Source organism: Miniopterus schreibersii (assembly GCF_964146895.1).
Source record: "Miniopterus schreibersii genome assembly, chromosome: 4".
Classification (NCBI taxonomy): domain Eukaryota; kingdom Metazoa; phylum Chordata; class Mammalia; order Chiroptera; family Miniopteridae; genus Miniopterus; species Miniopterus schreibersii.
Window position 1 is genome coordinate 32401873 of NC_138105.1, and position 52408 is coordinate 32454280.

General features: G+C 36.4%; 2 protein-coding genes across 3 annotated transcripts in view; one reads left to right on the plus strand and one right to left on the minus strand.

The window, feature by feature from the left end:
• PLK4 (polo like kinase 4) overlaps positions 1-9854 on the plus strand; it is a 17201-nt gene extending 7347 nt beyond the window's left edge. Inside the window, exons 7-16 of the mRNA XM_081135768.1 lie at positions 824-1191; positions 2067-2171; positions 2803-2905; positions 4038-4187; positions 5234-5367; positions 5459-5550; positions 5699-5831; positions 6676-6816; positions 7885-7991; positions 9208-9854. Of these exons, the coding sequence (XP_080991894.1) occupies positions 824-1191; positions 2067-2171; positions 2803-2905; positions 4038-4187; positions 5234-5367; positions 5459-5550; positions 5699-5831; positions 6676-6816; positions 7885-7991; positions 9208-9310 (1436 nt within the window). The 3' untranslated portion in view covers positions 9311-9854. The remainder of the gene's footprint in view (positions 1-823; positions 1192-2066; positions 2172-2802; positions 2906-4037; positions 4188-5233; positions 5368-5458; positions 5551-5698; positions 5832-6675; positions 6817-7884; positions 7992-9207) is intronic.
• Positions 9855-15782: 5928 nt separating this feature from the next.
• Positions 15783-43068, minus strand: MFSD8 (major facilitator superfamily domain containing 8). 2 transcript variants are annotated; one of them, XM_081135173.1, is made up of 13 exons: positions 42922-43025; positions 40579-40670; positions 39070-39113; positions 32163-32284; positions 30703-30943; positions 29791-29904; positions 27502-27646; positions 26734-26789; positions 25366-25474; positions 22097-22231; positions 19388-19491; positions 19050-19297; positions 15783-17495 (listed from the first exon to the last, which is right to left on the minus strand). In XM_081135173.1, the coding sequence occupies exons 5-13, from the start codon at positions 30878-30880 to the stop codon at positions 17289-17291; spliced, it is 1296 nt and encodes a 431-aa protein (XP_080991299.1). In that variant the 5' UTR covers positions 30881-30943; positions 32163-32284; positions 39070-39113; positions 40579-40670; positions 42922-43025; the 3' UTR covers positions 15783-17288. The 2 variants fall into 2 exon arrangements, with proteins under 2 accessions (XP_080991299.1, XP_080991298.1); XM_081135172.1 differs by lacking the exon at positions 32163-32284 and having other exon boundaries at positions 42922-43068.
• Positions 43069-52408: the final 9340 nt, after the last annotated feature.

The following is a 52408-nucleotide window of genomic DNA, read 5'->3' on the forward strand; positions in this document are numbered from 1 at the left end:
TATTGCATTTATAGGTAATTTTATTTGGTAGCATGGGCAGATCTGAGATGACATATCTGAGATGATTATTATATTCAGAATAACTTAGTAGTGCTGCTGCAACTTTAAAGCACAGTATTGGATATAAAATATTTCATAGTGGGAGTAGAGGGGAAAAAGCACTAAAACGTAATTTAAGGAAAAAATTGCGATACAAATTTTTAGAGTTTCACATTTGAAAAATTCTCTTACTCTGTTTTATATCATCTAATTATTTTCAGGGCTTTAAAAAAATAATGTTCTCATATGAATGTTAAAACCATATAAAATATAAATGGGCAAAGTTCAATAAGAACTTTTTAAAAACTGTGGATGCGAATGTATTTGTAATATTAAATATTAATATCAAAACTTTCATATATTGTATTTTTTGCTTTCAGTTGTATATTTTGTATATTTAGCTTCAAGAGAATAAATTTGCATATTCTCTTTTCTGTATTTGTTGCAGCGTTGGCAGTTGCTTGTTTTAGAATTAGTAGGTGACTCTAGGTGACTAGTTTATGCTTTGATTGAAAAATTAATTTCATGTTAATGGTTTTTCTTTCTTAGTATTAAGAATACTAAAGGTATTCCTTTGCAATATGGCTTAAAATGTTCTTTAAAGTCCCTATTTTATTATGTCATATCTTAAACTTCTTATTTGTTGGAAAAATTATGAGCATTTTTGTTGCTAGATTTCTTTTATTCCTCAAAAATAACATCTATTATAAGCAACATGACATTTGTTGTGTAGGCTTGCTTTTTAATTATTCCACTGAATTGCTTTATTCTGTGTATATTACAGCTCATTTAAGAGAAACTACTGAGCACAACAACATTAGCCCAAACAGAGATTTCCAGGGCCATCCAGATTTGCAGGACATGTCAAGAAATGCCTGGACTGATGTAAGAGGCAGAAAGAGCCCTGAGGCTTCTGATAATGCTCATTCTGCAAAACAGCTGAACACCATGAAATATATGACTGCATTTCCTAATAAACCTGAGATAATTCCACAAGAATCTATTTTCGGCATAGAACCTGTTTCTGAACAATATAAGACGAAGGGTATGGAGCCACCATTGGGTTATCAGAAACGTACATTACGGAGCATTACATCTCCTTTGACAGCTTACAGGTTAAAACCAATCAGACAGAAAACCAAAAAGGCCGTGGTAGGTCTTTTTTTTTCAAATTTACTATGTGATATTTCCTTGTGTAAATTGGTTTTTGGTATCAAATACGTGTTTTGGTTTTTTTAGTTCCCCATAATGTCCCTGTAATTTTGATAAGTTAATAATAAGCTAATTTAAAAGAAAAGAGGCTGGGTATTTATGGGAAAATGGCTCTTCTTTCCTTCTGACTACTTTAAAAATGGTGAATTGATACTGATATGTTTTGAGTTTTAAATTATTGATAATGAAAAACATTTCAAAATAATACTGGCTAGTTTCTATGCTAAATATTTAGTCACTATTCCAATCAGTAAATTAATATTTAATATATTACCTTTTGCTTTTGTTTTTATTGTTTTTGCATGTAATACAAAAACAATAAAAAGGTAAGTTAGAAAATATAACTTTTTTTAAACATCTGAAACTATTTTAAAGAAAAGGAGTATGCACAAAATTAAGTTTAAGAGTTTTTTAAAATGTCAAGTGTGATTTGAGAATGGTGATTTTTATTTTTTAATTTCATCTTCATCCTGTTTTCCCGTTTTCCGTTTCACCTGATCTTGCCTTTGTTTGGCATAGTATTGTCTTTTCAAAGTCCTTTTTCTCCTCCCTACCTGCTGCTTTCCTTCTGCTAGTAACTAGTTATTGGTTCGCGGTTCATTAAACCTTCTTACCTTTGCTCCTCATGTTTCACAGTTGTGCTCAAATACATCTCTGGTCCAGTCTGTTGCAGTGAAGCAGCTAATTTTTTTTTTTTTTTTCCATTTTGATTTGTATTTCTGCCATGGTTAAGTACTTTTCTGTTAAGTGTTATATATGTCAGAGCTGGTCTAGTAAACAAGAGAATTCTTACTGATTTTTTGTTTTGTTTTTAGGTAAGCATACTTGATTCAGAGGAGGTATGTGTGGAGCTTTTAAAGGAGCATTCATCTCAAGAATATGTGAAAGAAGTTCTTCATGTATCTAGTGATGGAAATACGGTAATGTAGATTTACTTTATTATCTTGCATCTTTGTCACTTAAGCATTTAGCCTTTCATTTCATTCTATAATGATATCTTTAAAAATTTTTTAACCAGTTTTTCTGATAATGATAGTATCTCTAGAATTCAAAAACTGGAATACCATACTACATATACTTAAGTAAATTAGTATGGATTTAAAAATAATTATAATTAGTGCTCTGGCCAGCTCAGCTCAGTTGGTTGAGTGTTGCCTTGTGCACCAAAGGCTGCTGGTTCGACTCCTGATCAGGGCACAAGCCCCAGTTGCTGGCTCAATCCCTGGTGGGGTGGGGGCTTGTGTGTATAGGGCAGCTGATTGATGTTTCTGTCTCATTGATGTTTCTCTCTGTCTCTCTCCCCCTCTCCCTTCCTCTTTCTCTCTCAAGTCAATAAAAACATTTTAAAAATAATTATTACAACCAGTAGCAAAATCTAAACTTTAGGCTTAAGGTTAAAAAGCAAAAAAAACTTACTTTTAGACCATATTTAGCATTTTCAGTAAAATTATATTTAATATTACATGTGAGCTCTTCATAGTTTTAATAACAAAATTTAGTTCTCTAACTTAATGGCATATAATTAGAATTCTTAAAAAATTTCTTTGGCAGATCACTATTTATTATCCAAATGATGGAAGAGGTTTTCCTCTTGCTGATAGACCGCCTTCGCTTACTGACAATATCAGTAGGTATAGCTTTGACAATTTACCAGGTATGTAAATTTATCAGGGAACAAATTTAGATAATGGACTTAGTATAAATTCTGTATGTGGTTATCATAGGTTATAAATATCTGGTGAGATAGGATGTACCTTAACTGCTCCAGTGTTTATTCCCATTCTGTGATATAATAGTAAAAACGAACTCTGGAATATTTGTCATGAATCATGTTAAAAATTCAACATGAAGTACAGTGGTACCTCGGTTTTCGAATGTAATCCGTTCCAGAAGACCATTCGAGTCTGAAACGTTCGAAAACCAAGGGACCAACAGCCGACAGCTGGGTCTCAGGATCTTGCCCTCTGTGGAAGCCGCGTGGCATGTTCGATTTCTGAGGCATGTTTGAAAACCAAAGCATTTACGTCAGGTTTATGGCGTTCCTAAACTGAGATGTTTGTCAATGGAGATGTTCAAAAAACCGAGGTACCACTGTATCTAGTTTTGGGCTTTTGAAGTTATGACTGTGCTATATAAATGGTCATTTATAATTGTGGTTTAGCAAGTTTGACTCTCAGTTCAGCTCCTAGATATTATTGATTGGGGAATTAAGTACTGGGTAGTAAGACTTCACTGAGGTTGACAATTAGAAATAAACAAGAAAACCTGTGTAATTTAACTCTGTTAAAAATCTAAACAGGTAGATAAGATTTAAATATTATAAATGACCATAGCTACAGAAAACTGCAGTAATTTACTTGTATAAGGTAGGACCATAAAACTATGCTTTATTAACATAAAAAGAGCTACATTTAGTTTTCTAAAAGTCATTTTGTTCTGATATCTCAGGGAGAAGTCTTTTCATTTAACTTATAAAAATTTCCTGGAATTATTACCTTACGTATAATAAGGAGGTGATTCAAAGAGATTTTTAAAATAATCATAACACCAGTCATCAGATTTTGTTTTATGTTTCTTGGGAATATTATTATACTATCTTTAATTTTTATTGAAATAATAGGCTTATGTCTCTAAAAATATTTTTATTTTGAGTACTGGTATTACTAACCTATCAACTTGAACTTTTGAGACAAAGAAGAAATAAATACTAAATTTTATATATTTTATATATCAAGTCAACATTTTATTCTCTTATAATAGATAATTTTTTCTCTTTTCCTCCCTAGAAAAGTACTGGCGAAAATACCAATATGCTTCCAGATTTGTACAGCTTGTAAGATCTAAATCTCCAAAAATCACTTATTTTACAAAATACGCTAAATGTGTTTTAATGGAGAATTCCCCTTATGCTGATTTTGAGGTTTGGTTTTATGATGGTAAGTACCATTTTAAAATGGTAACTTTTTTCCCTTTAGTTTGTAATTTAATAGTTGTGGTTGTTTTTAATTCAACACAGCAGTTTTTAAGATATATACACACATATATATCTCACATACATATATATATATATTTGAGTTAAGAAACTCAAATGGTGCCCGGCCGGGCGTGGCTCAGCGGTTGAGCATCATCCTAGGATCCAGGCGATTGGGGTTCGATTCCCGGTCAGGGCACATGCCCGGGTTGCGGGCTGCAGCCGATCAATGACTCTCTCATCATTGATGTCTCTCTCTCTCTCTCTCTCCCTCTCCTTTTCTCTCTCTGAAATCAATAAAGATATATAAAAAAAAGAAAGAAACTCAAATGGACACATACAAAATTATGAGAATTATAAATGTGCAAAAGGATAGGATTGAACCAGAGAACCTTACTTTGTAAATCTATTCTATAAAGATGATTTACTATTTCATCTGTAAAGCTCCCTACTTTATTTTATTTATTTATTTAATAAAATATATCTTTATTGATTTTAGAGAGAGGAAGGGAGAGGGAGAGAGAGAGATAGAAACATCAATGATGAGAGAGTCATTGATCGGCTGCCTCCTGCATGCTCCTGACTGGGGATCGAGCCCGTAACCTGGGTATGTGCCCTGTCCATGAATTGAACCGAAGTCTCCTGGATCCTAGATCAATGCTCAACCGCTGAGTCACGGCCAGCCGGGCAAAAGCTCCCTCCTTTAAGGGACACTAAGCACATACACAATACATGTATAATTATAGCTGTCCTTCAATCGTGTTTTTGTATGAAAGGGGTGATTTTTAAAAAATATTCTAAGTGTTTCATACTTAAGCCAGATATGTGCAGAAAAGAAAAATGGATGACCTATATTTACTGAATACTTTGAGAGCCTCATTTTATTAATGGCCAATAAATGAATATAAATGATACTGTGATCTAGGAGCCATTATATACTGGTATAATAATATAAATCTGGTAATACTTAAAGAAATGGTAAAAGAAGAGTTTTCTTATTTTTTTTTTAAGGAGCAAAGATACATAAAACAGAAGCATTAATTCATGTGATTGAAAAGACTGGGAAATCTTACACCTTAAAAGGTGAAAGTGAAGTTAATAGTTTGAAAGAGGAAATAAAAATGTATATGGCCCATGCTAATGAGGTATGTACCTACTTACAGGTTTTTCATGCCAATTAACTGATTACAAATGACAGGTGAAGTAATGATGGAAAGCACTCTTCTTTTGAAACAGGGCCATCGTATTTGTTTAGCACTGGAATCCATAATTTCAGAGGAGGAAAAGAAAAGTGGAAGTGCTCCCTTCTTTCCAATAATCATAGGAAGGTAAATATTTCAAAATTTAAAAATATGGCTAAAGTGTGTAGGAAATGTTTTAAAAAAACAGTTTGATGTTTACATTATGAAAATTCTTTACCTTTCTATAAATTGTAAGCTTTAAGGGAATATGCTTGGACATTTCTTTCTCCTTCAGAAAACCTAGTAGTAATAGCTCGCCTCAGGCCTTGTCACCTCCTCCTCCTCCTATGGATCCAAACTACCTGATGAGTAAAATGACCATAACTAGTGCTGCTTCTCCGGAGCAGGCACCAGCACTTAATCCTTCTGTAAGTATATATATATGTCACTTCTGTACCTAAAACCCTTCAATGATTGCCTGATGCCCTTGATGTGAAATTAAAACTCCTTACTATCACCTTTCGTACACACCTTAGGTACCTTATTAACACCTACCTACTTTTCTAGCCTCATACTGAGCTACTTCACCCCACACTTTCTATGCGTGAGCCTCAGGTGCCTTCTCTTAGTTCTTCGAATAAGTCAGACTCTCAGGGCCTTTTCACATTGTTTACTTGACCGGGAACTCTTTTCCCTGACCCCTCAATGGCTAATTCTTTCTCATCCTTCAGGTCTCAGTTTAAATGTTACCTCAAATGGGCCTAACCTAACCCCTCTGGGGAAAAGCTAAGTACTGTTCAATTAGATATTGTTTTATTTTTACTTGTAAAGTACCATTAACTACCTTTATATCCATGATAGGCTCATCATTAAATAAACTTGCTGTATTTTTACTCAATGAACTATTATCCCAATGAAGACCATACAGCAATGTAGTATAAAAGGCAAAATTGAAAAAAATAGATGCATGTGTATAGATACATGTATGTACTCACACACACACATACATACATACTATAATTGCAGCTGGAAAAATTACACCTTGGGAAAAAGGAAAAGGTATCTACCAAAATGAAAACATCAATTGTGTGATTTTTTTTCTGTTCTGTATTTTTCTAATTTTCCATAATGTGATCATTCTTTAATTTTTAAATTCTGTTTTTAAGAAAACTTACTTTAAGCTAATGAAAAACCAGTCATTTTCTACTTTTGCTGAAGTTGGCTTATAAAAATGGGAAGGCATAATATCCTCCTGTCTTTTGCTGTTTGTAGATGGTTACAGATGAAGGACTTGGCCGTACTGCTGCAGCTTCTGGAACAAGCATCCCTTCTAGTAGTCTAAAAGATTGTCTTCCTAAATCAGCACAGCTTTTGAAGTCTGTTTTTGTGAAAAATGTTGGTTGGGCTACACAGGTGAGAAGTTTTAGGAAAGTGAATTTTCTCAGTATATTTGGTTTCCACAGTGATTAGACATTTATCCCAAAATATAAATTATTTTAAAGATTTCTCTTTGCAAGAAAGTTTTTACACCTTTCTGCATTGGTTATATCATTTAAAAATTAAACATTTTTTTATTTGGATACAGTTGGGAAACTCTAGATATGGTTGATAACAAATTTCCTGCTAGGGCCTGGGTGGCCTATTTTTGCTTTTGTTTTTTAAAGTACAGGTCATGATAATGGCTAAGTGTTAGGAGCTTAGAATGATATTCAGGGCATTTTGGATTTTACAAACTTTGTAATCTATATTACTAGAGTAACTTTTATTTGGCCAATAAAGAATTTTGCATTTGAAAGTTAAATCCACATTGAGTTTCAAACATAGATTTTTATGTAGGTGTGAAACTATGTGTGTGTATTATCTGAAAGGTTGAAGCTTGTAGACTTTTGAGCATAGCACATGTAATTTTCACTTACCAATGAAGTAAAATGCAGCCTAGGCCTTTATGGGGTAGGAAATAAAAGGAAGGGTACTCAACATTTGTTGAGTACCTGTGATGTGGTGCCATGTTTTACGTATATATTGTCTTGTTATTTCTCCAAATAAAACCTAATGTTGATGCTATCTCCTTAAGTGTGGCTCATAATGGTTGATTGGCTTACACCGCCCTACTTAGTTGCCAGAGTCTGGATTAACCCAGGTCTCTGATTCCAGAGTCCATGCTGTCTTCTCTATACTCTGTTTGGAGTGGCACATCATAAATATCAGTGACTAAAGGAAAAGGTTTCAAACAACAAAAGCTACTCTGTCCTAATGGAAACGAATGGGAAACAGAATTCATTTAGAATAATCTTAATATTCTAATACCCTAACTATTAAAGGAATAGTCTGGAAAAGATACGCATTTTCTCTGTGATACTAGTATCACGGTTTCTGGGAGGGTTGTTTTTTTTTAGCTATGTATAAAACCTATTAAACATGAGTACCTTTTAAGAACCTCAGATCCTCTAATTAATTTCCAATGCTTAATTATCTTTCTAGTTAACTAGTGGAGCTGTGTGGGTTCAGTTTAATGATGGATCCCAGCTGGTTGTGCAGGCAGGAGTGTCTTCTATAAGTTACACATCACCAAATGGTCAAACGACTAGGTAAGTTCTTAATACACTGGTTGAGATTCAGTCCTTTGCTGTAAGTTTTCCCTATATATTGAAATAAATGATTTAGTAAAGTTACTGTTTTCATTTTGACAATGTTTATATTATTTAAACTGTTAATTATTTTTAGGAGTTCATATAATCTTTTTAATATGTATTTTATGATTATCTGCATGAATGCTGGTAATTGGTACAGATAATCCACTGCACCTGGTTAGATTCTCTGTGGCCTTATTCCATACCCTAACTAAGTTGGCCCTTTTCAGAGATAACAGACTTCTAGAAGTTCAAAGTAATATACCTAATCAATTTTCATCAAAAAACATAGAAGCTAGAAATGTTTTTTAAAGAGGTAACCAGATTTTTTTTCTCAAATGAAGGCTATATCTTATCTAATATAAAGTACTTCATATTTGAAACATGTTTTTAAATATATATGTTCGTTCTGTTTGAAAATGTGTGCCAGACACCCTGCTAAAAATGAGGGATCTGGCAATAGCAAGAGTAAGCAGTAGTTTGGTTTCCACATTTCAAACCGTAAGTTACTAAAAAGAGATAGGGTTGATGATGATGCCGGTACCAACATGATAACTTATGAGAAGTGTTTATTGTAAAGGAATTACTTGAGACAAATATAATTTGTGGATTTCCGCCAATTGCTTTTTTTGTTAAATGTGTACATATGCAGTGCTGTCATTTAAAGAACTACTCATGAAGTTAGAGGCTTTGTTAAATAAGCTCTTTCACGTGCTCCAGAAAGTGGAAGGATGCAGATATAAAATGGGTAGAGCCCATGTTAAAATGATAAAAGTTCAGATTTATTTGATATAGTCATTTGGAAATTGTTAAAATTTAAATAGAAATGTATTTATACGTGTTAGCTTAGTATTTTCCTTAGATTAGGACCTGCAATTTAATGAGGAACCCAGATCTTCAGGTTGTTTTAGAAGTTATAAAGCCGGTTGAAGTTTTTTATCTAATTTATATTTATTATTTGAATACATTTAGAGATTGATCTATTTTGAAAGGAAACAAATTGGGTATGCCCAACTCGATTTAGGTATCTACTCTAGTAAATAATTATGTATAATTTTTCTGAGCTACCTCTGCCATTGAAGAATTACTGAAAAATATAATGTGCCTTTTGGTACTCTCATACGAACCAAGTGATTAAGTAATGTTTTTGTCTTTTTTCTTTTGCTTCACTTAGATATGGAGAAAATGAAAAATTACCAGAATACATCAAACAGAAATTACAGTGTCTTTCTTCCATCCTTTTGATGTTTTCTAATCCAACTCACAGTTTTCACTGATTAAAGTTCCTTTTAGATATATAAGTTTAATAAATAATGTTTTTGTTGGCTTTCGAGGAAAGTGACTTTTTATTTAAAATAACTTCTTCAGAAAGCCTTTCTGTAGAAGAGAATTTTAATCTATACCATCTTTGATATATTCTAATGAGAAGACAAAACAGAATGAAACTTAAATCACTTATAAAATATAGTGGTCATAGAGTAAAATAGGTGACCTAACTTTACTCTTAAAACATATACCCCCAAACTTACTGTTTTCATGTATTTGTATTGAACAATCTTTTAAAAGCAAAAATATAAATGGTGTGTGCTATATTTGTGCTTTTGTCGTTTTCCCTACTTCTCAGACATGCAGAATCATGGACAAAACATGCTGGAGTTTTTAAATTTTTGAACATGTAAATAATATGTATTTATGTTATAAATAACATATGTAAACATGTATATTGGTTTTATATTTATTTTTGTAGCACCAGTTTCTGATGAAGCATTTCAACCAATGCATTTTATATTAAAAACAAATAATAAATACAGTAATAAGTTACTTTATCTTTTGATTTATTTAATTACTTATTTTTATTTTTTACAAATCCATTTTACTTATTTACTTTTCAATAAGTTTAAATCCTTGAGGGGTACAGCATTACACGGATTCTGTGCCCGATGGCCTTAGCAGGAAGGTTGCTTCGGAATTTAGCATGAACCATGCCACTGTTTCTATGAACACGTTACCTTCCCCCAGATTACTCTGGCTTTGTTTGGTTTGCCACCAGGAGTCACTGTGTTGTTCTTTGCTTGGTATACACATAAACACATCTCTTGCCTAGATAGAATTCAGTTTCATGTCAAGCATAAACACCTTCAATTTTAAGAAAAAAATATGAAACACTTCATGAATTTACATGTCATCCTTGCGCAGGAGCCATGCTAATCTTCTGTATCCTTCCAATTTTAGTATATGTGCTGCTGAAGTGAGCACTAATTAAATACTTAGGTAAAATAAGTTACTAGTAAACTTGTTTCTAAGTTTTGGTGCCTGTTTGTTTAGGAGGAGCCAATTAAATTTTAAAAATTAATTTTGCAAATGGTAAATACATTGTTTCTCTATCCTTACCTGAAAATATGTATGTATTTTAATGATAAACATTTTAACACTGAAGAATTTAGTGCAGTTAATTAACATGACGGAAAGGAATGCTTGATAGTGGAACAGTCATTTCTAATGAAATAATCAAAGGAAAATGGGAATGAGTGAAACTACTTAAATATGATATAGCCTGTTTAACCTAATGTTTTCTGCTGATTTTTATAATTAGAGAAATATTGAAGCCAATTCTATTAAGTAGACAAGAATACCCAATGTCACAATTATTCAACATTGTTTTGGAGGGTTTTGCCTAAGGCAATGAGAAAAAAATAATTTGTAACATAAATGCAAAGTTAATATAGATAAGAAAAAGGCAACCCAATAGAAAAGTGGGCAAAAGATATGAACAGATGATTCACAAAGGAAATCCGTATAGTAATTCCAAAGGATATATGCTCAACCACATTTACAGTTTGAGAAATGCAAATTATCTTTTATCAGAGATTGGTATAAAATACTAAATGAGCAGGGCATTCTTAGATGCTGATTAGAGTGTAAATGATAATCTAATAAATACTTGGCAATATCTGTTAGAATTAACATTTTAATACATTGGTAATCCAACTTTGAGGAAGAAAATGATGTAAGCCCTTCTCTTAGGGAAAAAAATACCAGAAATAAGTGTTTCCCTTTGAAAATGGAAATAATGAAAAGAATTCCTAGCTACATTTTGAAGGCTAAAAAAATATTTTGCTTTGGCAGAATTTAGGTATATTTTTTGTAATCTCTTTCGGTCTTAATATGTCTTTATGTTCCAGGTATTTCTCTTATACAGATCATATAGCTGAATTTTGTTTTTTAATTGAATCTAATAACCTCTAGCTTGTTTACCTTTATTGTAATTTCTGATTTTACTATCTGTCACTACAGTTGTTACACTGATGTCAACCAACTCATTTTGTGCTTTGTACCTCATTTTTCTTTTTTTCCTTTCCTGCCTCCTTTCAGGTTGAGTTTCCTTTAATCCCTTTGATTCTCTCTACTGAATTTCTTCTTGAGAATGGTATGGTGGTAGTTTATCAATATAAAGTATTTACAAGATTATGGCTATGACAATATTCACAGTTGAATACTTCTGTGTACTAAATGCTGTATCAGATCAGGAGGCACAATGCTTACCCATTTCCCACTTTTATTATTTATTTACTTTTAGAGAATAGTTTTTATTGATTTTTTTATTTTTTATTTTTTTGAGAGAGAGAATAACAGAGAGGGGGGAGAGAGAGACAGAGAAACATTGATGTGAGAGTGTAACGTTGATCAGCTGCCTCCTGCACGCCCCCTACCCGGGATCGAGTGCTAGCCCACAGCCCGGGCATGAGCCCTTGACAGAGAATCAAACCCGAAACCTTTTGGTACGTGGGATGACACCCAACCAACTGAGCCATGATGCTTACCCACTTTTTCTCTTTTTTTTAAATCCTCACCCAAGGATATTTTTTCCATTGCTTTTTAGAGTGGAAGGGTGGGAGGGGGAGAGGGAGTGAGAGAGAGAGAGAAGCATTGATGTGAGAGAGACACGTTGACTGGTTGCCTCCGGCTTGTGCCCCAACTGGGGGCAGAGAGGGAACCCACAACCAGTTACATGCCCTTGACCAGGAATCGAACCCAAGACCCACTGAGTCACACCAGCCAGGGCACTTACCCACTTTTAATGTTAAGAATGCTCAGAAAGTTCAGGTGTCAGTCTCGTCCATCCTTTAGAAAGTTCCTCATTAATTTTCCACCTAGAAGTTGTAGCATTCATTGATAGATTGTTGCCCAAAGCTATTTCACTACAAGTTGCTAAATGGAGATTTGTCTAATTCTAGTATTCCAATTGTATTTATTAGCTTGGATTATTCTACAAAAGATAACTTTCCCTCATCAATATTTGATTACCTGCTGAAGTTTAGGTATAAGAAAGGCAGAATAGACTCTTGAGTCTTTATTTTCTAGTTTTCAGAATAAGAAGCTAAAGCCCTAGCAGCCTCCAGAGGTGACCGATGAGTTTATTTTTAGTATCATTGAGAACTCAGATTTTCATACATATGTTTAAATCAATGGCTGATACTATTTTCAGTGCTTTAATTGTCCTATTTTTGGTGAGTAGGAGTCCCTCTATTTGACCCGTGTCCTTTTGGCGAGCCTCTAGGCTTTGATAGCTCCCTTGCTTTCTGGCACATGATGTCTCAGGCTCATCTTGCCTTATACCTAGGACCAGCCATTTCTATAAGGAGCCCAGATTTCTTCTAGAGACCATGGTACCTTAAGTGCCTTCCCATTTCTCTTCAATAAAGTTCAAAATACTTACCATGGTATAGTACCATGCTTCCTAATATTGACATGTCACAAATGAATTATCTTCCTAAATGGGAAACTGATCTCTTCGGTGATCCGAGTTATTAGTAGGGCCTGTGTTGGCTGAAGAAGCTGGGTACAACCCAGCTTCAACCGTTTTGCTCAATGGTACATGTGATACTTTTCTAGGATTGCAATGCTATGAAAACAGTTGAGAGGTCTAGGTGTAGTAGATAAATACTTGTATTTGTCAGCTCAGCAAACCTGTCCTTGGTGGAACCTTCTCTCCTCCATCCAGTTACAAATCTGTTTAGTCCATGTCATTGAGATGGGCCTCACAGGGTTCTTCCCCTCCCCCTTCCCCACAGACAACTGCATTCCCAGAATGAATGCATGATCCAGGCCTGGGTTAGTAGAGGATTCCACCCCCTGCCCATCTGATCAGTTCAGGGGTGGGTATGTAAGCTAAACTTGGCTACTTGGAGCCTTTTCTGATCCTTCTGCCCGAGCCATTTTCCTCTGAAATTGTGAGCTATAGAAAAACATTCCCTGACTTTCCTCTTCAGGTCAGATACCCTGTTCTTCACCCTTATAGCTCCTTATACTTCTCTTTCATCATCCTTCCCTCAAGCATAAATATCTGTGTAATCATTTGACTAATATCTGACTCTCCCTACTAGGGGTTTGTATTTGTTTACTGCTCGATTCCCAACAATGCTATGGTGATTACACAGGTATTCAAAATATGAATAAGTAATGTTTTAAGACTTAAGGTACATATATAGTAATATTTTAATTAGAAAATGTACATTCACAATGTAAAATACATTAAATTACAAATAAGTCTCCAATAGTCAAAAATTTGAACAGATGCAGATAAGCAGTCTATCCTCTTTAAAACAACAAAATATATACAGATTTATTTTACTTCTACAAGAGAAAAGTTTGATATGAACTGGAGTTTATTTTAAATGTACCCAAGCTTAGGAAGGTAGCATTAGGAAGCTTTGTGAAGTTATAAATCCCTACAGAATATGACAATCACTCTTAACAAGTTTAAGTTTAGATTTTCAAAACATCTTTTCGTCAATACTGGATGTCCCCCAAAAATGTATACACACTTTAACAGCTGAAAGCTCAATTTTGAAAATGAAATGTATTTTAATAAACACTGTCTTTACAATTATTCAATGTTTGTGTGTACATTTTTGGAGGACACCCTATACATACAGTACTACTTTTAGGAGTTTTTCATACCTTAATGTTTCCTGTCATCTTTTTCAGTTTATACTCTACTTGTCCCACTCAAGACCTCAACGAGGTGATTTTTTCCTTAAACTACCTCCCTGCTCTCTCAACCCCATGCCACTTCCTCATCATCTTTTGTGCCAAGGTTTGCACTGGTATAACACCTCAGAGAAGAAAGTGCTCTCAATAAAAACGTGGTAGTCATTTTTGGAATGTTAGTTTATCTGAATTTTATTCAGTGTTACCAATCTTTAGAAGCTGGAAAGATTTCTGTGTCATATTCTTGCACAGAGACAGGCTAATCATTAAGGTAAGCCTGTCAATGGGCATCAAATTATATTTGTCAAATATTTCTACTAAGAATCCCTGGTATAGGTAACTTAATTTACCCTATAATTAGCAATTAAATATCTGTGACTGCAAACTGGGCTTTTTTCTTTACTATAAAAAATATAGTGGTTAAGAGTGTGGACTCTGAAGACAGACTGTTACTTAGATAAGTACTTTAACTTCTCGGTGCCTCTTTCCTTCACCTGTATAATGGGCATTATAATAGTACCTTCACTCTATAAAGTGAAAATTAAACTACACATTATGTGGGATATGAACTCTATAAATGTTCACTATTATGATTTCCATCATTACCATTGTTATTGTTATTTCTGTCATGCACAGTGCCTAAACCAAGGGTGAGGCTTACTCTTTAAGATTAGAGTGCCCCCAAAAATGTAAGACAGAAGAAGGAGCTGTGGAACATCAGGGAAGAGGGATCCCAGGATGTGATGAGACAGCCAGAAATATGGTCCTGATAAATCTAACTGAAACAGTCTTGCTATGGGAGGTGGAGAAGAGTGGAAACAATCTTAAAATGTAATCACAAGATGACTTCTGTCAGCTTAAGCCTTCTATTACAGCTGAAGAAGTTGGATTTAAGAGTACAACAAACCTCAGTAGCAAAAACCCCCAAAACAATCCAGTTTAAAATGGGCAGAGGATTTTAAAAGACATTTGTCCAAAGAAGACATACAAATGGCCAACAGGTACGTTAAAAGGTGCTCCATTATCACTAATCCTCATGGAAATGCAAATCAAAACCAAAGTGAAGTATCACCTCACACCTGTTTCTTTGTGTATGTGTATTATTATACATATATAATGGCATATTATTTGGCCACAAGAAAGGAGATCCTGCCATCTGTGATGACATCAATGGACCTGGAGGGCATTAGGTATGGTATCACTTGTATGTGGAATCTAAAAGAGGGGAACTATCAGAGGCAGAGAGTGGTATGATAGTTGCAAGGGTCTGGGGGATGGAGGAAATGTGGAGATGTTGGTCAAAGAGTATAAATTTCTTGTTACAAAATGAATAAGTTCTGGGGATCTAAGGTACAACATGGTATTATAGCTAATAATACTGTATTATATACTTAAAAGTTGCTAAGAGAGATCTTAAATGGTCTCACCACAAAAAAGAAATGGTAATTATGTGATGTGATGGAGGTATTAGCTAATGCCTTGGTGGTATCATTTTATAATATATAAGTATCACATCAACATGTTATACACCTTAAACTTACACAATGTTATATGTCATTATATCTCAATAAAGCTGGAAACAAACAAAAGACACAGGGAGAATATATCCATCTATAAGCTAAGGAGAGAGGCCTCAGTAGAAAGCAACCCTGCCAACACTTTGATCTTGGACATCTAACCTCCAGAACTGTGAGAAATAAATTTCTGTTGTTCAAACCAGAAAAATGAAACAGAAACAAAACAGTACCACAAACTTAGTATAAAGTGCAGATTATAGTCTTTACTCTCAGTTTTGAAAATATTTATAACTTAGAGTACAAAATATTGGAAAAGTATTTCAAAGTATTTTTACTTTTTAGGTAATAGTGATTATCCATATACATATTTCTGTACTAGTACCTTTTATCAGCTTTCCACTTAGGTAGAGGTAGATATGTTATACATAGAGACCATATACTCAAGAAAACTCAGTAAACTGTTAGGTTAAAGCCATTTGCCTCAAATATTAGCCTGACTAAATTGGGGCTGTCATGGCCCATCCAAATGTAAAATTCTGCAGGTCTGAATAACTGTGCAGACATAGACTGCAAACTGCTGTGTCTACCCTGCCACTACTAACCGATGGGAAAAGTAAATAAAGTGAGTTTTCCTCCAGAATTTAAGGGAGTTGAAAATGCCAATAATTATAATAAGCAGTTTGCTTCAGTATATGTATGCCATAACACATACCTGGCTTATGATTCTAAAGTGAATTACTTATTAGCACTTGAAAGAAAAATGTAGTTACTCCTACTAAAGGTAGTGAAATCGATCTTGATCTCTCAGTCCTTTTTATTGCTCAAATATTAGGATTATCCATATGCATCTATTAATTTAGGGTTACTAGTGAGATAAGACAAGTGTATTAAAAATAAATTGAAGAAGGTAAGGTAGGATGGCAGGCATGGTAAATGGAAAAATTGAGTCAGAATATTTCATGAAGGAACTTGATAGTAATAGAAAATGCATTTTTAAATAAATAAAAAGTAGGTATCTCTGATTAGGTAAAGATACCTACTATTTAGGTAAACAATTTCTGTAATTTCTGTTATAAGTAATTATAGAACTCTACTCTGGTTTCACTGCATGGATATTCTCTCATTTTAAATGATACCTCTGCAGTTTGAAATACGAATATAATTTCACATTTACAGACCATTGTTCCTTCACGCATGAATTTATGCAACTCCCAAAGAGAGGTTGGGTGAAGAATGTTCTTTTTTTTGAGATAAAGAAATTATGATTCAGAATGTTTTTTACTTATTATCTTAACCATTATCTTACTATTCACAGTTACTCAGAGAATTCTGTATTATTCAGTATATGTTCTTGCTGTTCAAAATATACAATACCTGAAGCCTGACTTCTGGAAACTGACTCAGTGCAACTCTCTAGCGTTAGAACCTTAGTTAAGGAAGTCCCACACAGCAAGTACTTTGCATCCCAGTGTTAGTTAGCTAGGTTACTCTTTTTTTTAATCCTCACCTGAGGATATTTTTTCCATTGCTTTTCAAAGAGAGTGGAAGGGGGAGAGGGAGAAGGGGAGAGACAGACATCAATGTGAGAGAGACACATTGATTGGCTGCCTCCTGCACATGCCTTGACTAGGGCCAGGGATCGAGCCTGCAACCGAGGTATGTGCCCTTGACCGGAATCAAACCCTGGACCCTTCAGTCCATGGGCCAGTGCTCTAACCACAGAGCCAAACTGGCTAAGGTAGCTAGGTTACTCTTGAATCCTTCCATATCTTATAGAAAACGCAACGAGTCTTTTGTAAACCACTCCCAGGAGTGTGATGGTAAGCACCACCATTCCACACACAAGGCTGAATGCCCATCGTGGGCCCCAGGAAGTATACACTTGGCTGATGAACACAGGTCCAAGAATCCGTGCTGCACTTCCAGAAGCTGTTAACCAGCCCATGTACATGCCCTGTGAGGTGGGGAGGGAGGAAGCAAATTGATATTTAGGTTTAGTTATTTTAAAAACAAGAGAGATGCTACCATTACTAAACGATGGGAAACTCACAGGAATCGCTTTCTCCATCTTTGATTTGTGAATTAAAAATAAAATGCCTCTCTATAAATACAGCAAATAATGAACAATAAACTTACTTGATAGAGTCAGCTTAGGAAAAATAAAAGTAGCAGAAAGGAACAAATTCAGTATCTGCTGAAGCCCTAGGAACAACAGAATTAATTAACTTACCTTCTAAGATTAACATTTATTTTGTACTTGCTATCTTCCACACACTGTGTTAGGTGCTATACATATATTGTTTCCAGTGTTCACAAAAGCTTATGACTGGTGGTGTCCCCATTTAACAAATGTGGAGGCTGAAGCTCAGAAAACTCAGGTAACTCTAACAGGTCTGAAGCCACATCTGCCTGACTTCACTATGCTACCTTCCACCACACCACACGTCACTCCAGTTAACTGTGCAGTACAGCTTTCCTTTTTTTTTCAATCCTCACCCAAGGATATTTTTTCCATTGCTTTTCAGAGAGATTGGAAGGGGGAGAGAGAGAGAGAGAGAGAGAGAAACATTGATGTGAGACACATGCATTGGTTGCCTCCCACCCGCACCATGGCCGAACTCGGGACCCTTCAGTCCACAGGCTGACGCTCTAACCACTGAGCAAAACTGGGCACAACTTTTAGTAGCCCCCCCATTGAAAACCTAACTGTCCATCAGTGGTGGATTAAGTAAATAAATTATGGTATATTTAATAATGGAATGCTAAGCAGTTGTTAAAAAAATAGTAATTGTCTCTTTGATGTTTTTCTCCATTTTGCTTCTATATTTTTTAATTTTCATATAAGGAATATGGAAGTTCTTATACATAGCTACACTATTGTGTTTTCATCTTTTAGTAAGTGTCCCTATTGCCAAGTGAAATTAAGTGTGGATTCAAACTTGCCTATCAGCCCTAGCTGGTTTGGTTCAGTGCACAGAGCGTCGGCCTGCAGACTGAAGGATCCTGGGTTCGATTCCAGCCAAGGGCATTACCTCAGTTGCAGGCTCAATCCCCAGCCCCAGTCGGGGAGCAACCAATCAATGTGTGTCTCTCACATTGATATGTTTTTTCTCTCTCCCTCCCTCCCACTCTCTCTGAAAAAGCAATGAAAAAAATATCCTCGGGTGAGGATTAAAAAAAAAAAATGCCTATCAGTTTTGGTGTCCCAGCTGTTGCCTAGTTTAAGAATGAGTTTCAGAACTTTGTGCTTTAGATACTTTTCCTATGAAAATGATTTTGAGCTCATAATCTCTTGAGTTCAAGAGATCTTTGAGTTTTTAGAGTGCTTTTTGTTCAGTTTCAACATAGAAGTGCTGTAAAAAGTTGTGGGTTTTTAAAAAAAATCAAAATGTTGAATATGATAAAAATCCCCCATATCAGCTTGTGTGAAAATAGAGAATGGTAGCACTGAATGTCAGTGCTTACAAGCATACTTCACATAATTGCAATGCCAGGGTGACTGACTCACCTGAGGTTTTGGTCCCAGAACTTTTGAATATAACGTATAGGACATAACGTTGCAGGATGGATAGCCTATTCCAATTAGCATAGCTGATGTGAGGAACTGGGCCAGATGGATCATGGGGGTATAGAGGCACCAGACTTGTTCAATTGGGCAACCAGTTGGTTCCTCACTGTGATCTTCTCTTGGAGAACTCCAAAGAGTAATAATAATTTCCCCAAATGTTTTACTAGGGATTGAATTATTATGTAAATCTGTAAAAACAAAATTAGTACAGTGAATGACTTGTTACTATTAGATGAATAACAGAGGCAGTGTAACATTAAGATTATGTATGGCTATACCTTCCCACTGTATCTTGGGAAATTGACTTCCCCAAGGTAACAAGATAAAGAAGCCAACCCATATGACGACGAGTCCTCCCAGCAGAATAGCTCGCTCACCAATCCTGTTAGAGAACAGAACCATTATATTATAACATAGTTTCATTATTTTTATCATTTCAAAAGCTATAAAGTAATATTTTGATACTTTTAGTGATGCACCAATTAATATGAATGCTAGATATAATTTCCCACTAAAAGGAATCAGGACTCCTCTAAAAACTGGCTTATTTCAGGTCTGGGACAGAAATGTATAAACTGAGCCTGGACATTTGGTCATATCAGAGAGCACAAAAGCTACCAGTGACTACTAAGTCATGATAAAAGGACTCAGAGCCAACTGGAGGAAGCTGGCCCACTACATGACATTGTGAACACTAAAATAGTAATGACAATGGACTGAAACACAAAAATGTTATAATCTATGAATTTATATTATATTAAAATACTCTTGGTCATTTTTAGAGGATATTAGTAAACCAAGTTTTTATTTTAAAAGTCAGTTAATAAATTAAAAAGAAAGAATCACCCTGTCATTCCTCTACAAATTGTACCTCAAATAACCAAATAGTTGGTGACAGGAAGTTTCTCTTTATAGAAAACACTCCAGCAAATAAACAAAGGAATGATAGAATTAAAATATCAGTATTTTGCAGTGGCTTATTAATGAATTAATGGATCTAGGGAATGCCAATGGCCACAGTTACGTGATAAAAAGATAAACAAAACATTACATTTCTCCTGATGTAAGTTTATAACACCACCTATAAAGTGTTCTTGCCAAGAAAATTGAACTACAATCTCATCAAACTTATAGATCTAAGTATCAATTTTCAGATATATATTAGAGACAGGAAAATATGTTTTTGTTTTCTTAAAAAAAAACAACACAAAACCACAAGGATTCAATCAGTGAGATCCAAAATGCGGGAAACTACAGTGCAAATGGTTTCTTCAATTTGTAAAGGAAAAAGAGAGCAAGGTAGAAAAGATTAGATTAAAAGAGACCTGAGACAAATAAGCGCCTCAATCAAGTGAGTAAGCTGTGGAACAAAACCAAGAACAAACAAAATGAAAACAGTAGAGAAAATTTGAATACTGCCTGGATATTTGATTTTATTTAGAAATCACTTAATTTTTTAGATGTGATAATGTCATCATTAACTTTTAAGATACATACTGAAATACTTATGGCAGACATGAAATAATGTCTGGGATCAACTTCAAAAGAATCCAGGTGTCGGGGATAGGGAATGGGAAGGTACAGATGAATCAAAATTATGCAAGCATTTATCATTGTTGAAGCTGGGTAATGGATATTAGAGAATCAGTACATGATGCTCTCTACACTTTTGTATTTGTTAGAAATTCTCCATAATAAAAAGTAAAATATACAAAGAAGACCACAGGCTTCTAAAACAAACCCAAACCCTTCCCATCTCTCTCAGAATACCTCCAAGGCTTCACATTTTTCCAACCTGATCTACCATTTTCCTCTCATCTGCTCTGGCCAAACTGGCCTTCCTGCTTGTACTTTAAACACCAAAGCTCAGTCTTCTGGGGGAGGAGAGTTCCAGGCCACTGCAAGGCTGGTCTGACTTCATTGAGGTCTCTGCTTGGATGTAACTTCCTCAAGCATGCCTTCCTCCAGCACTCATCAAAAACACTTCCCCTCTCCCAACTCCGCCCTGCCCTTCTATTCTCTTCCTCTGTTCTGCTCTTCATAGTACTTATCACTACTAGACTACACCTTTGCATTGGCTTTCTCCCCAATAGAATACAAGCTCTTTGAAGGTATGAAATTGGACAGGCGGTAAAAATGCCTATTAGCAGGACCCCTTTACTTCTGTAGCAAGATGTAATGTATTTACTATTATTTAACTTTGAATATGAATCTGTGTCTATGTCTATATCTACATCTTAGCCCTGTACTTGGCTCTACAAGAATCTTCATGGTATCCTTCATAGCATCTAGCCCTACACACTGACTCAATATTTGTTCATTGATTTTAGAAGTATTAATGTATTTTAGGAATAATTAAATTGTTAGAACTGTCTAAATTCATCTACTAATGTCCCATCCCAGACTTTATGAATGAATTTAATTTTATACAAGCATTTCCCCCAAAGTGTGTTCTTTACAGTTGTCCTTTTACAAAATGCTTTTTTTAAAAAAGTTTTGTGTGGTCAAAGTTACAAATAACTTTCAGAAATGTTACAAGCTGTATTTGTCAGGATAGTGATATAGTATGTATATACTGAAGATTTAGAAGTTTTAGATTAAAGAAGTTTGGTAATTTTAACCAGAATTTTCCAGACTTAACCACTGAATCTTTTTTGTTGTATAACATGTATTACCATGCAGCAGAAAGATATTCTATGAAATACACTTTTAGAAGTACTTTAAGTAAAACATAACATACAAACACTACATTAGAAGGCAATAATTCACTTTGTCAATATTTTGCTTTAAGAATATGCCATATGGTATAGAAATATCATGCTCCCTTAATAAACTTTACATCTGTTTTTAAACGTTGAAGGACTAAAACTACTACATAAAGAGAAAAAAGCTTTACATTGTTTTACTAACACATTCATTTACATTAACTGTTTCATGTTTCACTTTTAAAATATAGATTTGGAACAAAACCAAAGACATAAACTTACTTTTTGGAAAGTGATTTAATCCCCATGAAAACAATAACAGCCTCAACTCCAAGAGCAGCAAGTATTATTCCATCATATAATACAGCTTGTTCTCGAGTCCAGGCATACATATCCATTGTTAATGGGGTAAGGATGCTGAGAAAAACGAAAAAAGAAATTATTCTCATTTTATTTAAATCATAGTCATTGTTACTTAAAGGTGATATAGAAACTTTAATAATGCTATTGACACATTTAAGAATCTGTATTCCTTTTAACAATAACACCAGATCTGTATAAACAAAAAATTTAAAACATTTTTAGCACTTTTTAATCTGATTGATTGATTTTAGAGAGAGGGAGGGAGAGAGCAAGAGAGAGAGAGAAACACTGATTTGTTGTTCCACTTATTCATGTATTCATTGGTTGATTCTTGTATGTGCCCTGACCGGACGGAGATCCAACCTGTAACTTTGGTGTATCTGGATGATGCTTTAATCAACTGAGCTACCCAGCCAGTGCATTTTTTAGCACATTTTGATTTTATATGCACAAGTTACTAAGTTTGAGTGTGTGTGTTTTTATTTTTTAACATTTAATTATAAAGAAGTATATCTACATTGTAAAAAGTTTGAAAAACAGGAAAATAAAACCTACCAACCAGAACTCCTGCCATTCTAACAGACCTAAATAATCATGGTTATATTTTGGTTTAAATTGGTCTCTCTTCAATGAAATAATGTTACTATTAGATTAGAATCTTCTGGAATTTCTTTTCCTCAGTCTCTTTCTCCCCTGTAGTTGAACATATATATTTTTCACCCTACCTCTCTCTGAATACCTCTCTCCCTTTATATGACTTATCTCCGTTCTTTGCCAATCTCCTGTTCCTACTTTTTATCTCCTTTGCTTAATTAGCTACAAAATGGAATTGCAATATATTTAAAATAGTCATTCCCATTTTTAAATTTTTAAATCATATGAGCTGATGTGGAACATAGTTTGGTGGTTTCTCAATGAGTTAAAAACAATTACAATATGATCCAGTGGTTCCACTTCTGGATATATACCCAAAAGAACTGAAAGCAGGGACTCAAAGAGATGCTTGTACACCAGTGTTCACTGCAGCGTTATTCACAATAGCCAAAAGGTGGAATAACCCAAATGTCCATTGACAGATGAATGGATAAACAAAACTGGTATATGTACAATGGAATATTATTTAGCCATAAAAAGGTATAAAATTCTGACACATGCTACAACATGGATGAACCTGGAAAACATCATGCTTAATGAAATAAGCAAGTCACTAAAGGAGAAATGTACCATTCCACTTATATGAGGTACCTAGAATAGGCAAATTCAGAGAGAAAGTAGAACTGAGGTTACTAAGGGCTGGGTGATAGGCAGTGGAGACTTACTGTTTAATGAGTACAGAGCTTCCGTTTGTAATCATGAAAAAGTTCTGGAAATGGATAGTGGTGATGGTTGCACAATACTGTGAATGTACTTAATGTCACTGAACTGTTCAATTAAAAATATTTAAGATGGTAAATTTTATTTTAAATATATCTTTATTGATTTCAGAGAGGAAGGGAGAGGGAGAGAGAGAGAAACATTGATGGGCTGCCTTCCACACGCAAGCTGCATATGGCGCCCTGACCAGAGATCGAACCTGCTACCCTTTAGTACATAGGATGATGCTCCGACCAACTGAGCCACACTGGCCAAGGCAAGATGGTAGATTTTGTTGTGTATATTTTAACAATTTTCAAAATGCCCAAAAAAATCAGATGAGCTGAAACTTTCATATGTCTCAATTTTAAAAAATCAGATGAGCTGAAACTTCCATATGTCTCAATAATTTAAAAAAATTTTAAAAATCAAGCAAATCCACATGGACTGGCATAAAAATGTTATAATATATTGATAAGGGAATAAGCAAACTGTCAAATGATAATATCACATATTCAATGTTAGTTTAATACATACACACACCCCACAATACTTATAATTTTATAGGAAAAAAGTTTGAAAAAAATACACACTGAAGTATTAGCATTGATTACCTCCAGGGAAAGGAGTAAATGTGGAAATACAATTGTAATGTTTGGGATATTTACAACAAGAATGTACTATTTTTATAATGGAAAGGAATTATTTATTTATTTATTTATTTTAAAATATATCTTTATTGATTTCAGAGAGAGGAAAGGAGAGGGAGAGAGAGAGAGAGACATCAATGAGGAGAGAGTCATTGATCGAGTCCACAACCGGGCATGTACCCTGACCGGGAATCGAACCCTGATTGCCTGGATCCTACGTCGACGCTCAACTGCTGAGCCACGCCCGGCCGGGCAGGAATTTTTTTTTTTTAAAGCCATATGATAGCCCTGGCCAGTGTGGCTCAGTGCTTAGAGCATCAGCCCATGTACCAAAGGGTCACAGGTTCAATTCCTGGTCAAGAGCAGGTACTTGGGTTGCAGGCTTGATCCCTGGCCCTGGTCGGGGCACATGCGGGAGGCAACCAATTGATGTGTCTCTCTCATATTAATGTTTCTCTCTCTTCTTCTCTCCCTTCCACTCCTGAAAAGCAATGGAAAAAATATCCTTGGGTGGGGATTAACAACAAAAAACAGCCATATGATAACTGAAGGTAAGTAAAGCCTACACAGGCAGAAATTTTGTAATATATCATACTAGTTTGCTGTTGTTTTTTCAGGATCAGAGCTTAAAAAGAGTTAAAATTGCCAGACTGACATCCATACACATGTAGGGAGTTATGTAGCCTAAAGTTTAATCATGCCTGACCGGTGTGGCTGAGTCGTCGACCATCAACCTACGAACCAGGAGGTCACAGTTTGATTCCTGGTGAGGGCACATGCCTGGGTTTCGGGTTCGATCCCAAATAGGGGGTGTGCAGGGGGTGGCCAATCAATGACTCTCTCTCATCTTGATGTTTCTATACATCTCTCCCATTCCTTTCCTCTCTCTGAAATTAAAAAAAAAAAAAGTTTAATCATGACAAATTAAAATTTTATAATTTTATTTATCATAAAACTCAGAAGGAGGAAAGACTAGTGAAACAGATTCCTTTAAAAGGAAGTAAGGTAAGGTAGTAAGATTACAGACAGAATAAACTACATTTAAATTAAAAAACAACACTTTACATCGTGACAAGAAAAATGTCTTTAAAAAGTTAAGAACATCTATATGCCTGATTAATACTGTGTTAAGAAATCCAAGTTGTTTACATAATCTGATGTAGATGAAGACACAATAAAACTTACGTTTCAAAAAGGGCAAAGATAAATAGGACCACGAAAAACAGAACATTGGTAGTCACCACAGCAACCTGATCAATACTTCCCTGGTGAACTTGAACTTCATCTGTACTTGCTGTAGTGAATGGAGAAAAATTATATTACTTACACATGTTATTTTTATAATCACACAAAGTAGGAATTATATGTAGCAAATCCTATGACTAAACATTTAATATCATTTTTAAGGCTTTAAAACAATTTAAAAGGAACAATGTATATGACAGAAGTAACTTTTAAATGGTATTTAAAAATAAAGTAACGTTCTTCCCAGGAAATACACTTCAATTCTGTTATCTACAGGAGATACTCTGATTGTCTATTCGGTGTCTCTCAGTCCAAAAGAGGAATGTATTTTACAGAATTATATAAAATGATCTTATACTAAATACATTTGCTTTAAATTTCAGTTGCAGGTTTTTTTTTCTATCTTACCTAAATCTTAAATTTAAGAGGATTTCATGAAAACCTGAAATAGTTTATTAAATCAGTTCTCATTTATATGATTCACTTCAATGAATATATATTTTATTTTGAATTTCAATGGCATGTGAAATTACTATTAGTAAATATCCTTATGTTATTACCACTTTTTTAAGGTCCTTGTGTTATTTATATTTTTGCAAATCAACACTTTGCAGAGAACCACCAAGTTATGGTTTTTCCAAATTAGGAGGACAAGTGAGTGTATTGACTTATCTTGAACTATGTAGTTAAGCTACACACTCAGTACAAACTAGTCCTGATATTAGAAGTGTAAAGTCATACAGATCTGAGATACATCTGTCATGCTATTTTACTCAGAGTAAATGAGGTAAGAAATGCAAGAATGTGTTCATTTATGCTATCTAAGTGTATGTGTAGCAGCAGCAGGGGGCAGGCAGTGACTTTCCTAAGGCACAGTAAGTTTCTACAATTTTTTCATGATGGTACCTTCCTTTAAAGCTCAGGATTTCTGAGAAGGAGTTCCTTCTCCAATTACAAACGAATTTGGAAACAGTCTGCTATGCTTGGGGACAATTAAGCAAGCACCCTGGATACTCAACATACGGTCATGACCTCCCTTTCTAATCACACAAACTGTAGGATATTGGCTCTCTGAAAATAAGAAAGTGATTTTTAGCAATGGTTTTAACCCTGCCAATCGCAGACACCTAATAACTGATATTGGTATGCCTTTTTTAAAAATCATTTTAGGTAACTTTCAACTTTAAAGGTCTTCCCTCAATCATCCCTTGTATTGTCCTCAGAAGCAAAATCCAAGTAAGTGCCAATGGAATCATTAGAAACACTTTGATAATGTTACAGTAATTTAGTCAAACAGGTTAATAGTACCTTCTTCAAAATTAATACTTTTACACTGTCGTCCTGCGTCATCCACACGGTGCTCTCTAAAAAAGAAAAACATAAATACTGTATCCATGAAAGCCTTAGTATAATAGACAAATGGTTTAAATTTATTACTAGCCTTCTATTTTTTCACATTCTAATATAGTTTCTTTTATTGGCTTCTGAGTTATGAAAATATTAGCAATGAGACATAACAAAATTTAAAAGATACAAGTCATTATTCTAATCATCATATAAAATGAAAAAAAACAAACAAACCCATACAAACAAAATTCATCCAAAAGCATATGTGGTCAACCTTAATCGGTATTTGAAGTTCTACAGTGATTTTAAACATTAGTTATAAATGTTTTTGGACTCTTGGTTAAAGTACTCCAAAGAAATATAAAGTAACCAAATTTCTGTAGTTTTATACAATTTCTTGTAATATATAAAAGATTAGAGATATGCTTGAAGTAACTTTTTTATTTAAGGTTGATTCTAATCATTAATCTACTTAAAATGTTGCTTTCATGTCATTTCCCTACTTAGTAAATCGAGACCAAACCTTGACTCTTCAAAGGCCTTATAATCTGTTCTCATTTATCAGATTGTCTATTATTTCAGTGCATTAGCTAATCAAAAAATATGAACACAACTATAGATACCAAATACCAAATAAAGACTTTATAGGAATAATTACCCTCCAACAATGATAATGCTCATTTAATTTCATAGTCTACAAAAGAAGTTTTATCATTTCTATCTAATTACCTTAATATAATAAGGATCAGAATAATGTTTAAAACTCCCAGGAAGGCACCAAGTAAAACTGGTGCTGTATACATGTTTATCTGAAGCTGTATCGTCTCCCATGTCACGCCCTTTTCTCCAATGAGTGCAAAACAGGCCTGAAAAACTTATTAAAATAAAACAACACAGATGTATTATTATACGGGAGACACAGACTAAAAAAAATGTGAAAGACGTTTACCACAAAATTGGAAGTAACATGGAATCATTCATCTACATCTTGCATCTCAACAGACAGGAAAAAACTGGTTCTGGATGAGGGGGCAAAGAATTGACTTTTTCTATATAAAGCACAGATAGAATACATACAATATACAGTATATCTGTAGTATTAAATTTCCATGGGATGGAATGATTAGGAAAAAAATGTCTAAAAAGGCTCCTCAGGGGGTCAATAATGAAAAAAAGGTTGAGAAACAGTGATGTACATGAATTCACAAAGGATTATATCTAAAGTAGTTACTTCAGTAACTTCATATTTTTAAAAAACATCTCCATAAGAAATAAATTACACAATTTCTTCCATAAATCAATTAAATGTTTAATCAATTTCATTATGAGAGAAAGTGTCACATTTTAAGTAAATATTTTAAAATATTACTGTTTATATGATATTTAAAGTATATATATTTAATGTTTTAAATCTGGTTTTGTGGCAAAAATCAGATTGGAAGAATACTGACTTGCTCTCCTGATTTATATTCTGGATCTGGCTCTTCCAAAAATTTACATGTAATTTTATGGTGAGGATTAAGAAAGATACTGCATCACTTAGAACAGCATCTAGCACATACTCAGTAAATGTTAGTGCTTGCTGATGTGGTTATTATTAGGAAAGTGATCTGATCTTTTCAGACCTATAATACAAAATGTTTAAATGAGACAGTCTTTAAAGTACGCTTTAGGTACTCAGAATATTTACTGAGAACCTAATTGTGTACCAGGTACTGTGCTAGATACTGAGGGTAGAGGAAGACTCAGGCTACGTCCTTATTTATTTTATATTATGGCGGTAGATCCAATTATTCTACATTTGTAGAATAATCTATAAATATAAATAAAATGTTCTATATTTTACTTCGGGATGCTAAAATGAAATATTAGATATTGGTGGTGAGATTCTAATCTGTTGAGCTTTTTCTTGGTTAAATAGAAGAAAGTAATGGAAGCTGGAGTGAGGGTGGCATGTTGATAAAGTAAACTGGGTTGGATCAAACTGATGATATATTCATAGCTTCAATTTTCAATACATAAGCAAATTACATGATTTCAATGTTATTCTTGGCATAAAAAGTACTAATTTCTCAATTCAACAAAAAAGTAATTGGCCTTGGGGAAGTATTAAATACATTACAATTTTTTTATACTCAGTTAAAGGATGGAAGCTTTGGAAGAAGAAGAAAATATTAAGCCTTTTTAAAATTCTTTTATTTTCTTCAACCTTAGAAAAGTCTTAAAGGCATAGGCAAAGGGCAAAAGGGTCAAGAACCTCCTATAACTTTCCTTAAATCCTTCAGTCAAAAAAATTTTGTTTCGAAATGGAAAAAGAAAGCAAACTCTTGCAGATAGATCAAGCTAAATGATTATTTCAGAGAACATATACTTTGGAGTCAGATAGATTTAGGTTTGAACCTCAGATTTCCCATTTATTATCTGGCTGACCATGGATCATTTACTTAGATTCTCTAGGCCTTGGTGCCCTAATTTGTAAAAAAGCACTTAATTTAGAGGATTGGAGTTAACATATATACAGGGTGGGGCAAAAGTATGTTTACAGTTCCTATGGAAAATAATACAATAATTAACAAATAATAATACAAGAACAAAATAGATTCAGTGACATGGAAGCATGGATGAGACTGTGGAACCTCAGAGGGAAGGCGGGTGGGGAGAGATTAACCAAAGAATCTATATGCATATATGCACAACCCATGGATACAGACAATAGTGTGGTGAAGGCCTGGAGTGGGGAGTGGGTGCGGGTTGGAAGGGATCGATGAGGAAAAAAGGGGACGTTTGTAATATTTTGAATAAAAAAAAAAAGAATAAACTGTTCTAAACACTCATAACTGTAAACCTACTTTTGCCCCAACCTGTAAAGAGCCTAGCCTCACTGATGGATCCAAAAATATTAGTTTCCCTCCCTTTCTCTTTAGCTATGAGGTTTTATGTTTGGATATAACTTAACATTTGAACCTCAAAAGCTTTTCCCAATTCAAATTCAAGTAATTACAAGTGAAAAACACCTACCTGGACCTAGAATAAAACCTAATGCTTGACATGCACTTGTGTTTGCCATGGAACTTGTTCTTTCCTGAAGAGAAGTAGCACCAGCAATATATGATCTAATAACTGCTACATTTCCTAAGAAAAGACGCAATAAAAGAAAATGTCCTTCAGTTTATAAAATTCAATTTAAGTTGGCTTTATACAGAGGAAATATTAATCTATAGTATAGTCACTGCTTCTTTATGATCAAAGCATGTTTATTAAGGAAATGCATCAATTAACAAAATATTACTTTTAGTAATATGAAAACACAGTTAAATATTTGAATTAATAAAAAATGGCATTATAGGAATGTTAAACTATTTTTCATCATTAAATACTAAGAAAGCACTGAGTGAATGGCACACTACTCATTGCTACAACTGTTTTTAAAAGCAAGATGTCACAAACTGCATGCTTAGATCTGTAATACTAGAAACAGAAACAGAAATCTACTAACAACTCGGAAATTTACAGAGCACTTATTATGTACAAGAGACTTTGCTAGGGGCCATGGAATATTTTTTAAAAGTCAAATTGTCTCTAATTACAAAAAAGCTTATGTTTGGTTGGGGATATAAGATAAAAACAGTGCAAAACAGCATAGAAGAAAGGGACAGGCTAGCCTAGGAAAGTTCATGGAAGATGTGAAACTTGAACTAAATCTAGAAGGATGAAGAATGAAGGGAACAGAAGAGAGATTATAATTAATGGGAACATCATGAGTAGAGGCTAAATATCAGAACATATCTGTTTGCAATCACACATCTATATATGTTGAATATTTGGATATAAGATTGAGAAAGGGTGACACCAGGTGAGATTGGGCCATAAATGTCAGGATAAATGTGAATCTGACACAACTGAACATTTATATACATACATATATATTACCTGCTCCAAATCCCACCAATCCACGAGCAACCAACATGTAGTATTTATTATGAGAAGCTGGGACGTGCACATATGCATAGAGGCAGTTGGCTGCCACCGAAATGAAGATGGAGACAATGAGAGGTTCTTTTCTTGGTCTATAATTAGACCACAAACCAAATATAGGTGAAGCTACCATTTGGCCAAGACTAAATGAAGCAATAACCCAGCCCAAAAAACTTGTATCAGCTGTCTGGTCAATCTGCAGAAAAAAAGTACAGGGCTTTAAGAATTATTATCCAAGAAAAGTCAAATTTAAAACATAAACACATTTTTTTAACCATGTAATATTTATTAAAAAAAAAAATTCTAACTCATATAAGTTTTGTAACACTATTGTTCATAGTGATTCAGATTTCTGACATTACAATTAAATTTGCTGACAGTTCCCTACACAAACAGGAAAAATGCTTGGGAAGCTTCATCTTTTGCAATGATTGTGGAAATATTTCGTTCATAAAAATCTTGTTTAAAAGATAATCACATTAACATCATAAAAATAATATGCCATTCTTTAATTCTTATGAAGTTAAATACGATTACTTAGACTTCTGTTATTCTATAAACTAAACAGCCATTAGCACTGTAAATCCTTTTTTCAAACTGGGCACAACAGTCACATGCTTAAAGGAGACAATAAAAACACAAAAGCTGAAACTTAATTCTCCCATTAAACCTATTACTAATTCTTCCTTTCAACAAAGACAATTCAGGATTCTAACTCTTCAAGAGGGTGTTTATATCATGATGAACGTTGAGGGGAGAACCAAGTGATTAAAATTCACAAAATGCAATACTTTGAGAAAATAGAAAATTTTAGCTTATGGAAGGGACTATGGAATAAACAAACAGTTTAAAAAAATATAGTAGGCTATATAGTAATTTGAAAAAATAAGAACCATTAAATTTTAGAAAGTAAGTTTTAATATATATAGGCTAAGTGGTAGAACAAAAGAAAAAACATGGCCCTCATTGCAAAGATGGTGGTAGACTGAGAGGAAGCTACAGTGATACTCTCCCAGGACCAAAGTGGGATTATAACTAAAATATAGAAAAACCATCCTGAATAATCAACTGCAACTGAAGACTAGCTGGAGAGCACCCTCATAACCAAGGAGAAAAAGTGGACACCACATAGAAACTGATAGGAAATGTGGAGGCATGAGAGGGCTGACTAGGCTACCACAGGCAGCAGCTGAAGGTCTTGAGGGGTATCTCAGCTGTGCGGGTTTCCCACAGAACTCTGGGGCCTAAACCTGAAGCTGTGCTTCCCAGCCCAGAGCACAAGAACTGAGAAAGGTGCCCACATAACATCTGGCTGTGAAAAGCAGTGGAGTTTCTGTCTGCCAGGGAGAGACGACTGGAAATGCCAGCATCCTCTTAAAGGGCTAACATACAAAGTTTTATGTGCAGCCACTCACCTTGGGCTCTGGCTGAGGGAGGGCAGAGTGGACAAGAGCTGTATGAGGAGAATCTAGGATTGCTGGTTTAGGGGACAGAGCTCAGAGGTCAGCCATCTGGATTCCTGTGCTGAGTCATTCCCCTATATGAGAGACATCTTTCTCAGGCACACATTTATCTTCCAAGCAGCTTTTGCCTAGGGGGAAGCAATTGCCCCACCTTGTTGGAAAACCTCTAGCCCCACCCCGTGGAGTTTCTACATCCTGAGGCTCATTAAGAGACTAAATAACAATCAGCTTCTGGGTGTGTTCTGAGTCTCTTCCTGATTTGCTTCTTGACCCAGGGCTTGGAAAAGCAGACCTTGGTGCGCATCTTGGTCCTTTCCAAATGCACCCAGCCCTAACAGTGGGAGCCACAAGCTGTGTAACGCTGATAGCTCCAAACAGGGTACTCAAAGCCAGTCATAAACACAGTCTGACATTGGCCTGCACCAGAGACTATCCAAAAAACTGGGAGTCCTAACAGATCTACCTAATACATAGAAATAAACCCAAACAGGCAGCCAAAATGGGGAGACAAAAAAACAAACCCCAAATGAAAGAACAAAATAAAATTTTCCATAACAAGAGATAAATGAAATGGAGATAAGCAATCTATCAGATAAAAAGTTCAGAATACTGCCTGGCCGGGCGTGGCTCAGTGGTTGAGCGTGGACCCAGGATCCAGGTGATCTGGGTTCGATTCCCGGTCAGGGCACATGTCCAGATTGCGGGATCCATCCCTAGTCGGGGTGTGCAGGAGGCAGCCGATCAATGACTCTCTCATCATTGATGTTTCTATCTCTCTCTCTCACTCTCCTTTCCTCTCTCTGAAATCAATAAAGATATATATATATTTTAAAAGTTCAGAATACTGATCATAAGGATGCTCAACAACATGAGAAAAGAAATGGAAACTACGAAGGAAATTAAGAATGACATAGTAGAAATAAAATCATCTGAAGGAATAAACAGCAGATTAGCAGAAACTGAGGATCAAATTGGCAAATTAGAAGATGGAGTAGAAAATATCAATCAAAGAACCAAAAAGAAAAACAAACAGGAGGACAATTTAAGGGAGCTGTGGGACAACATGAAACATAACAATAGTCACTTCATAGGACTACCAGAAGATGTAGAAAGCAAGGGATAGAGAACCTGTTTGAAGAAATAATGGCAGAAAACTTCCCTAACCTGGTCAAGGAAAAAGTCACACAAGTTCAGGAGGCACAGAGAGTCCCAAGCAAGAAGAATCCAAAGAGGCCCACCCCAGACACATCATAATTAAAATGCCAAGAATTCAAGACAAAGAGAGATTAAAGGCAGCAAGAGAAAAAGCAATCTGTTACCTACAAAGGAGCTCCTATAAGGCTGTCAGCTGATTTCTCATCAGGCCAGAAGGGAATGGCATGAAAGTATTCAAGGTAATACAAAACAAGGATATGAAAACAAGTCTATCCAGCAAAGCTATCATTCAAAATAGATGATGAAATAAAGAGCTTCCCAGACAAAAAGAGGCTAAAGGAGTTCACCACCACCAAACCAGCAATGCAAGAAATGTTAAAGGGACTGCTGTAATAAGAAGTTGAAATAGAATGAGAAATATAGGGATGGAGATGGAGGGGATCAATGAGGGAGAAAGGGGACATCTGTAATACTTTCAACAATAAAGCTTTAAAATAATAAAAATAAAATGGCAATAGATAAGTACCTATCAATAATAACCTTAAATATAAATGGATTAAATGCTCCAATCAAAAGACACAGGGTAGCTGAATGGATAGGAAAAGAAGACCCAAATATATGCTGTCTACAAGAGGCCCACCTCAGAACAAAAGACTCACACAGTCTGAAAAAAAAAAAAAAAAAAAATGTCTGGAGAACTTTCAAGGAGAGATTGACAGCAATACAGTCATACACCCCACTGACTTTACTGGATAGATCTTCCAGACAAAAAATCAACAAGGAAACAGTGACTCTAAATGACATGCTAGATCAGATGGATTTAATTGATATTTACAGAGCACTTCATCCCAAAGCTACAGAGTATTCATTCTCCTCAAGTGCACATGGGACATTCTCAAAGAATAGACCACATGTTAAGACACAAAACAAGTCTCTACAAGTTCAAGAAGACTGAAATCATATCAAGCATCTTCTCAGACATTTACATCATGGAATACTATGCAGCTGTAAAAATGAAGGATCCCTTATCCTATGAGACAGCATGGTGGGACCTGGAGAGTATTATGCTAAGCAAAATAAGCCAGTCAGAGAAAGACAAGTAGCACATAATTTTACTCATATGTGGAATCTAATGAACAATATAAACCAATGAACAAAATAGATCCAGAGACATAGGAGCATGGAACAGACTGATGAATCTCAGAGGGAAGGCAGGGGTGGGTGAGTGGGTAAGGAAAGATTAACCTAAGAACTTATATGTAGCCCTAGCTGGTTTTGCTCAGTGGTTAGAGCGTCGGCCGGCAGACTGAAGGGTCCTGGGTTCAATTCCAGCCAAGGGCACGTACCTTGGTTGTAGGCTCGATCCCTAGCCCAGGGGCCTGGGCATGTGTGGGAAGCAACCAATCAATGTGTCTCTTTCACATGGATATTTCTCTCCCTCTCTCTCTCTCTCTCTCTCTCTCTCTCTCTCTCCTTTTTTCCCCTCTCTCTAAAACAAACAAAAAAAGGATTTATATGCATATATGCATAACCAATGGACACAGACAATAGTGTGGTGAAGGCCTGGGGGAGGGGTGCAGGGGGTGAAGGGATCAATGGTGAGGTGGGGAGAAGGAGGACATTTGAAATACTTTCAACAATAAAGAAAATGAAAAAACATTGCCTTTTCTAAAGATATTTTTAAATAGCTTAAAGTGAAAATACTTAGGTACATTTTTGATGGGAATTACAAATAAGAGTAATTGAGTATACTGATACATAATATTTAAAGGTCTAGCCTTTGAAATATTTTTTTTCAGTTCACTAGGCATGTAATGGTTTTGTGTTATTTTTTTTCAAATTTTTCAATTAGTTTACATTCAATATTATTTCATACTGGTTTCAAGTGTATAGCATAGTGGTTAGACAATCATATACTTTGCAAAGTGATCCCCTGATATTTCAAGTACCCACCTGAACCATACATAGTTATTACAGTATTATTGACTATATTCCCTATGCTGTACTGTACATTCCCATGACTGTTTTGAAACTACCAATCTGTATTTCTTAATCCCTTCACCTTTTTTACTCAGCCCCCCAAGCCTACACCCCTCTGGCAACTATTAAATTTCTTATTATAGGCACTCTGGTTTTTATTTTCTATCTGTATTACATTTAGCTCCTTTTCTTCTCTCTTTTAAAATATAAAATAACTTCAAGTCATATAAATTTTAAAATTAATTTTCCAAACAGCAATGGAAACTCAATTTTAATGTTAAATGTGTAGTGATTTGAAAGCAAAAGGATAAAAGTGTTATCTCAGGATATCAATGAATCATAATCAAGTGACTCCTGAGGATGGCTCTAACATTAACAATATTTGCTGGAGACCATTGGAAATTTTAATTTTAATTGGATACTATTCTTTACATTGACTGGAAAACTGGAATCTGCTAGAATTATGACAGGGAAGTAACAATAGAAGGTATTACTTCAGTAATTGAACTGTTACCTGCGCTCATGTGTGTTTTTCTCTCTTAAAATTAATAACAGCACCTCATTTTTGGTCACTCTGATGATCTCTATCACATTGTTTTCAGGATAAAACCTAATTCACAAGCTGGCCGCTGTCTGCCTCTCTAACTTCATCTCTCTGCACACTGTCTCCCTTTACTTCTAACTTCTAGCCAAGTGGAACTGTTTGAAGTTTCAAAAATGAGCCAACTTTTTTGCCTCCAGGCCTTTGCACGTATTCCTGTACTGTCCCTTCCACCACCAACACCTCCGAATCTCCTACTCCCTGACTCCCACACCTGGCCTTCAGGTGATCAACTTCTGCAGGCCTTTAAAACTTAGCTCAGGTATAACTGTTTTTGGAAAGTCTTCCAGGATTTCTTTAGTTTGGATTAGCAACATCCCCCTGGTTGCCCATATCTGTCTGTTTCTGTGTGTATCTATGTTCGTATATCCCTTCCTTCTCTCTCCCACACCCACACACACTTTTAGATCATTACCCACTTATTTTGTATGGTTATTATCTGTAAACGTGTTTGGTTTGGCACACTTCAATGAAAGCTGAATCTATATCTCCTGTAAAAACCCCCACAAAAACCAAAGTGCGTAGAACTGTATTTCAAAACATTCTTCTCTAAACACGTTAATTGACACAATCAAAGTTCTAGAAATCTTAATGTTTTTCTATTGAGCTGAGATACAAATACAGGTGTTCCAAGCCTCCTCAACTATTTACTTATAAATTATTACTTATTTATTCAATTAACATCTTGCTGACTGGCTATTTTGAGCCAGAACTCGCCTGTGTTCTGGCCGGCTACTTTTCCTTTGTGATTGGTCAGCAAGGTGTTTAAAATTATTTAAATTAATGTAAGTGCAGACACAGCTTGTGACCAGTCAGCAACATTCTGACATGGAAACACGTGTATTCTTGTGACCGGTCAGCAAGGTGTAGTACTGTGGTTAAGAGTCGGATTTTGGTTTCAGATAGGGTTGGCTCTGCCAATTTCTAGCTGTGTGGCCTTGGGCAAGCTACCTAAATTCTCTAAGTTTCTTCACCTGTCAAACAGGAGTGATAATATTCACTTTATAGGGTTGTTATGAAGATCAACAGTTGATTTAGGTAAAAGGTTTAGTACTGTGCCTGGCACACAGTGAACTCTCAATATTATTATGAAATAATTTGAGAAAATTAAGGTTTTTGGTGAAAATGTTATATTTGTCTTGCTGAAGAGCCAGTTATAAGTTCATGTAATCAATATATTTACCTTTGAAGAGCTTTCATGTATCTGCATAAAGGAGTGATCCTTTTCAAAACTCAACATATTGGGCTAAGTAGACCTAATTACTGCAAATACCTTCTTTTGGAAACTTTGAGGTTAATTAGACTAGATACAGGGACCATACAAATTAAGAGTTGTGATACATTCAACAATAAAGATAAATTTTTTAAAAAACAAAAACCCCCACAAAATGTACCAACTGATTTAGGCCCAGATTATGGAATGTACTACACTGATATTTTGTGACCTTAGAATGAGTCTTTAAATAGCCTTAACTTTATAGATGAAGACATCTAGGCATATGTAGATCAGCAGGAAAAACCAGGGGGAAGAACTAAGCTTTAGTGTTATTATTTGCTATAATTTAGTTGAGTAAACTCAAGCAAAAGAAAGAAAAATGGAAAGCCCTGTAAGATGGCTGAGAACTTATAAAGAGCAAAGGCAGAATACCCAAATTTAAAGGCAAATTTCAAATACAGCCCCAAATTAGGCAATTGCCAGTAGAACCTGAAAACTAAAATTCAGTGAAGTTTGACCAACTGTATAAACAATTCAAAACCTCAGTATGGTCAGTGCTGATATCTAAGGTAATGGAATAAAATATGTAGAAATAGCTCTATTTCTAGAGTAAGATGTTTGTTCATTAATGTTTGCTTCATTCATATATTCTCCCAGTGTCTTTCCATCAATTCTCAAGGACCACTGAATGGATCAACATAAAATAGTGTGCCATCTCTTGACTCCAGTTCAAAAATCTCAGTATGCTGCAGTAAACTATCTTTTGTGAAGATCTGATGATGTTTTACTGAGGCCTTATCGAAAGAAACAACAATGAATGGGCTTCTCATTGCTGATCTCGATCAAGTAGCTTCTCAGACTGTTAACGATATGCTTATACATATCAGTTATCACAAGTTCTCTCTTGCCTGTCCTATGCAGCAATTAGCCTAGGATTGCTTTATCAGTTATAACATGATGGGGATGCCAATCACACAGCTCTAGTTACTGGTAGGTCAGCATTTCTATTCTAGATCCTTATAGTCAAGAGTTTACAAAACTAATCATGGAATGAATCTTAGCATGTAAAAGCTACTTCCCAGAATTTTTTAAAAATACAAATTTAAAAAATGTTAAAGAAAAGTTATGATACATGAAAATATATTTTTAGCAAAGAAGATGTTGCTGCAGAATTTTTAAATATAGTTTCAGTGCCAGTATGGAAAGCATTTTTAGTGTCATGGGTATTAATTTTTAAAAAAATTTTTATTGGTTGATTTTAGAGAGGGAGGAAGGGGAAGGGAGAGAGAGAGAGACATCAATTTGTTGTTCCACTTATTCATGCATTCATAGGTTGATTCTTGTATGTACCCTGACCAGGGATTGAACCTGCAACCTTGGTGTATTGGGACGACGTTCTAACCAACTGAGCCACCTAGCCAGGGCTCATGGGTAATAATGTCATGTAATATAATTTTTATCTTTTTTTTTCTTTTTTCTTTATTTTTTAAGGCTAGTCAAGTGAAGCAGTGGGAGTGGAGAAGGAACAAATAATTTTTAAATTAATTTTCAAAACAGCAATGCAAATATGGCACTAAATCTAGTTTTTTTGTTTTTTATTAAGGAGGTGGTATTGATAGAATGCAAAGTGGCTAATAAGTAGGTGGCCATACACGTGCATTTGCCTGGGACTGTCCAGGTATAACCCTATTTTCCTGGCACAGCACTCCTTTCACTTCGGGAGTGTTCTGGTTTACACAAGAAAGTATATGATCACTTTACTTACAAGCTTCTATTGAGGAATTACTATCTTGAGTTATTCTAGTACAGATTAAATCTTAGAGTACTAAAGAGACTCTAGAAAACTCTTAATTATATAAGAGTTATTACTACTAAAGCTACTTAAGAGAAGAATAAAGTGTACAAACCTTTTGGAGATAGGGCCATATTGACATTATCACAATAGAAAATCCTGTAAAGAGGCAAACTGTTATTTATACTTACAATAATTCCATCACTATTTATAAATACAATATTTTGGACTATAGCATGGATTTTATTTTACTTTTTAAAATGTTTTTATTGATTTCAGAGAGAGGAAGGGAGAGATAGAAACATCAATGATGAGTCATTGATCAGCTGCCTCCTGCATGCCCCCTACTAGGGACCAAGCCCACAACCCAGGCAGGTGCCCTGACCAGGAATCAAACCACTATCTCCTGGTTCATGGGTCAATGCTCAACCACTGAGCCATGCCAGGTGGGCTATAACATGGATTTTAAAATGTAATTCTAATCTACAAATTTATGCCCCAAAATGTCTACTTTGTTAGACAATGTGGTTTTAGGCTTGAAAAGAATAAGTATAGTCCTTGGCCATAATTAATATAATAATAGCCAAGTACCTATTTTTCCTTATAAGCCTTTACTATAAATGGAAATTACTGAAAACTTTGTTAAGTGTTTATAGCAGAAATGAATGAAGGAAAGGCCACTTTGTTAAAGAGGAAGTGCTATACTTCTGTGTTGTTTGGGAGAGACAATTAACTGTAGGGAAGAGTGGAGAAAAATAAAATGATTCTCTAAAGGGGGCACTGGTTATAAAGAACTAGGATACTGCCTTGGCCAGTGTGGCTCAGTTGGTTGGGCGTCATCCTGGTGCACCAAAAGGTTGTCGGTTGGATTCCAGGTCATGCACATGCCCTGTCTGGGGCTCAATCCCCAGTAGGGGGCATGCATGAGGCAGCCGATAGATGTTTCTCTCCCCTCTCCCTTCCTCTCTCCTTAAAAATTAATTTTAAAATCTTAAAAAATAATAATAATAACTAGGATACTTCAAAGATGGCCATACCTTAAAAGAAAATTCATTATTTTTGGTAGGCTTTATCGATTGAGAATTGTAATGATAAACTCCAATTTGTCAATTTTAAATGTTAGGCACATACAATCAAAATTCTATAAAGGTTTTATTTTTTAAGAAGCTTTATTAAGATATAATTCACATATTATACAATTTATACATTTAAAATATACAAATCAGTGGGTGTTAGTATAATCACAAATATGTGAAACCATCACCAAAGTCAATTTTAGAACATTTTAGTGACCTAAAAAAGAAATCCTGGGCCCTCTAGCCCTATTTTGCCACTCTCTAGAATAGTCAAATTCATAGAAACTGGAAGTAGAATGGTGTTTCCCAGGGGTTGGGAGGATGTGGAAATGAGTTGTTGTTGTTAATTGGGTAAACAGTTTCAGTTTTGCAAGATGAAAAAACTCTGGATATTGATTACACAGCCATGTAGATATACTTAGCACCTCTGATCAAGATGGTAAATTTTCAGTTATGTGGTTTTACCACAATAAAAATAATTTTTAAAAATTAAATATTAAAATATATCGTATATTAATTTCTAAAATTATGTAATTTCTAGTACTTACCTACACTGCTGAGAAACATAGTAAGATACAGAATCCTAATAGATCTCCATCGACTCTTATAATGCTCCTCAGTTTCTGTAATATCCCATTCTCTAGGTGTAAAGAAGAAAGAAGTAGCACAAAGTTATCTCATTATATGCAAATTTTTCTGTGGCACACTTTTATTTTCTCTGTCCTAAAGTTATAAAAATTATATGCTAGAGGTAGAGGTATAATTTACTAATACTGGTTTTTGCTGTACTATTCACCTATGAATAGGCATTATTTCTTTGAATTTCCATGGGTTATATTTATGCATCACTGTACAGATTTATTATTTGAGTGTTGAAATTTGTTACACTGACAAAATGAATAAAGTTTATCAATATAAATAAACTAGCTACAACAATTAGATCTCCCAAAGGTGGGATATACACTACTAAGTATTTTACGATAATTACTGTCAACATTATAACATGCTCTACTTGATGACAGCAAATTAACTTTGCTACAGGAAGCTATTCTGGCTGGATAATTTTGGCAAAATTAATGTAGAAGTGACAACAGGATGCTTTGATGTGACCTACCACATTCCTAGCCTGAGACCTCCTCAAAGACTTGCCTTTGCTCTAACACATGGACCAGAGAGACCAAGGCCCCTCCAGACTTGGTTGATCTTTCATATAGGTCTGTGCCCTGGACTAAAGGGCAAGTATATTACCCAGACATCCCACCTCTGTCAGATGATTTACATGAGTGTGTGTACCCATTACATTTTCACATGTGCATAAAGAAAGAGTTAACTTTACCTTAAAATGAGCATTATGTTTTCAAATAATTAAGACAAGCAAAACCACAAAATACCTTCTTATGTTCCAAGATTATTTTCTAAAATAGACTTTAGACTCAAATTGGTCTTGAAAAAAGAAACTTTATTTTTCAAATGTGATGTGACTGGGCGTGGTAGAGAGGGAGGGAAGAAGGGAGATATTAGATCTACTGTATGCCAGGTATATTAAATCAGTTCCTGATACAGCAGATACTTATTAAGTGGTTAACTTTATATATGCCATTATATAAAAAAAGAAGAGCTCTTTAGGCCTTAGCCAAACTTCCATGTTCTAACTATTCACAATTCTATTGAACTTATATATGGTTTTCAAACCAGCAACAAAGTAGAAGTCCCAAAAAAAAGCTGGGAGAAGAGAGGTTGCTGACAGCGACAAAAACAGGGGTTGCCAACAGATTAACAAAAACATGATGAGGGATAGTTTGCCAAGAACAGAACAGGCAGTGAAAACACTAAAAGAGCAGATATAAAACTTTAAAAGTATAGCAGTGTATAATAAAGTAGAAGGAAATAGTCCAAAATGTCTCAACAGGCCAAGAACATCACTCTATTTCGACATTATTTCAGCATTGATATGAACTGTAATCTCAAGATAAAATTGCATTACATTATGCATATATGCATGACCTGTGGACACAGACAATAGTGTGAAGGCCTTGGGGAGCAAGGGTGGATTCCGGGTGGAGGGGATCAATGAGGGTAAAAAGGGGACATCTGTAATATTTTCAACGATAATTTTTTTAAAAAGTTGCATTACGTATATTGTTTAGTAAATCAGGGACCAGAGAAGTACGTTTTCCAAAGAGTTTCAAACAGAGTGGCTAAAATAAGGTTTGGTGCTTAAGTGAGACAAATGAGCAAAAATTAACGTAGACAGCTTTGATTTAACTGTGTATTAATTTACGTGACGTAATTGTTATATGTTTCAAATAAAATAGTACTTAACTCCATTTTCCTAAAGGCAAAAATACGTAACTGCACAAAGTAGGAACAAAATAACTAGAATTATAGAAGGGTCACAATACACTTCATCTCCTAAATGCTAAAGAAAAAGGTATTTTTTTACAATTAGTATTTATTTATATATTTGGCACAGGACAGAGGTGAAGCCATTTCAGACGTGTTCACTTGCTAGCAAAGAATCTGGCAATTAGGTCAACACTAAGAGCGGTGTAGTCAAGTAACAATTAAACCGATCATCTCGGAATTTCTGTGAACTGTGTGACGTGCTCAGCTCTGCGACGGGCCCGACGCAGAGGGCTCGGCGGCTGCCCCCGCGGAACCGACGCCGAAAGGCAGTCTCACTTTCTCGGGCACCTCCACCAGAGCCCGCGGGCGCGCACTCCGACTCTCCCTTTCTCGGCGCTGGGAGGTCCACTTCCGGCCTCGCGCGACCGGCCGCCGGCTCCCGCCGCCCCGGCACCCCTTCTTCTGCCGGGAATGGCTAGCGCCGGTGAAGGCAACAGTCCCCATAGCGCAGGAAGGCTAGGGTGCCTTCCCCCACATCCGCTCACCTGCTTTCGGGTGTGCGGTCACCTAAGAGCGGCTCCCGCTCAGCTTGGACCCCCAGTCCCGCCATAACGCGCCCGCCAGGAGGTGAGAAGCTAACTCTCGCGACACCTCCTTCTCCTGCACAACCCACACAGTCAAAGCTGTCAAAACAACCCAGCAAGTGCGCGTGCGCGCCCGGCCGCCCAGCGCCGGGGTCACGCGGAGCTCGGGGCGGGGCGTGAGGAGTCAGGGGCGGGGCCTGGTGTCCTTAGTCTCCTCCTGCGGTCCGCGCCTCTCGGGCTGCCGGGACCGCGTGGGCCGAGCTGAGGAGAGCTCGGGGGCGTGTCCAAACGGCCACCCCGCCCCGGGTTCTTGGGTTTCCCGGGCTCCGTTCCGAAGCCAGAGCTCCGGCGTTCCTGGAAAGGCTGTTGGCTCTGCGGTTGGAGCTCGGACTCGAGGCGAGTCCCGGGAGACGAGGCATCGGCGGTGCTGGGAAACTCGGTCGGCTGGACAGCAGGCGCCCGCCGAGCCGCCAGTAAGTTGCCGGTCGGGGCCGCGCTCCCCGAGCCTCTGGACGCCGGGCGTACGTGCCGGGAGTCAGGGACTCCGGGCGCAGGGCTGGGCTGGAGACCCCGGAGTCCCGGGCGCGGGGCGAGGCCGGGGTGCGGGGCGCGCTCTGGCGGGCCCGGGCGAGGTGGGGTGGCGCGCGGTCCTTTACCCCGGTGGAAGTTGGAAGCGGCTGCGCGCTCTTTTTCTCGCTCCGCTAACTACAAAGGCATCTCCCCCGCACTGCCTAGTTAGGGCCCGGCTGGGGCCCCTGCTAACCTCCTGACCCCCGGATCCCCACCCCAGTGCCTCCGGCGCCGACTGGGGTCTTCAGCAAGAGTCTGCTGCTGTAACCTGGGGGCCTCTTAGCAATGATCAGCTCTTTTCATCACGAGGAAAACGACATTTTTAGAAACTATGTTCTGTTCCCCCTCCCCCCAGTAGGTCTTGGTGCAGTTTCTGTGCTGGTGCTTACATATTAACATCTTACCCCTGCAAGTAGGCGTGTGAACTAATTGGTAGCTGTAGTCACGTGTGTCATAATTACTGGCTTATTAGTACTAACACATTCTCATGTCCTATGACACATTTCTGTTTTACATAGAACTAAGGTCCAGAGAAGTTAGTAACTTACCCAGAGTCACTCGGTGTGGTAGTGGCCGAGTTGGACCCAAATTTAGTTCTTTTCAGCCAGTATTTATGAGCACCTACCCTCTGCCAGACCCTGTGCTAGTTATAGGTTGCATGGTATGCGCCATAAATGCTGATCTTTGTCTTGCCTGTGACCTTTCGTGTATCCTGTCAGATACATTCGGCTGGTGAGCAGTGAAACTTGAAATGTGTTTTCTGTTACTTCAGAATTATCTTCTGAATTCAGAACTGACATTTTGTACTTGGATTCAGTCTTGAAAATTTGTTAACAGCTCACAGAAACATCAGATTCCTATGGTTGGCTCCAAGAAAGTACATGGGTAAAATAATTAGGTGGTTTTTTTTTTCTTTTTCTATAATGTTGCTTTACTATATATATCATCAGCTTCTTTTTTAATTCCTAGAGTCTAGTACCATGTATGGGTGTGTGTGGTGTGTGTGTGTGTGTGTGTGTGTATTTTTAACCAGTAGTGCACCAAGCAAAATGAATGTAATTTGCCTAGGGTCACACAGCTAATAAGCAAGAGAGCTAGAATCCAAGAAATACAGGACTCCTGGCTGTAAAGCCCGTGCTTTTTACCACCAGCCTTCTTGTGAAAAGAATGTGAAGAAGAATCTTTTCCAATATCTCTTAAAATAGAACAGGTAATCAATTTTTATACAAATGAAATAATTTGCTATTATGTATTAGGCCAGGTATTACAACCCTTTTATAGGTTAAGGTGGCTACTCAAGGTCACATAGCTAGTGGAAGAACCCAGGTCTTCTGACTCTGATATTTTCCATTGCTGCCTCCAAGTGATGACTTTAGACCACAAAAGTACATGGCATGGAGTGCATGTAAACCTCGTGAAATCTAAATAAGCTCTGTGTATTGTACCAATTTAAAAAAGAAAAAAATTATTTCTTAGGAATACACATAGCACTCAAAGTAAACATTTTTAAAAACCTTTAAAATTTGTATTTTTAAAAGCCCATGGAAAAGAGGAGCTAGGCTTGAAAAGAGATTAGATTATTTGCTGAATGTTTCACATAGGGTATGAGACAGTCCATCTGATGAGTCTCCTTAGATGACTGCTTAAAATAGATATTCACCCCTCTAAACAAATGAACAAATAAGCTTCCAATTTACCTACTGTTCTCCTGTATATAAAAAAAAAAAGAATCGAAATTGTTGAGGCTAGATTTTAACAGTGGATATGTGGTTTATCTAAACACATTTTTTGTTACTTAAACTTGTTTTGGAAATAAATGATTTAAAAGTGAAGTTATGAGATAAAAAGTAGGTCTCCATTTTTGTGGAATAAAGTTGTACGTGGTGCTATTTTTTTTAAAAAAAATTCCTTTATGCCTTTGAGATACGTATCAACTATGTGAGGATAAAAGTCCAGAAAAAAATTAGGATTGCATTGTTTAAGTGCTTAAGTAACAGAGTGAAAGGAGATAAAGGTACTAGATGGCATAAGAGATGTTGAGTGCCACTTTAGCAATAGCGCTCATTTTTTAGGAAAGACTTTTCATTCCTTGGCACTACAACAGTTTCTATTTTTGTTTCACTTTTTTTTTCCCTGTCTCATTGGCTATATAAAACTATAGGAGATAATTATGTCAGTTTGGCTTGATACATACTTCAACAGTGAGTTCTGTTTCTGTGGAAGCTCACTGGTGTTACATTAGCCTGATGTAAGGCACCAGGTGGTGCCTCCTTTTAGTAAATTGGAGTTACCTTTTACCCTGGGCTTGGATTATCTCCTCATGTTGTCACTGGATATCAGTTAGCCCTACCTAGAAAGATCTACATGTTTAAAGCGTCCCAGAAAACCTGGTCTTTTTACGTGTCCTTGGAACTGAAATGGGATTTAAGATCTGTGTAACCCCAAACTCCAAAACCAAACTATAGTAAGTTATGTGTGTTTGGTTTACTTTCTGTTGCTCATTGGTCAGGTGTTTACAGCAAGGGATATTATGGGCTTTTAGGTTTGGAGTGCTGACTCTTGTGGCCTATATTACGTGGAATGAAAGTGATTTGGAAGGCTTTTCTAGTATAGGGTTGAAAATTAGAAATGACTAAACAATTGTATAGTAGTTTACAAAATATTTGAAGAGTTCATTGTTCTCAGGTTCTTTCTTGTTCCCTTACAACTTTCTACTTTTCTGTTTGTCTTGTTTTTATCTATTACCTACCTGGAAGAATAGTGCCTAGAAAAATGGGATATCTCATGACCAGTTTAGTACTTCTTGCTGTAAAATGTAAGTGTTGGAATTTGGGGTTCTTTTTAACACTAACACAGAATCTGCTTATTGCCACTGATGCTATAGATGTTGCAAAGGAAGACATTGACCCCTTACCTTTTCCTGCCACTGGAGAGAAAATAAGTAGCCTACAATAGTTCCAAAGACAGTGAAGTCCTATGTTATAATGACATGCCACTGTTCTACTGCAGTTTAATAAATGTACACAAAGTCTATCAGTGCTATTTTTTTTAACAATCCCAGAATGACCAAAGGAGTAAAATAACAGCATCATTCATCTCTTAGAATTGTCTTTCCTTATGCTATAGAACCCCCTTGAATAGAGTTACATATCTAACTATATAAAAAGAGTTGAGCCCTGGCTGATTTTGCTCAGTGGTTAGAGCGTCAGCCTGCAAACTGAAGAGTCCCAGGTTCAATTCCAGCCAAGGGCAGGTACCTCCATTGCATGCTAGATCCGGGCATGTGCAGGAGGCAGCCAATTGATACGTCTCACATCTGTGTTTCTCTCTGTCTCTCTCTCTCTCTCTCCCTCCCTCCCCCCCTTCCCCCCTCCCTCCCTCCCTCCCTCTCCCCATTCCACTCTGAAAAGCAATGGGAAAAAATATCCTCTGGTGAGGATTAAAAAATAAATAAATAAAAAGAGTTGTCTTCCTATTTGGAATATGGAGCACTAATTCATAATTTTGGTAATTGGGTAAAGAATAAACTGTTCCATTTTCACCCCAGCAGGATATACTTCAATTCAACTCTGACATTAGTCATTCACAGATTAACACCACAGGAGTTAGTGCAGAGCCCACAAGTTAAGGGGTTAGTCCTCCAGATGCCATTACTTGTGATGCCAGCCACACTCTAACTGACTTGGCTACAAATGCAAGTGTTTCTGTGACTCCTGTGGATTGATAATTTGCTAGAACACTCAAGGAACTCAGGAAACCAATGTACTTATTGGGGATGGTAGGAATGGCACCAGGTGTTAGACCAGTGGAGTCAAACTGGACCTAGATTCAGCAAACTTGGTACTTGAGTTCTGTCTAGGAAAGAATTCAGAGCCAAGACTCAAACCATAAGAGAACGTTTATTTATAAAATCACAGAGGTAGAAGTAATTCCTAGAAGAAATGGGCTTAGGAAACAAGTTATAGAGGCAAAGGAAGGGCCCTTGGAGCTTAGAAGTGAGGAAGGTCAAGGTGATGTGCCTGGGGAGTGAGTGGAGGCCCAGGTATGCTCCAAGGAGGGAGAGCGAATTGGGTCCTCCCTTCTAAAAACTTTTAGGGGTGGAAGTGGAAATCTTAGGGGAGGATCTCAATAGAGTATTCCTTTCAGGGTCCCAGTCTCCACTGATTGATTGGTCGGCACCAGGGCAGGGGATCATTATTCAATGCAGTTGTCCTGACATCAGCCTTGGTGTCCCTAGTCTGGTTTTGCTGCTTTTCTGGAGCTGAAATACAATTGAGGCCTAGATATTATCTCTAGGGAGGAAAGGTCAGAGGGTAAAAACTGAATGACCAGAGATATGAAAGGTCAGGGAGTCCAAACCATATTACCAGTGAATTGCTAGGGAAGGAAAGGTCCCCCTGGGAGCGAGGTCCCACCCTGCAGTTATCACTTGCTAGGCACCTGGGGCTTCCCACCCTAGTGATCTTCCATATCTGGCCCACCATCCTTGCTCTGCTCATGTCTGTCTGACTACCTACCACAAATGGATAGGAAGTGTGTCTGATTTGGAAATTAGAAGCTTCTAAGAAATTTTAGAGACTGTCTCCAAACTATTCTGAAGCTAATAAATGCTTGTACCCCACTCTTCCCCCTTCTATAGCTCCTCTACCACATCCTTTGCTTTTTGAGCTACCTTGACTGGACTTGCCATTTCCCCTCCCTTCTTCCTTCCCCTTTGTCTTCACTACCACTCAAGGAAAATGAGAACAGGAATTCTAACAGCTCCCTTTGGAAAAAAGCTGTTCTCAGCCAGAGAAAGGCACCAGCAATTGTTCCTGTTTTTATCTCTGACCCTGATGGGTTTACAAGGAAATTTAACTGTTAGAACATGTAATCCTGGCTTTTATAACCTATTCTAATTAATATAGCTACTGTTTCTGGGAGCAAAAGCAACAGAATTGCTCATTAAGGTTCACACACGCCCAGCTGGTATTGCTTAGTGGTTGAGCGTTGACCCATAAACCAAGAGGTCATTATTTCAATTCCCTGGTTGCAGGCTTCATCAACAGTAGGGGGGCATGTGGTAGGCAGCCGGTCCATGTGTCTCTTTCATCAATGTTTCTATCTCCCTCCCTCCCCCCCCCCCTAAAATCAATAAAAACATTTTTTAAAAAGTTCACTAGAAAAATTCCTGTATAAAAGTACTGTTCTTGTTTTATAATGCAGTCCTTACATGGCCAGAGGTGTGGCTCCAGGACATCAAAACCCACTAAATCCTTTTACCGTCCCCAGAATCTCCCCTGGGGCTCAAAATGCTTATAGATAATTGGCTTTATGAAACCAAAGTTCTAGGACCTTTGAAATGCAAGTACCAGGTAAAAAACTCTTTATCTAGGCCATCTTTTAAAATATAGTGTGGTACCTCCATTTTTGAACGTCTTGGTTGGTGAACATTTCCATTTATGAACTCTGTAAACCTGGAAGTGAATGCTTAGGTTTTCACCACTCCTCAGAAGTGGAACATGCCACACGGCTTCCGCTGAGTGCAAGATCCTGAGGCCTAGCTGTGGGCTGTTGATCCCTCGGTTTTCTAATGTTTCAGAACTCAAATGGTGTTCCAGAACAGATTACATTAGAAAACCGAGGTACCTCTGTACAAGTTTCTGGGAGGTAGTCCTTATTGGGGGGATTCTTAGCCCTCAGATCAATCAAATCAATTTAACTTATTCCAGCTATTCCTCTTTAAATTAGTGAATTTTAATTAAAGTTATTGAATATCTAGATATTTTGAAATACTGAAACCATGACTGCTAGACAAGTCTTAAGTTTGCCTGCTTTTGTCTTTTTATTTCAGAAAATCTGTAAAATAGTTTTGGACCTGTTGATGTAATGTCTTGTGCTTTGTTGAAGGTATATTTCTTGAAAGTAAGAGTATGATTAAAATGTGTTCATAAACATTAACCTAGGGAATGCTGGTCCTTTTATTTTTTGGTTATCATTGGAAATTGAGGCTTCTGAGAGTTAAGTTTAAGTTAAGAAGAAATTATTTGGTTGTGATAATAGAAGGCATGAGGTATGGAGATTCATTTTTGAGGGTCAAGGAAGAAAGTAAGTTCTAAGGATAGTTATTTCTGAATGGGTAAGAAGGTTTGTGAAAATTGTAGAAAGGTTTGTAAAAGGTTGTGAAGGCTTTAAAAGTTTGTAAAAGTTTTAAGTTTATAGAAAAACTTAAAACTGGTTCTCAACTGTTAACTTAATTCCTTAAATTGAAGGACTTTGTTTATTTCCACAGCCTTTGAGCCTCAACATGTCTTCCTACTTGTATTTAGTTATTTCATTCCCCTTTGATAGTCTTCTTAAAAGTCATCAAAAGTAAATGAGGAAAACCTTGCATTTTCTCTACAGAAAGTAATAATTTGGATTATGGGTATGGTCTTTAGGTATTTATTGTATAGTGTTTATATGTTTGTGTATTAAATGTGTGTTTTCAGCCTTCAGGTGGCATCAAGATATAATTTTTTATGGGCGTAAAAAGATTAAATACTTATATAAATTAAGCAGAATTCTGTGAACAAAATGTTTAATATTAAAAACCATTTAAGTTTGATTAATGTCTTTTAGAATTATTACCATAAAATATGTGTTTGTTTTACCTAGATTTATGATGTGTTTATGATATAATATTTTGGTTAGTAGGTATATTTGACATCTTTCCCCAAAGTTTAAATTTTAGGAGACTTTTTAACCAAGAGATTGTTACCTGGGAGATGATGAGGAGACGTCGGTGCTTGTCTTTTTGAGGGAACGATTTCAATCAAGAGACAAAGTGTAGAAAAGAAAGCAAGAATTTATTGGCCACAGCAAAAATATACTGGGATGGTGAAACAAGGGAGGGCATAGAAGAAACAATGGGAGAGCCCAGGCTGGGCTGCTTTGGCTCACTGGGAAGTCAGAGAGGAGGGGGCCTTAGAGACAGGTTCAGCGGGGTAAGCCCAGGATGAAATGCCACTGCCCATTGCTCCCCTGGCTGCAAGTCTCGTGGTGTCTCCTCCAAGGGGAGAAGGAAATGGTGCTGTGTGCTCCCCTGGGGTGGGGGTGGAGGGAGAGTGCACCCCAGGACATTTGTTTTCAGGGGTTTCAAAGGCTGGGAGTTCAGGGGAGGAGCAATAGAACATTCATTAGCTTTCTGCTGAGGTACCAAAATGAGATTTATTCTCTTAACTTCATTTTTCCTTGGGTATGGTTGGCAAATGGCACAATTATTCTCTTATCCATTTCCCTGAGTAGGATGATTTAAGCTATCTACCCTCTGGCTGGGGGTAGAAATGAAAACCATTTACCCTTAAGTGTCCTTGGTTTAGGGAAGATAGGATTTAATAGGTAGCCGCAACACTTCTGTTTAACTATCTTAGTTTTCCTATTCTGACTGTCCTGGAATTTTCCTAGCTTCATACTATACTATAACAAGATGACTTAAGTCATTCCAATGGGCCCTGGAATACCTCAAGGATTTACTCTCTTTTCTATAAATGTTTTTAAACTAAATTAGGCCTATTTAATATACTTGAGATTACATGGGAAGCTTTGTCATATAAAAATTAATAACTGTTATAGAATAGTAAGAAGCCAGGAAAACTCCAGGACAAGTAGGGAAAATAAGACAGTTAAACAGCAGTTTGCAGCCACCTAATGAATCTCATCTTCCCTAAACCAAGGACATTTAGAGTAAATGGCTTAAGAGTAAATAGTAAATGGCTTACAATTCTCCTCCCCAACTAGAAGGTAAATAGCTTAAATAACCCTACTCAGGGAGACAGATAACAGAAATCCAATTAGTGCCATTTGCCTACAACACCCAAAGACAGACAAATTGAGAGAATAAATCTCATTTTGGTATATGAGCATAAAGCTTATGAATGTTCTATTGAAAATGAAAGTCCCCATGTGCTGCCCCTCCAGGGAGCACCCCTGTGCCATTCCTTTGCCCCTCTCCTTCCCCCACAGGTACCTGTCCTCTAACCTCTAAGGGACCCCATGAGACTTGCAACCAGGGAGCAATGGGCAGCCGCAGCTGGTCTGGGGCTAACCCCCTGAACCTGTCTCCAAGCCCGGTCCCCCTTCTCTCTGACTTCCCAGCGAGCCAAAGCAGCCCAGCCTAGGCTCTCCTGTTGCTTTTATGCCCTTCCTTGTTTCACCATCCCAGTATATTTTTGCTGTGGCCAATAAATTCTTGCTCTCTTTTCTACACTTTGTCTCTTGATTGAAATCTTTCCCTTAAGAAGACAAGAACTGAGGTCTCCTTATCCTCTTACCAGTAACAATAACTGTGTTCTATTTGTATACATATATTTTATTAAAATGGACATTCTAGAAATGTGCTGTAGAAAGGAACTTGCAAAGATTGGGAGCTAAGTTCAAACAGGAAATTCTCAGGGGAAACAGGTGTCCAGTCACTGACACTGGGCAAGCCAAAAGAGATGGTTCCCTGTGGGGGCGTCCAGCAGTGGTACTTCAGAGATTGGGAGTTTATGAATTATTTCCAATACTCAATACACAATAAGCCATGTACAATGTTTTAAAATCTTATATATTATTTGTTCTTTATATGTTGAAACTGTGTATTGAATATAAATATATATAGATTTTATATTATTCTTTGTCATTTTACAGTAATTATTATTTACCAAGAAATCATTGTCTTGGAATGTTACGTCTTATAAAAAAGCAAAATTTTTTATCAGTTACATTATAATCAAATCTGTAACCATGTTCCTTTAAGTTTTGCAGTCATTTATAGGCAGCCATTGTTTTACTCTGTTGGCCTTAAGTAAGCTGTCATGTTGTGAACTTCATGTGAAGAGAGCCATGTGGTAGGGAAGCATGGAAAGCCCTAGGAGCT

Coding starts and splice junctions, on each gene's coding strand:
- MFSD8 (XM_081135172.1), bottom strand. CDS start 42,986: ATGGCGGGACTGGGGGTCCAAGCTGAGCGGGAGCCGCTCTTAGGTGAC. Junction 25,475..26,733: donor AAGTATTAATTTTGAAGAAG/GTACTATTAACC, acceptor CATTCACTACAG/CAAGTACAGATGAAGTTCAA. Junction 22,232..25,365: donor ATCTTTGCCCTTTTTGAAAC/GTAAGTTTTATT, acceptor CGTTTTTCTCAG/CATCCTTACCCCATTAACAA.